At 42.1% G+C, this 71,178-nt stretch overlaps 1 protein-coding gene across 5 annotated transcripts; it reads left to right on the top strand.

The window, feature by feature from the left end:
- The first annotated feature begins 13,348 nt into the window (after nt 1-13,348).
- CAST (calpastatin) lies at nt 13,349-66,006 on the top strand. 5 transcript variants are annotated; one of them, XM_058826753.1, is made up of 30 exons: nt 13,349-13,461; nt 18,372-18,437; nt 25,657-25,728; nt 41,770-41,826; nt 45,887-45,937; nt 46,213-46,269; nt 46,484-46,600; nt 47,644-47,742; nt 48,242-48,343; nt 48,912-48,992; nt 49,078-49,131; nt 49,731-49,817; nt 49,963-50,052; nt 50,754-50,852; nt 52,027-52,110; nt 52,785-52,832; nt 54,443-54,547; nt 54,846-54,941; nt 55,316-55,417; nt 56,440-56,523; nt 56,994-57,041; nt 57,204-57,299; nt 57,844-57,942; nt 58,690-58,791; nt 59,797-59,889; nt 60,403-60,459; nt 60,885-60,974; nt 61,830-61,909; nt 63,015-63,081; nt 63,575-66,006. In XM_058826753.1, exons 1-29 carry the CDS (start codon nt 13,420-13,422, stop codon nt 63,070-63,072), a joined length of 2,316 nt encoding a protein of 771 aa, XP_058682736.1. In that variant the 5' UTR covers nt 13,349-13,419; the 3' UTR covers nt 63,073-63,081; nt 63,575-66,006. The 5 variants fall into 5 exon arrangements, with proteins under 5 accessions (XP_058682736.1, XP_058682737.1, XP_058682735.1 ...); XM_058826754.1 differs by having other exon boundaries at nt 41,767-41,826; nt 61,835-61,909; XM_058826752.1 differs by having other exon boundaries at nt 41,767-41,826.
- The last annotated feature ends 5,172 nt before the right edge of the window (nt 66,007-71,178 follow it).

The following is a 71,178-nucleotide window of genomic DNA, read 5'->3' as shown; positions in this document are numbered from 1 at the left end:
GAAACCCAGGGGTGGGTACTTGGGCACACAGAAACATCAGCACTGCAGATATGAGCAATGCAGACCCGAGGCTCCAGCACTACCTTCTTCCTGGCTTTTGGAAAGTGTTGCTCTGCAGGCACCGTGCTGCCTCTTCCAGCAAAGCCAGAATCACTCCCCAGAGAGCAATATCAGACTTCTGGAGCTGCAGCAATGCTTTCTGGTAGCAGGAGATGAACTGCAGGAGCTGAACAGCAAGGGTGGAGCCATGCCTCACACCAGGGTCATGATGTGCCCGTGATTTCCTCTTACCACCTCGGGTTGATGTCTGTAGGGAGCTGTCCCTACTGCCCCTCAGAGACCTAAAACATGCTTCTGAGATGATGAGAATGTGGTGGTTTTGTTTTTGTCTTACATCTTCTCTTCCCTCAGGAGGAGAACTCCTCAAGCCACTGAAAGAAAAAAGGTTTGGGCTCCCCACATGAATATAGAAGAGCAACCTAAATGTTTTCATTAAGAAATCTTAATTAAAAAACTTTCACTAAGGAAGGCTACTGCTGTAATGGGAAGGTGTCTTAAAGGACAACCTGACTAATGCAGGGCATAACAAATGTCTGCAACAGCAAACAACACCAAGAAGTCGATGAGCAAAGTCCCAGGCTGTATGACTCCATCCTTTAACCCCTTAGAGCTCACTGCTGGAGCAGGATCAAATCCCTGCTCCACTCCAGAATGCACATCTTGATGGAGAATTTTTGAGACAGAGAGAAGATGCACTGTGGCATAGGGCTCTCTGTGGCAGCAGCAAACTCAAACAGCTTTTCTGAGGAGAACTGAGCCCCTTCTGAGCCCTGTTCCCCTGCTCAGACCTGGTGATGAGTCCCCTGCAAGGGCTGCAGCTCCACACAAGAACAGCTGACTGTAAGCAGATGAGGAGACTCCTGGAAATTCCCTTGCCTGGCCAGCCATGGTGAGAAGGACCAGAGCTGCCGCAGAGCACCAGCTCCCCATCTCTGGGGCCTGCGTGCTCTTGGCAGTGAGTTGCCATGGCTACAAAGTGAGCTGCTTTGAGGGGGAAAAGATGAAATCTGGCCTGGCTGCCAGTCCACAGCTACCCTGGGAGCCGTGGCAGTGCCTTGTGCAGAGTGCACCAGCGTGGGAGAGCTCTGATGCCTCCGAAAACCGCTGCCCATTCCAGGGCTTCCAGCTCTCAGGTGCTGCATATGAGCTTTGGAATAGAAAAGTGAAGTCATCCTGTGCTAGAACAGGAATTGAGGAAGAACTGAGCACCTTTTCCAACTTCACTGTCGCTGGAGGGCTCTTGTCCCCATTCCCTGGCCAGCTGCTGGCACGGGAGGAGCTGTGCCTGTCTCCATCATCTCCATCTCCTGGGCACCACAAAAGCTGATGTGCTACAAGGGTGTCCTTGGGCCACATCCAGAGCTTTGTCTCACTCTCCAGCATGGCTTGGCAGGCTCGCCATTCCCTCACTCCAAAGCAGACCTCTGCCTCAAGGAGGCTGTTTTTAGCTCAATGCAGCCAGGGACTGAAAGCCTTGTATTAGGGGTGAAGTGTGAGCACAGTGCTGCATGTAGAAATCTCTTGGCCATGGATTAGTTTTGAGCTTGTTCCGCCTCCAAAAGGAAGGAGAGAGAAAAAACAAAGGGCGAAACAAAAAAAGGGAAAAAGAAGAAAGAAGAGGAAAAAGGAAAAGGAAAAAGGAAAAGGAAAAGGAAAAGGAAAAAGAAAAAGAAAAAGAAAAAGAAAAAGAAAAAGAAAAAGAAAAAGAAAAAGAAAAAGAAAAAGAAAAAGAAAAAGAAAAAGAAAAAGAAAAAGAAAAAGAAAAAGAAAAAGAAAAAGAAAAAGAAAAAGAAAAAGAAAAAGAAAAAGAAAAAGAAAAAGAAACTTTGTAAAAAAATTGAAAAAAAAATCAAGCAGATCCCATGCCGTCACCAGGTGGCACATACTTTAAGTGTTCCAAGAGAAAATAAGGAATGAATCAACAGACTCTGCCCCATGACTATAATCCCTCTTCTGCCAATTTGGCTCTAGTTTGCAATTACTAGTAAGTTCATTTCTAAAAAAAAAAAAAATTAAAACTAAACAGGCTCTATATTACTGGCATTTCAGTTGTGTCCTCACATGTATACTGGCACCCTGTGCACCCAATTTTATACCCTGTGCACCAAATTTTAACTGCAGCCAGTTCTGAGGCTAGAACTCTGATGCTTTTACTTACAGCAGTGAAGCATCACTGCTACACTGCCTTTTACCTATTTAAACTGAAGTCTGAAAAAACAGGATGCATCTGACAGAGTCCTATCTCTCTCTTACAGCAGACAGCTCTCTCTCAGCTGTAAGAGGACTGATATTTTCCCCATGTATCTCTTTCCACATGACCTATGAACAACCTGGACATTGACTTCACAGAATGATTTTCATTTTTCCACATTTCCCAGGCCCACTGCATCCTATGTCAGGCCCAACATGATAGCAATCCTTCAGTTCCAGTTGCAGGATCCATCAGCCCATTGCTTTGGATGTGGCGAGCTCTAGGAACTCTTCACAGAAGCAAAAAAACTCACTGGCATATCCCCAGTGGACTTTACAACCAGATGAAAAATTGAGAAAAAAAACAAAACCTTTAAAGTCTTTGTTTTCCCCTGTAGCTGTAGGAAGCGAAATACCAGAGTTAAATTAAAAGGAGATTACATAATTTTAAGATTCCCACCACTCGGTTTTCTTTGCTTCCTCTTCCAAAATTTATAGAAATACTGTCACAAACTGAATCTGAGTGACAGGTGAAAAGAAATTTAGGCAAGGCAAGATAATAACTAAAATTTAGTCTTTTCAGTCTCAGAAAGGATTAGTTTCTTTGGGCAAAGAAAGACCACTTATCTTGAATGACATAAAGACAGAAGTTCTGCTGCACATGTAAGGGAAGGGTCCCACCCACAGGGCAAGGAAATGTGCACCCCAATTTCCTGGCCAGCTCACTTTCAGAATGCCTCTCACTGCAAGAACTGGCACTACCAGCATGGTTATTTCTGCCTTCATTCACTACTCAGTCTTTTAATTTATATTAACAAATTGGAGACTGAATTTTGAGGCTATTTTACTATTTATTATTGCCTGTGTCTCCCCCCACATTTGCACAACAGGAATATAAAATGGCTTTACATGCAAAAAACTGGATTTTTCGTCTCACTTTTCCTTACATGTCACACTATAAACAGAGCCTTACAGACAAGGTTCTCTATATGCTGCAGGGAAAGGGACAAGACTTCCAAAAACGTGATAGATTCTCTTGTTTTTGTAACAAGTTTTGCTGCTGCAGAGAGGAAGAGGGAGCTGTAAGCTCTGGCAGCAGACAGGACGAGATGAGCCATAGGGAGGAAATGAGTCACAGCCCCAGAGGGGCAAAGGGAGTTCCCCAGAGGAGAGACAGCAGAAATCAAAGCCTGCTGTCATCCTGGGGCACCCTGAAGGAGACAGAAGCTGGGACAAAGTGTACCACTGGACAGGAAAACCCACCACTATCATGCCACTGATGCTCAGAGCCATTTTGAACTGTGAAAGGGCTGTGAAGGTCTAAGAGTTAAAATTCCTCAGATTCTGTCTTTCTGACACATCTTTCAGTACTTCTGAGTACAGCAGGGAGATGCTTGAGACTCATAAATGTAATCAGAGTACCAGAAAAGAAACAAAAAAAAAGCTGAATAATATAATTTAACCAAAGTAATGATGCTCAGTTGACGCTGTTTTGATTCCTAGGAATGGTAGAAACCAAACCACAGACCCTTTCTGGAAGACCTAGGGCTGAGGAAACAAAAGCCTCCACACAGTGAATATTAACCCAGGTATGAACTACCTTGAATAAACTTGCACTGCCAGTAGGACAATTCGAAACATCCAGTAGCCATTAAAAATAAAAAAATTCAAAATAAAAAATAATTTTAACAAAAGTTGAAAAGCACTGTGGTGAAATTTATTGAGCAAGGTCTAGAACAGGCATATTCAGCTGTGAAAGACAAGTGTATAAAGTCTGAGCGAAGCCCCTTGACCAGGCCTCCTGGGTGTGTGGTGCAGCTGATTTTGGGGTGTTTTACAGAGCCCTGGTCCACATGGGGAGGAGATGGAGAGGAGGGGAGGCAATGCAGCCCTGCCGACAGGCGGGAGACTCTCCCAACAGCACAAACACAGCAGTGCCCAACTTGTCCCAAACACGTCGTTTCTCTGCTCAGAAATTCAGATCCCAGTTAGAATGACTCTTAAGAACATTCCCGCACAGGATTTCTGGCAAGACAAACAAGGAAACCGAAGAGTACAAGCGCAGTCTTGTCAACAGGTCCGTGCCACGGAGCCCCGCTCATCCGCAGAGTCAGGAAAGCAGGGAAAGCAAAGTTCCAGCTTTAACAACCTGGCTCCTCCGCAGTCCGGGCACTGCTGCTGCGGGTGAGTCACGCCTTGTGCATCCATAAAGAGCTGCTCTGTAAACACGGCAGACAGCGAGCAGCAGCGGGGAGCGGCAGGATTGCGGTCAGAGGGAGGAAAACCATCCGGCAGCCAAGCACCCACCCGGTCCAGCCCCGGGGACAGGGCGCCTGACCCCAGAAATAAATCCTTGTCCAGGCAAAGGGCTGCTCCCCTCCTCAGATCGCTGCCATCACCTCCCCAAGCCCTCCCACAGCGCTGTGGAATTCCCTTTCGAGCTTGTTTTAATATTTCCCATCCCCAGAGGCGTCCTGGCTCCCTAGGGATCGTCTCTCCGGAATGCGAAGGCGGTCCCCCGGCTCTTGCCGCAGACCCACACGGCTCGGCAGCAGGGGCAGAGGATGTGGAGGAAACATCCCCGCACAGACACAGGCACGCTGGCACTGAACCCTTTCAACTCCTTGTTCTTCACAAATTACCAGCCCGCTTGCAACCACTGGCAGCGGGTTTGGGGATTAAAAGGATCGGTTATTCCACAATGCTGGCAGAGCTTTGGCTCAGTCTTTTTTAAAAGCATAACCTTGCTATCATGATTTATCCATATTTTTATTTTTTTTCCCCCCTACAGTGGGAAAGAGGATTTTCACAGGTGCAGGTATCTTAATCTGGCTCATGCAAAGTGCTGTTTCCACACTTTACTGTTGCAGAAATAAAGGTTTTTGGACTCGACCTAAAACTGTGGCAGTGGAAAGCAAATACTTGCAGTGAGTTTTGAAGCTGGCTCCTGGCAAGAACAAGTGACCACATTTCCTCCAGCTGTGGCAAATTCTGAGGGGTGGAGGAGGATTTTGACTTTCTGGTGTCCCTAGTAGGTGGGCACTTGCACTCATACCGTGTTATTTGCAAAAATATCTATTTTCAGGGTCTAAAACAGCAGAATGCATTCATTTTCTCACTCGAGGCTGTCAAGTTTGCCACATTTAATAATTGCACATTAATTATTTCGCTTATTACTCCACCCCAAAGCTGCAGTGCCGCTGACCTGGTGCCTCAGGAGAGCAGGACAGATCTGTCATGGAGCTCACTGGGGTGAGTCACAGCAGAGCTGCGAGAGGAGCAGGCATGGGGTGAGGGCGTCATCCACCTCCCAGCACGGATCCAGGGGATCCAGCCCCCCCTCTCCTGCCAGGGAGCTTCTCTGCTCCTCCTCCAGAAGCAGCCTGGGAATTTGGACGTGGGCTAGGGGCGCTCTGCTGCTGCGAGGGCAGAGCACAGCATCCCCATGAGCAGGGGTGGCCAGTCTGGCTCCGGCAGCATGAGGCTGGGCACGGTGTGTTTGTCCCATGCAGTGCCACCACAAGCCACCCCACACCAAACAAATTCATTTCCTCAAGAAGAGGGTTTCCTGTCACTCCTCTCCCGCTCTGCGGTAGCTTGAGTTACTTGGGATTTTGCAACATTTGGGGTTGCTGTGCACAAAACCGAAGTTCCCCCAGAACTGCCCTCCCTACATTTGCCACCAGCCCACATTTGCGGAACACTGCTGGTGCAAATGGATGTCGCCTGCAGATGGAGTTTTGTCACCTACACAGCCCGGCACAGGGCACTAGACGCCCCCAGGCAGCTCTGGGGTGGTTCCCCCTGCCCACAGAGCATCACCTCAGCTCACAGGACTGTCTGGCCCCATCAGCCTGCCTCGGAGAAGCAGCATGTGGATGGATCTGCATAGATGCGACAGACTTGTGGGTTTGTGATTTGCAAAAAAAACCAACAAAAACAACCCTTCTCTGTCACAGCTTATAATGATTTGCACGTCAGCCGCATTTAAATCGTGCTGGGTTGCTCTACCAAGTGGTTTCACTGCAAATCAAGTTCTCTGCACTCCTGTGCTCTCACTTGCTCCTGAACACCCACAGAAACGGGTTTTACCGTGCAGGGCTGCCCCAGCGCACATCTCTGGGCAAACACAAACCCAGCAGATTAAAAGAGAAAGGAGGAACTGAGGACTGCTCCCAGGCGAAAGCAGTGTGTGCTGAGTGGAAGCTATCCACGCTTTGGCTCCATTAATGCCATATGTCAGATTTCAGAGGAGCATGAGCAGGAAGGGAAGCTGCTGCAAGCAGGGATGTCCTCGGGCAATGCGTGGCAGAGCCTTTCACCCAGCTAAGCTGCACTGAGTGCCGTGGCCCTGGTGTTCACATATCCAGGTTGACCTCAATGCCCCTTCGATCTGCTTGCTTTTTTTTAACAAGGAAAAACGTCGGCTGCCTTCAGAGCAACACAGAGTTGTAAAATACGGTTGTAAAATATTTTCCATGCTACCCATGTTTCCTTTCCAAGCAATACCAGCTTCATGTTTCCATGCGTTTCTGAAAACAAGAAAAAATTTACTGCGAAGCAGTGTTGCAATTTCCCATAAAATATTCCTGTGCCTCTCTGTCCTTAGTTTGGCTTCCTGTGTGTTGTTTTGACTGGAAGCTGTGCTTCTTCAGAGGCACCAAGTGTGGTATTATCCTAAGAAAAGACCTATGAAACTTTATCTGTAAGGGAAGCCATCATGCCAGTGATAGAAAAGAACTTGATCTATGCAACTGAGAAAACATGAAGAGGCAAATAATGTCAGAGCAGTGGATATAATCCACAGGGAAGCAGGCTGTAAGCAGATACATGGTTGTTAATATTAATGCAGCTTTTAACATATTAATGTCACTTTCAGATGAGGCACTAGTTAACCAAGTTAAACACAGGATGAACCAGATGCTAACAAGGCTGATAAATGCTCCACATCCACCAACCCCCATCCAGACAATCTGCAATTATTGAGCAGACAGAACCCAGCATTGTAATTTCCCTGCCTCTCAACAGGAATTTCTTGTTTGCCAGGGTTTTTTTTATTTTCCTACCCTGTCACAAGTGCAGAAGGAAACACTATGGAAGTACTCTTGTAAGTACCGACATTTTGTTTCACAGCCAGCTACTGAAAGAATACAAGAAGAATCACAGAATCACAAAATAATTTAAGTCGGAAAAGACCCTTGAGATCATCGAGACCAACTGTTAACCCAGCACCACCAAACCCAATACCAAACCATGTCCCCAAGTGTCATATTTACCTGCCTTTTAAATCCCTCAAGGGCTGGGAGCTCCACCCCTGCCCCAGGCAACACCACTCCCCAAACAACCATGGATCAGGGAAGAATTTTCAAACCCTAGGAGAAAGCAAGAGATATTTCAAAGCACTGGCAAAAGAGCATTTTTTGGTTTATAACAACTAGCACTGTCCAGTTCTCTCCCAGAAGCACAGTCCTGAAAACCCCCAAGGAACAGCTGCAAAATCTTTTCTTTTTTTTTTTGCATTACAGGATCATGGTCACTCCGTGCTGCTTGTCACTGACAGCTACAGATGATATCTAGCTACAGGGTGCTGCTCTGGATAACCCTTGCAAAAGCTGAGTGGAGGTAGGTGGAAGAGGTTTTCTCCTCACATTCCTAGCCCTAGATGATCTACAAAGTTTCTGTCAAAATTCTGCCTTATGCTAACATTTTTGGTGTGTGATTTCACTGCAAATTTATTATACCTATCAGTGCTGTTTTGAGTTATTCTTCTTCAGTGTTTAATCATTAGTCTTTTATTCTGCCTGTGAATCACTGTAACATTGCTTAGTGGTATAGTGCATTACATCTTGTACAAAACAGTTGCAAGATATTTATGAAAGTATAAATATATACGCACACTATGTATAAAGTAGTTGAGAATTAGTTTTAATTTGCTTTTGGATTAGTTATAAACTTTTTCAACCTTGCATGTGTATCTGTGCATGGGTTAGACAGTGAGAAAAAGAAAAGAAAAACCAAAACATAAGCAGGGATGTGATGACATTTCCTTCATCACTCTGGTATCAAAAGTCACACACTGCATCTTTGCAAACCAAAGCAGACAATTTTTAACTTCTTTTACCAGATGCATTTCAGAAAACCACAACTTTTTTCCACAACCCTTCCTCTGGGGAGCCTCTTAATACCAAGAATCTCAGGATTAATTTCACCTGAAGAAGGATAGTGCCCTGAGGGAAGCATTGTTCACCTTGATGATTAAGGATAAGTGCACTGTTGCACTGAAGGGAATGCTATCAGTCTCAAGCAAATCACTTTTTCTGTAGCAAATGGAGACTACGTGAGAAAATGTCCAAGGAGTAAACAGAATTTTTAATCTCTTGCATGGATTTTATGGCACAGTTCAAAGCATTTTCCAAAAGTCTGCATATTGACAGTGTAAGCTGTACTTAAAAGCTATGTGTTTTATTTTATTAGCATGGATTTCTACTGATTTTGAAACCCTAGTGTATAAAGAGTTTAAAGTATATTTCTAAATACACAAGGTTTTTTTGTCTTACCTATCACAGAACTCACCAATCTGCAATTTCTACCTACAGACTATTCCAACCCTGCAGTTTAAGCATACAAGATGAATGGTATTGTCATTTTCATATGTGTAAATCTTTACCACTCAGGCTAATAAAAATCAGTGAGGCCTAGTTCATATATTTTCCTGTATTTTCATAACTCAGTTTACACTGGGGAGAACGTACCTCATCTTGGGAATGTTCTTTGCAGATAAAACCAGCAGACATGAGCTGCAGGCTGGCCACTCCTACATAGCTGCAATGTTTGAGATTCACTGGGGCAATGCCTCACTCATTCTGCTGCTCTTCCTTTTGGACTCACTTTGGGGTCACAACCTCATCTGGATCTGTATCTAGCACAGAAAAATGCCTGTGGCTTGCTAAAAGCTTAATTTATAGTGAGGTTTTCAAGTCAATTACCTTGAACTTCTTCTGACTCCCAGAATGACAGCATCCTTCAGCTTCCCCAGCAGAAACTGGGGAGGGACACAGGACCAAACACACGTGGGTGGAACACAATCCTGAATGGTGAAGGGTAAAATTTTAATTTTTTTCACCTCCTGGTTGTATGTGATACATTGTACTAAACTTTGGGATTTGCTGCATTTCAGTGTAACAAAGGAGAAAATTTGGATAGATAAAAATTTTCATACATATCACCCAAATACATCTCCAGAAATTATTCAAGATTAATTTATAAATTATTTTGGTTTTTAATTAAAATTAATCTCAGTATTTAGGGAATCAAAAAATATCAAACCTCAAGGGAGACTCTAATTTTCTCTTGGTTGGTGTCAAATTTATGTCTTCTGTCTGAGAAGAAATCTCCACTCAGCAGTGGGATGGAGTCCAGCATGAAATCTTCAGACTGCACTAAACTAGCAGAGGACAAACAAATTATATGATAAAAGATGTTCATAATGTGCAAAAATATATGCATCCATAGATAAAGAAAGAAACCTTTCTTTTCAATAGTAAGGATTGGCATTATTGCTTTCTAGAGCAAGAATATCACCAAACTAGGCTTATCAACAAACAAAACTTCCAAGACTTTAAATTCCAATTTCCATTTACTGAACATGCTGTGAACAGAAACAGTAGAAGAAGAAGTGAAATGTACTTGTCTGTCTTTGTTATTGTGGTGTGATAAAACAGGGTGGGACTGGACACATCAAATTAAAAAGACAAAAAAAAAAGTAAATCCTGACCATTTTGGGTTTCAAAGGAAGACAAGAGAACAAATGCAATGAGCATCTTTGTAAACCACAGGAAAAGGAAGAAAGAAATGTTTAAAAACTATTTGTTTAACTAGTTTTTATACTAAGACTTCTTTTAAACTACCCTAGATAAAAAAATCCAGTTACACAAGAGATTTTGTACTTTATTTTGTAGATTTTGAGTATGACTCATAAGCTTGCAGTCATACCATTATGCAAGTTATATTAATAAAATATGTATGCTTGGCAAAAATTTCATCCCATCCTGCCAGAATTTTGAGCACCTTTTTATTGGGAAGTATTTGACGTCAACTGGTGCCCTTTGGAGATGAGGCATGATGGGGAAAATGAGTCTGTGATTCTCCATTCCAATTTTAGAATCCTAATACCTTGAATTACATGGAAATGCATCCATGACTATTAAAAGCACACAGTCTCTTTTTGAATATTTGTTCACATCACTGCAGTAAAAAGCAACCTGTGTGTTCCTGATGTGGTCACCTGCTCTTTTTCCAGCCAATAAACATTGAAAAAACGGATTTTTTTTGTGCCATCCATCACTTCTTGCATCTGTTTCTGAAGTGAAGAACTCCATGGGTAATATCAGGTAAAATCTCAGCAAGCCTCAGTGGATTTGTTCACTTGCAGACATTCTGAAGGAATAAGTAGAAACTGTGACAGAAAACACAGTGTGATTTTGATACCACACACTTGTACACTGTTGCAAGCTGCAAGGAAAACTTGTTTTTCCATAATTAAGGATAATAAGCATCAGACTGACTTGTATGATTACTAGTGACTGCTCCACTCAAATACCCAAATCTTTACCCAAATGAGTAAACTGTTGGAGTGGTGTTTAGGCCTGCAGTATTTAAAAAGTTGACTCAGGCACTCATCAGCTGACTCTTCTTCTGTCAGACAAACAAGAACCCGCTTTTCTGTCCCCAGGTAAATACGTGCTGCCTACCTCCTTTACATAAAAAAGTAGTCTCAACTACTTAAAAATAAACTTAGGAAGAAATTGCCAATAAAGAATGGTTTCTTGAAGCAATGGCAAGCTAGAGGAGCCTTCTAATAGATGCAACAATGCCAAGCCCTCGGCCCTAAAAGCAAGATTTCCATGCAAGGCTGGATGGAGCCCAGTCAGTTTACAAAGCACTGCAACAACTGCAGGAACTGGGGCAAATGTCTGGGCAGCTCCCCTCCTTCCCACAGCAGCATTCAAACCTCATTTATAAACTGAACCTACTGGCAGAGCTGGAATGGGTGATGTGCTCCTGGGTCAGCAGAACCCTGAATGCCCAGCATGATGCAGGCTGACATCACCGAGGCTTTCATGTGTTACTGCCCTGCTCCACCACTCCAATTACCACCAGCTCCAGCTGCTTGTCATCAGGCACGTCGCAGTGAGATGGGTGACGCTTCCTGAGGGTTCCCTGGAGCCCTCTGCCAGCAGGGAGGGTCTGAGCCTGCAGCACAACCTGTTGGAGCTGCCGGAGTGACCCCAGGTAAACCTGCACACAGCAGCCCCGTCTAGAAGCCATGCATTTTAAACATGGCCCTCGCCTCCACCTCCTCTGGAGCACCTTGCCTAGGTGTCACAGGCTGAAACACTTCAGAGTCAGCCATAAACCTGCATGAATCTAATCAGAAAGGAAAAGCAGGGGTGGCTTTAGGCAGATCCATCTTGTTATAGATACATATTATATTGTTGGCTCTTCGTAAATATTGGAATGAATGTTATATGTATAAGGTTAGAAAACTTTGTTGTATTAGTGTAGTTCCTTCTATTTCTGTTGTTGATGAAGCTTAGAAATGGTAGTGTAATATACATATGTGTTGAGCTATGGCATGGTATTGGAGCAGGGGCTACTTTTGTTTGTATAACCCAGGGACTAGAGGAGATGGTTGGAGACCCCCTCATTCTTAGATTATCTTGTCCAGATGAGGACAGCAGTAACCAGAGCTCTGGGGGAAGAATTTATTGCATTTCTGTTATCAGGGAATGTGAAACTCAGTGGAGCCAAGAAGATTGATTTATTGAGAAGGGGGCAAGTCAAAAAGTAAACAAAGAAACATCCAAAACTTAAGGAGAGTGTTTGAACCATCTATGAGAATTTATGAATATGTAGTAGGATTCTGTTTTTAAGGGATAATCCTTTGTTAGTAAGGTGTGCTCTCTTGGCTGAATGCAGACACCTGGCTGTATCTGTATACTTTATTTTTATCTCCTAATTGTCTTTCTATTAAACCTTTAAATTCTATTAAAAAAAAAAAAAAAAAGTGAACCTCGTTTTCCACAATCTGAACATTCCCCCTCTGTCTGCAGAAAAAAAGCCATTTCCCAAGACCTCCAGGGGAGACCTCACCTGACAGCCGAGGGTGGAGGCACTAATTAGGTTTACAGGCTTCTTACTGCTTACCACGCCGATTAGTCCTACTGCTTTCTTCACCAAGAAGCAGGTGATGAGCATTCCCTAAAGACTGGGACACTTTTCCTTTCTCCTGCTAATAGGGCTTCCTGATCCAAGAACGTGTCCAGAGCTGCTTCTGCTCCCCCTTCAGAGCAGCGCAACTCATTCAAACAGCTGTTCCACCCATCCAGCCTGAGCCTGGGGCTCTCTGGCACAGAACACCCCAAACACCGACTTCTTTTACTGCACACAACCTGGCAAGACAAACTTGTCAAACTGTGACCATTCCTGCACGCAACACCTGTGTTTTCCATTTTATAGCCTGGCCTGCAACAAACCCCCTGGATGTGGGGGTTAACAGCGCACCAACCTACGGGATGCGCGGCCAGCTTCCAAATCAAGCGTATTTGTGTGGTGGGAACGAGCTCACGTCAAGGTGATGGCCAAGGCTGGAGCCAGCCGGGAAGCTGGGCTGGCATAGCTCTAGAGGAGCCAGAGGCTGGTGGAGGAGCCTGGATGCAAAGGCTGGGGAAGGAGGCTGTCATAGGAACAGGGTGCCCAATTTGGAGTGAAGCTGGCAGAGGAGCCGTGTGTTGGAGCAGCCCCAAGCATCCTCCGCCCGGCTCCATCCCGGGGAAAGGGCAAAATCCTCGCTGGGGGCTGCCATGGAGCCTGGAGCCGCCTAGGGTGGGCTGTCGACACCCAAACGCTCTCCCAAAGGGAATGACTTTCTTGAGGAGGAGAAAGTCTGCGCACTCTTCCCCCCAACCCCCAAACAGCGCTATTTTGAAGAAAAGCCACTCTCGCTCCAGCTGAGCACCCTCCTACCACAGGCTCCCCGTCCCCTCCCCGCTTCCTCACCCCGGACCCGCGGCCCCCCTGATTCCCCCGTCCCGGCTGGGCCCCGGCAGGAAGGGGAGGGACCGAGGGCCATTCCAGCCGCCCGCGGAACTCCTCTTCCCCGCCGTCGGCATGTCGGCGCCCGGGACGGGCAGGCAGCCGCTGCCCGCGGCGGTAAGGCGGGTTCGGGGACGCGGGGAGGGCTGTAAGGAGGGCGGCGATGCCCCTGGTGCCCCGCGGCCCCGGCGGGGGAGCGGCTCCGCGCCGGGCGCCGCCCTGGGCGCGTCCCGGGCCGGGCACTGCCGGGCAGGACGGGCAGGAGGAGCAGCCGCAGCGCCATGGCTTTCGCCCGCTGGTGGTACGCCATGGTGAGTGCGGAGAAAAGCGCCGGCAGAGCCGGGAGCACCGCGGTGGGGAGAGGGAGCACCGCTGTGGGGAGCCGGGAGCACGGGGTGGGCCGGGCCGGATACTCCCGCCACTCCCCGGCCTTAGGGACGGAGAAGGGGGTAAGGAAAGGGGAAGTTATGGTGCGGCTGGAGGCGAGACAGCGCTTTTTAAAAGAAAAAAAAAAAGCCTCAGTGGTTCGGGCCAGGTGGAAGCGCTCCTCCCGCTGTCCCTTCCGCATCCCATCCGCTGTCAGAAAAGCGACGCAGGAAACTGAGGGTTCTGGTGCTATTAGCAGTTTTCCTCGTCGTTCCCCCAATAACGCGGGCTCTGGGGGTGACGAAAGCGCACCAGAAAGCGTAAGACGAGATTTTTTTTGTGGGAATGTTGCTGTTTCGGAAAAAACCGGCGCTGCGCCTTTTCCCAGGAGCGCTCTTCTCTGCAGGTGCTGCCGGGAAGAGCCATCGCTTGCCAGACCCTCCCTGAGCAAACCACGGCTCCCTCTGGCTTGGACAGACTTGGGTCGCTGCTCATTACTGTGACGAACCCGCGACTGCTTTAAAAAGGCTTTAAAAAGCTTTTAAGAAACCTTTACGGTTTGTTGTGCATAAGAGGAAGGGGTTGGTCTCTGTATTCTTTCAGTATGGAGTGGCGAGAAAAAGTTTGCGTTCTGTTAAAGCTTTACAGAAAGCATATGTTGTGAAATGTTGGTTTCAGGGAAAATATCACTTTTATGTATTTCCTATGTATATGATCAGGCAGGTTAAATCTCTTGAGGTTAGAACGGTACTTTTAAGTTGCTCTGTGTAGCTTGGATCAGTTTTAGCACTGATTTAGCAGTGATCACTGCTTTAGCTTGATCACTGTTTTAGCAGTGTTTTCGGGTATCAGCCATTGTAAGTCAAATCAGTGTGGTGGAGGTGACACAAAATCAGAGGGGAAAGTTTGAGAATTAACTGCACTAAGCTGTGGAGTGGATGTAAAAGGCCTCGTTACAGCTCTGTGTCATTGCATACAGGGGAAGAAAAGATATTAAGACACGGCTGTGTGTGTTGAGGTAAGAAGTCAGTTCCCACAGCTGCTCTTTTGGAAGCCCCTGTTTGTGGTTGTTGGCACTTGTGGGCCTCCACGTGGGACTGGAGTCCTCTCTTGTGCATGTGATTCACACTGGGGAGGTAGGAGAGGCAGGAAACGTGGGTGAGAGGAACAGACACAAAGGAGATGAATGTTTTTACTGGCTGCTGTATTTAAAGCTGGGGTTGGATGTAATAAGAATCTGGATTTCACCTTTTGATTCCTTACCTGGCTTGATTGTAACTCCCCAGCAACTCTTTTGTATCTGACAGTTTTCCAAGCAGTGTCAAAGAACTCTGTCTTCCTCCCAGTTCCAGCTGAGAGTGAAGGTCAGCTTCCCATCTCCTTAAATAGTGGTAATTCTAGTGGTGATGCTGAGTTGATTGCCTTCAGCTGAGAATCTTGCAAGACTTCACTTCTCACCCAGTTACTGCACGTCCACCACGATGCTGTGCAGAGGCCTTAAACCAAAGGCTTGCTAATGCCTTCTAAATCTCCTGAGATTTTGAAGGAATTTCTTGGAAAGCCTTTAGTGAGGGTTGGATTTTTATGCACATAGGTATCTATTCAGTTGTTAGTAATTTTCTCTGCTTTTTCACCAGTTACTTTCTAGTTTATGAGTACTATTTGAGTCAGAAGTTTAAAGCTATGTCTTAATAGTGTGGTGACATTTTTGTGCACTTTAGAACAAGATGAAAATATCAGGATAAACTTTCCTGCTCATGACACTTATGTATTTTCGTGAACATGTGATTATGGGTAGGATTGTGTGGGTTTTTTCTTAGTTAGTAAGGTTGGAAAATATTTTGAGCCAGCTTAAAAGCTACGAGGAATTGTTAGCTCATGAGTTAAACTAAAATTGTCACTTCAGCTGTACACCCACTGTTGGTGTGACAGGGCTGGAGCTGCTCTGATCCACTGACTTCATTAGGAATCTGTATCTTTGGCGCTGTAAGGGAAAATGAGCAGAAAAGGAAAGAGTGCCCAAAGAAGAAGTCAGCTTGTCATCATGAGTTATGAATATGAATGAGCAGTGAATGTACACTGTCCCAAATAAGCTGAGCTTCGGCTTCTGACTAAACAGATTGATTTACTGCCTGGTTTTTGGTTTTTGTTTTGTTTTGTTTTTTTTGTTTCTTTGAGGGGTTTTTTTTTTTGTTTGTTTTGTTTTCTTAATATATTTAATTTTTTTAGTGGAGGGTTCAAAGCTTGGAAATCCAGGTAAGAAAAGAGCTGTTGAAGGCCACTATTGAAACAGGATCCTTCATCATACTTTATGCATTAAGTGTTCAGGGAGCCAGCATGGTTTCCTCAGGTGTACTGTGAAGCTCTGCTTTCTGAGGTTACCTCTTCAGGACAGCAGACTTTACTGCAAGGCATTGCTTTCACAGGCTGTTTTACTATCTGAGGCCAGGGAGTGAGTATCAGGGCTCTGTGTGTACACAGTGCATTACTCAACTTACTCAAAACAAAACAGCTTCGGTCTGACCATATGTGCTTTGTGCCCTGAGTTGGAATAAACATATTTAGGCTCTGAGTCAAAGTGTCTTTATTATAAATGCTGTTTGGCATAACCTTCTGGAAGGAGATGTCATGCTTTTAGTGTCTCTCTGTCTTTAATTTAGGGGTAGCAAAGTTGTGGTCCTTGCCCTAGTTCGTTCTGCATCCTCTCTGCACATTGAAGCTGCCCTGGGGTCCTTCAGGGCGTTGTTCTGCCTGAGGGGTGGTTGAGGGAATCCTGCCAGTCCCCTTCCATATCTCTCTCTTCCTATTCCTGGGTCTGGGTGCCCTTTTGGTGCCATGGTCCTGTCTGCTGTGGGTTTCTTTGGTATGAAGATGAGGAGGTGGACTTAGGGAGGAAGAGTAGCACCAGATTCAGCCCTGATGAAGGCCTGACATACTCAGTAGGAGACAAGTATTTAATTCTTACATTCCTTGGCTTTATTTAGTGAAAGAAAAAAAAAAAAAACCCAAAAAATAGCAACAACTAGAGACCCTGCACTTCATTTGGTGTTGCTGCTTTTAAAGCTGTGTCTGAATTTGAAGAAGAAAGCAAATGAAAGTAATAGAAGACTTTTAATAGCTGGATTCAGGATAATACTTGATTTTTGGAGCATTTTGATGCTGAGGGTATCCATGCAAGAAGACAGCCTCACCAAGAGTGTTCTCCTTTAGCTCCTGAGCCTCTTGGCAGTGCTGGCTCTGAAATTCCCGTTCTGTCAGCAACAGGACACTCACTAGCATTGCTCTTAACTGATGTGTGTGCAATGTGCTTTTATTGTAGCTGTGAAAAGCACAGATAGCTGGGTAAATTGTGTCTCTACTGGAAGTGCTATTACGGAGCAGTGAATCAATTAATCTCTTACCTGAATAGACAACCTTGTTTTTCCTCTAAAGAGGCACAAATGGAATATGAGTATAACATTTCCAATTTCAAAACTCATCGAGTGTCTTAGTCATAACCAAACTCATTTTAAAAACTTGAATTGTTAGAGGTTGTCCAAAACAATTATTGAAATTTTTGTTGCTATAATACTTTTTTTCAGCCTGCCTTTTCTCCTGCTGATGTGCTGGAACTGATTTCTGTTGAAGATAGTGCAGTGATACATGGATCATTACTTTCTCCCTATGTGAAGAAAAATCTGCAGGAACTCATTACTTAGTGGATTAGCAGGCTCTACCTCCTGCTGCTCAGTCCTGAAAACAGAAGGGAATAAATGGGTCTTGAATCATCTCCTGTCTTTACTTAACAAGACAAACCAGACGTGAATCCTCCCTCCCAGATGTCTCAGTTGCTGTGCGAAGTTACACTAGCTGAGATCGTAGAGAGTAGCTATATTATGTTGCCTTTTATATTAACTTCTTGCTTTTTGCTTTTATTATTTTTGAAAAGAGATTTCTTGAGGGGCCACATTCACCACTTTTCAGGGACACACACAGTTACAAGATGCTGGATACCAGCATACCAGTGTGTGTGCTGGGCAAATTGTGTCTTTCTTTACACTGCTGCACATGGGAAGCTACTGGGATTGTATATCAGGTTAAGTGAAAGGAAGAGGAGGAGATAAAAGATGCAGGAGGTTCAGGGATCCTGGAAGAGCTGTGTTTCCCAATGTGCATCTGTGCCTGAGCTGTTGGAGCATTTATTTTTTCTGTCGGCACCAGAATTACAGCAGTCATGGTAACAGCTTTCTGTCAGGTGAGGAGGTGCTGTCAAGCATTTCAGTGTATCTGAGGGGAGTTCAGATGTTGGAGTGGGTTGTACACATCATGTTGGTGTCTCTGAGAGCTGTTCAGTAGCTGCTGAAGCCTGTGGTTCTGACATTTCCAAAACAAGCACTGGAGAGCGAGGGATGAGTGATCAGCTGAATATCTTCCAGAACTTTTCATGAGAACAGTCATGTGGCTGCCCTAAGAGTCATGACCTTCAGTTTTTCTTGAAGTTATGCAGCAGGCCATTTAGAAATCCTGTCCATTAGTGAGAAGAAAAACTTTAAATGTTCCCTGCTGTCATACTGTGGTAGCTGAAAGGAATCATCCTTGCACTAAGATGTATGAGAATTTCTTTGTGTGGAAGATATGACTTAAGATCTAAGTAACTACACATCTATTTTCTCTGTTCACAGCATGGTGACAAGAAGGCAAGTGAAGCTTCTTCCAAGGCAGGAGAGAAAAAAGCAGAAGTGGAAGAGGTAAATTCAAGTGTTAGAACATACTAAAAAGAAAAGTTGGCAATGGATTTCCTCATATACTGATTTTTGACTTTTGATAGCAAAGTGGTAGTTTTTGGACAATTCAGTCACTCCAGACATTATTCATCCCAAGAATGTTTAGTTTTGTCTGGTGCTGCTGAGCAGCCTACTAGAAATGGGTTTTTTTTTGCTCTGTTCAGATTTTCCCTAATATTTCACATTGGTATCCATGGAAGTTACTTCAGTGGAGTGTCTGCTGTGCAGTGCTGGTACAGTGTGAGACACATCTGATGGCCCTGGTTTTTCAGTTTCCCAGAAGTACAGGTGAAGGGAGTGTACTGTGATGCTTTCCACCTGATGGTTCACCCACAGCAGAAGCTGTGTGGGAAATAACTTTGCCCAGTCCTGTTTGACTGCACTGTAAATCAGGGTCAGTGAATGCTTTTGTTACAGTCCTCTGAAGTAGATGATTCAAGCAATTGCTTTTCTTTCCTGTTCAGAAAGCAAGGAAGGCTTCCCTAGCCTGAGAACATGTTCCTCCTTTCCTCTTCAGTCAGCTTGTTTTTTTCATAAATATCATTGTGCATTTATACATTCTTGGTTTAATGCCATGTTCTTTGACTGCACATTGTTCTTCTTAATAGAGAAGTGCTGACATTTTTTGGGGGGAGGGTAGGAGTCAAGGCTTGTAGTTTGCAGTTCTGGGACTAATGTTTCTGACCTCTCATTGAGAAAATCTGTTTCCAGCAAAACAAGGCTCTTACTAAAATTTATTGTTCAGATACTTCTGCTTTTTGAGTCCTTAAAATACTGAATGTATGTTTCCTCTTGTGAATTTCTTCATAATTTTTTTTGTTCCATCCACTATGCAGTGCTTAAAAGTGGAAATAGATCAAAGACCTCTTCCACAGACCAACTGAGGGGCATTAACTCCAGTGTGACTCATTCCTACCTCCAAAACACTCTGATTTGTTAAGCAGTTGAGGAAGCAACTCAAAATTTTTCATCAACTTTTGCAAGAGTCTGCAATGTTACTTTTTTTTTTTAAAGTCAAAGATAATTCCTATAGTCTTCAATTTTTGAAGCAGAAATGTATAATATATTTGTAGAGAGCTTTGTGCAGTATTGTCTAGAATATTGAGTTTGTTCACTGGCCTACTAAAAAAGGTTTGGCATTAGAAAAATTACAAGAAAATATGAAGGTCTTTGAAGAGTTTATATCCATACTGAAAGGAAAACAGTAAAATCAGTATGATTGTTGTTTAACCAAAAATAACAACAAACAGCTCTTGTCTCTCAGATTCTTTGGGTGTATAGTCCTGAAGGAATGAGAGAAGGAGGGTAGAGCTTTGAAAAGCAAACTTAGGAAGGGCCTTACACTGGTTTGAGTGGGAGATGCCAATTAGCCACAGCATCAAGAGGAATTCCCATGAATACTGTTAGGGTGTAGAACAGGCTTCTTAACCCCTTCTTCTTGGAGACTTAAAAGTAAACTGAAGAAAACACAGCAGGTTTACTGTAGATAGAAACCTGTTTGGTAAGAGGTGGACTTGCACAGAAGGGATGAAGCTGTGATGCCATGGTGGAAAGGGTTGTGTTGTCCTTGGAAAGACTGATCTCCATCACTTCATTGCCTCAAGATGCTAGCCAAGGAAGGACACTGTCATACTTGTTTGCATAATTTCAGCAGTGCAGCTCAGGCTGTAAGTCTGGATTGGATGGGGGATCTGCTTGCACAGCTTTGGGTTGAGTTTGGCACAATCTGTCAGTCCAGTGATGAGCAGCTGAGTGTGTGTCTGTGCATGGAGCCTTGTAGAAACAGGCAAAAGATATGCTGGAATTTCCAGATGTGTTAAAATGTGTAATTTAAAAAAAAAAAAAACCAAAAATAAAGGAAGTTTTTCATGAGTGTAGATGTCAAAAAAAGTGTGTGTGTTGTATTGGGGACTGCTCCAGGACAAAGTCTCAAGTCACAGGGATCTATCTGAAATCTTGATGTCTTTGTTGTTAGAACCTCATATTTATTGAGTTCACCTTCTAGGGAGAAGACACTGAAAATCTTGATCAGCTTTACTGAAATGTTTTCATTCCTTGTAGGTGTGTGTATGGTGGGGTGTTAACAGAATGGGGGTTGTTGGAATTGCTGGTTGCTTGTGCGTGTGAAGCTGTGGCATATTGTTGCAGCTGGGATGCAGCTGCCACCCAGTAAAAGTGAGTGGTATGCCACGGGTTTCCCATTTCTGCCCCTCTGTTCTTTCACTGTGATGTGACATCATGGACCTGAGCCAACATGTTTGCAGTGTGCCATTGCAAAGCACATGAAATAGCGTATTTCCTTTCTTCCCCTTGCTTCCTGGTGTTCCAAGGCTTTTAGCAATTTGTCAGCATGTGAGGGGCAGCTGGTGTGGTTTTATTTTATCCCCATCTGGATGTTGTCTTCAGCTTATGTGTGTGTGTCCTTTCTACCAGTTTCAGATCACTTCCACTTTTGAGGCCATTGGGACACTAATGCTCTAGAAGCTCTTGGATGAAGTATAAATAGAAAGTATAAATGCTTACACGGGTAGATAGCATAAAATCACTGAAGAAAAACCCAGGATGGTTTATAAAATATACTGAACTTAAGAAATCCCTGGCCCACAAATTGAGTCTGGAAGAGTATTTAGAAGAAACATCAACATGGATCTGAACTGTTTTTACATCACTGATTTTGTTTTCTTTCCTGTCTGCTGCTGACCACTGCTAGAGACAGGGGAATGACAAAAGTGAAGCTTATCCAAACTCAGGAAGGCAGGTCTTGCTCTGGGGTGAGGTGCATGGTCCTGCTATCCTAATCTTGCATGTGATGTCCAGTCAGTGCTGCCTGGCAGAGGGCTGCCCTTGGAGCACAGTCTGTTCTGCTACATAATCACATGAAATTCATAAGAATAACACTGAACAAGTGCTCACATTGTGTGGGGCTGTGGTCTGAAATCCCTCTGCTCTGAGTCAATCCATGTTAATAATATGGAGAAAGACGTGTTGTGTTCTCTTGTTACCGTCTCAGAGGGAAATACCAAGGAGAGATTCTGTATCTGTGTAAAAGCCCAGCCTGTGCATGGCTGCTGTCTGGATGGGAAAATGTGATATTAAAAAGGAAGACAGAGTCATATATTCTAGGAATTGGAAGCCAGAGCTAGAAGTGAGGTCATATTTCACCAGATATGGTGTGAAAAACAGGACCCTCTCTAACATGTTCTGGAATTTTGAGTTGTTCTCTATAGGACTGTAGAACCTGTGCTGCTTGCTCAGCTCATTGTACTTTACTTACCAGGAAATATATTCTTTGGAAGAATTTATATATTTTTTGGAAGAATTATATTCTTTGGAAGGATGAGATGACAGTGATGATTTGTGCTAAAGTATCTCTATCCTTTTAGAATTGATTCTTTGCCCTGAAATTAGTGTGTCTGTGATACTTTTTCATCCTGAGGCTCTCCACTTGGGATTCCAGAAAAAGCAGTAAGACTGAATAAAGGCATTATGACTGGTGACAATCTTGTTGGGGTGTCCACTGCTGGTCTGAGTTGTGGAAGTGCATGGGTAGTTTTTTACATGCAGTGTTTCTGAGGTTTCTTTTTACTTTGCTACCAAATTATTAATTTATATCTGCATGGTTTGTTCTTTCTTCCTTGTGCCTCAGAGCACCTTGGCACTGGCAGAGGGGATTGTGGCCTTAATCCATCTTCACTAGAGGAGTGTGAGGGTTCTGAGAAGCACAGCAGCAGCTTCTTTATCTGTCTTCCTTTTCTGTTTTGGTGCTTCTTTTGACTAAAATGCCAAAGGTAGATGAAAAATAACATTATTTCAGTTAAATTCTGGTAGTCACTGGGAGCTGTTGCAATGTAAGTCTCTGCCTTCAGAAGAAATATAGGGTGATTGCTGCTTGAGCTGTTCTTGAATGAAAGATTGATAGGGGGAGGCTGAAATGCTGCAGATGGTTGTCAAAAGCATTTGCAGAGCAGAGATTGCACATACTTGCCTCTTGTGTTTTTTTTCCCCTTAAGACAAGTGTACCATGAGCATTCTCACTGCACTCTTACAATGAACACTTGAATGTTGTAGTCCAAAATGAACATTGTCCACGTTTCTGGATAACAGTCTTAACACATGTTCTTCCTTTGCAAAATCCATTTATCTGAAGAATGTGTATTTCATCTCCCCTTTATTAAACCTGCAGAATTAATATTCCACTCTGAAATACTGTTCTGTCTTTTTGAAGCCACTGCTAATAATGAAGAGTAGATTATTAGTACCTGTGTGCCACAGCTTTTATTCCTTCACACACAATTCTTTACAGGGCCATAATTCTTTTAAGTCATTTCATAAAGAAGCTGTGCTTTGATAATTCATTGTCTCTGTTAATATCAGGTTAGGAAGCAAGGTATGAGCACAGCTGCAAGGTTCTTCAGTTGTTTGTGTCTGAGATTGTCACAGAAGAAAAATACTCTTCCAGTTCTTGGAGGAGGAGGAGAAGATGAGAACAGCTCTGATGTATCTGTCAATGAAGGGTATCTGAGCTGGTTTGCATGGGGGCAGCATCTTGGGAAACACCCTAAAATCCTTATTTTAATAAGGGTGAAAGAAGGATAAACCTAATTGAATGATGTGGCCAGTCCCTCTGCTTTTACAAATACATTAAGGGATACCTAGATGCCAAGGAAGGTGCTGTTGAAAGATGACTCTGGGAACTAAAATATGTATGACTCCGTGTGCTGTGGTCAGGATTCATTAAGTAATACTCATTTGATATGGTGGCTTAAACTTCCACATGGATTATCTCTGGGTAGTCTTTCTGTCTTCCAGAGGAGAACTTGTTAATTTTTCTTCTCTCTCTGTCTTTATCTTTTATTGCTGTTTGGTCTACCACCAAACAAATATTGGCATTAGCATTTTTTTCTTTATTCTGTTCAGTTGATTGACATACGTTCACACTCTGAACAGGGCTTTATTTCCCTCTGTTAGCTGGTTCTGTTTCTGGAGGGGGCATTTTCTTTGGTTGTTTTTGTTGGTTTTTTGGGGTGGGGTTGGGAGATGGGATTTTTTGGTTTTGGTTTTTGTCTTTTTTTTTGTTGGGGTTTTTTAATTTTGGGGATTCTTTTTGGGTTTTTTTGGGTTTTTTTTTGTTTTTCTTGTGTTTTGTTTTTTGGTTTTTTTAATTTTTAATTGTTAGTTTGGTTTGGGTTTTTTGTGGCTCAGACTTGTTGGGGGTGGGGAAAGCTACCCTTGTGCCTCAAATTTTTGAGTATGTTGGTAGGTGTCATAAAGACTCCCTTATCTAAAAGTACTTCATGGATTTGTGGAATTCTGTGCTATTTTCAGAGCATCACAGTTCTGTTAGACATAGTCTTTGGTACCGAAGGTAAATCCTGACCACCATAAACCCTGAGCCAAAGCCTGAACGTGAGGTGGCAGTCAAGATCTGTGGTGCTGAAGGTGTGCCCACAATTCTGACTGCTCTTCAGAGTTTTCCTTTTTTTTTTTTGGTGATTCTTTTATGGTGACTTTTTTATTTTTCTCTTTGAAAAGGGAAGGCTAGCACTTCAGATTTTGAGCTACTTGGACAACTTAATTAAAAGCTGAAGGATTTGTGGGTAATGCTTATTACAGAGTCTTCAGTGCACTGAAAGCCCAAGGTGTTCTGCATCTCAGTACTGTCTCTACAAAATTGAAAGTGCATCACACCTCCATCACCTGCCTGCAGGATCATTACCACCTCAGCTGGAGCACTGCTTCCTTCCTAGCGGAGTTAAAAATGTTCATTGTTACAAGAGTTGAAGAGCATGTGGAAGATTTTCTGCTCCCTTAGGAATGTGTGGTCAGAGGAGAAAATACCTAGATGAACCCGACTGACACGTTGTTGCTGTTGGAGCAGACACAACATAAAGCAAAACCTTAAGAAACTTTATCCAAGCTCTTTTATTGTGCTCATACATAGCATTTTTATCCCCTTCTGACCCCATTGTGCACCCCATCCCATTGCCCATCATCACACCACTCCTCAAGTCCATTGCTAGAAGCACTGTTTTGAGAAAGCATCCCCAGAAATCCAAAATACAGATAAATCGTGGTTTTCTATGATGTCTTTTGCAGCACATATGTTCTTTGTTTTCTTCTACCTTTATTTTCTTCCTCTTCTCATGGACACACAGGAATCCTGCTGGCTTCTTCTTTCTGTTGACTCTTTTGTCTGACCCCCAGCCCGCTGTGGGCCCTCTTCACAACACATGAGGGAGGGGGGCTGTGATGAGGGCCCTGTGTGTCTCTGGGGTGTGTTTGGGGTGTCTCTGGGCTTTGATTCTGCTTTTTCCTTTAACCACATCCTGCAGGTCTGTAATGGGCAGCAGCACTGGGCTTCAGTCACTGCACAGGAAGGTCCTGGGCTGGAACACTCCTAACATCCTTTTAAATGGCAAAAAGCAGTGATAGCCTTGGGTTTTGCAGCATCCTGTGGAGTCTTACTGGGATGTCACTGTTTCCAGTGTGATCCCTGATGTAAAATTTGGGCCATATTTTGGTCGTGTTGATCCTGCCCATGCTCCACATCTGGAGATGACTGCTGAATGTCCATCTTTGCTCTAGCTGATCTCCAGGTTTTCAAGCTAAATCAGAAAGAGGAGGTGGAATTACATGAATGGCAGAGGTCTCTGGATCTCCCAGAGTGTTACAAATCTGGTGTCCCATCCATTGAAAACTTCTGACTTTGCTAGTTGACTCTCTGGTCCTTTACTTCCCTGCCCAAGGATGACTTCCTGGGTAGTCATTCACACTCTGTCTAAACAGCAATAGTTTGCCCCGCTTGTTTTCATGATACTTTTTAAATAGATACTGTTGCTTTAACTGTTAGCTTAAAGTAGAGTTGCTGTGCCACAGGAAATAGCACAGATTTATGTATTGTCCATAAAATGCTGCAGGAGAACTAAGACTGTTCTGGGTGTGCACATTTTTGGGCTCTGAAATGTGCCTGTGTGAATTAAAGTTATGTAGGAGAATTCATTTTTTTGATGACTCACCTTGCAAAAATGTTCTAGGGAACATTTTTAAGTGTGTTTTTTTCTTTTTTTAATACTTTCAGTTCAGGGGTTGTTTATTGTTTTTGTTTGTTGGTTTCCAGTTTTACTTGGCTTTTCTTTTCCTTCATCGACATTTCTGACCTTTATTATGTCTTTTTATTTTCTAGAAGAAACAAGCAAGTGCTAATGTCAGCCAGCCGCCCAAAAGAGAGACAAGTGGAGCAGCTGCTTCTGCTAAGGTAATGTGTACTTAAGGAAATTATCTTTTTTGACAAGTGAGGACGATGTGGTGTGACTGCATCCCCTGCACTGGAATAGAAAAGGATTTGTTTGCCAACATTCAGCACCACAAGGGTGCTCTTTGACTTACTAGAAATTTTAACTGTTGAAATGAAAAGGGAGCACAAGTCAGGAGAATGCCAGCGTTGAAATTGTGTGGAAATAAATGGTAACATTCTCCCTTTTCTCATGTTCTTTGTTAGTCTCCCAGTTATTTTAAAGAATCCTGGCCCTGTTGATGTCAGTAGGCACCTTAATCTGATTATTGTGGGGCTGTGTTTCTTTTTTCACCCTGAGGTGTTTGCATTTTTTTTGTTCTTTTTACTTAGTGGAACTCTGTGAGTTTGAAGAACTGGCAGCTTGTCTTTGCCTTCATTGCCCCCAGAGCAGTTCAGCTTATCATTCAAGAAGCATTTTAAAGCTGAATTACAAAGGAGTGCAGGTGATATTCTCTGAGGGGAAACATGGTGCTCAGGTCTTGCAGGGTATTGAAAGAGGATGTAGAAAATACTCTTGTGGATACTGCACCTGGTAGCCATTGTTAGGTGCATAATTGTCACATGTGAGTAAAATGCAGATCACTTAAAAGAGAAGCAGCAGTATGTTTTATTGAGGTAAATATATATTTTTGATGGAATTTAATGAAGTTTGTCAGTAAAGCTTAACTCCAGCTGGAGTTCTAGGAGAACTCAGGTTGGGCCCATTTTGATGGCAGTATTCAAGAGTGAGGCAGCTGGCTGCTAGTCAGCAGTGGAGACAAGATCAGTGTCTTTGTTTAGTTCTGGTACCGTGTTCTGTACTTTAGTTACCTTGAAATTCTGGGTTTCAGAAGCACCTTTTGACATATTTCTCAGCCCAGTTTCACTTCCATATGTGAGCCAGGGGCTTTCCAGCTCCTCAGTTCACACCCAAGGTGCAAGGCTAGCTGCTCCTAAGTCAGGCTGAGAGGGGTCCACACATCCACCACTGTTCCATATCTGCAGAGAGCCTATTGTTTGGAGGATCCTAACAGCAGGAAGTGTTTCTGCTTTTGAATGGGATTTTATATTTTCTTAATCAGTGCTTCTGTAAAATAATGCACCTAAAGATATCTTCATGCTTCCTATGTGATTTACTTTTCCGCAGTGAGGGAGGAGGCAAAGATATAAATCCTGTTGTCCCTTTATTTCAGTGTTCCTGTCTATCACTAAAGACAGCCCAGCATTTTTTAATATTTTTTTTTTCTTTCTATTCCTTGCACTTTGACAAGGTTTTCTTCTCCGAGTCAACCTGAATGTCACCAGCTGCATAGTCCCAGGGATGCTTACGTCTAATTTGCTGACTTACACATCTCTGAGTATTTTTTTTTTTCAGTATATGTTCTTTCTATGATAAGTATGAAGAACTTTTAAGTGTGGAAGGCATAATTCATACGTTCTATTAAGCCTAAGAACTGGAAGATAGTGCCATGAAAGTAATCTAATGGAATTGCCAGGAATTGCTGCATATTAGGTTACAGCAGCTTAGGTTGTGTATTTATCAGTACTTGGTGTTTCTCCAGTTTCTGTGACATTCGAGTGTACTTACTGGTAAAGATTGTGTACTACGAAAATACTCATCTCATACTATCTAATACTGACTTTTAGCAATTGCTGATTTCAGTTCAGCCTTTTAAGTTCCCACTCATTTCCACCTTTTTTCACTTAGGCTAAGTCTTCTGTTAATTGTAACTTTTACTCTCAACAATCTCCTGTGATCCTCTAGTGCTATTTAAAATAGAGGAAAACTCAGAGATTTTTTGTAGTTTCTGCCACAGACGCCCTTTTTTCAAGCCATTTGTCTGCCTGTTTTCTTTACTGCCTTTAATTTTGTCTCTAAAAATATCTATTGAAAATAAATATTTTGCAGTTTTGTATTTTTTTTTAAAACAGGAATTTTGCAGGAAGGTAAGTATTTCTTGAAAAGGCAAGACAGCCCTTTCTGTTTTCCTGCAAAATCAGATCAAATCTTTCAGGGCAATCAGAAATACTCCACCAGTTTTTGGACAGTTTGGGATTACTGTTTCTTCTATTATGTATTTCTCCCTGATGCAGCTTTAATAATTCTGTTGTTCAGTAGTACTTACTTGTCATCACTTATCCTAGATAAATTTCACAGTCCTTACCAGAGGCAAGGGAGGTGGGATAGTTAAGTTGCTCCAGCTCAAACTTCTTACTTCTTGAACCTCTTCCTACCTTATGGTGAAATTATTTAAACTGAAGAGCCAAGATGGGGTTTGTTTCCTCCACGTCAGGCCTGAGTAATTTCTCCTTCAGCTAGTAAGTAATAATAACTGATGGCTTGTTTCTTCTGGGGTTTCTGGCTTTCAGATGCAGGAGCTTGCGTGTGGTGAAGGATTGTCATTGTGTCGTGCCCGAGCATGTGGGCAGTCTGATTGTCCAAGGGAGAGCGCTCAGCTGGCTTTGTTTTTGTTGCACTGTCCCTGAGAAATGCAGTTCTCTGTGCCTTCATTTTACTTCCGCTCTCTGTTGTGTCACTCTTGAGTTCCTGGAATTGCAGCCAGTATTTACTCACCCCTTTGCTCTGTGTGTTCTTACAGGGGTGTTAATTGGCAGCCTAAACGCTAGAAGTGCAGCCTCTCTTGCCTCCTCCTCCACACTAGGAGCACTCAGGAGGCTCAGTCAGCAACCTGGATGTGCCCAGTTCTTGTGTGACTCAAATCTAAAATGAATGATTTAGAGAGGCTTAGAGAAGCAGGTGTTCTGGCTCCTTTGTTTCTGTGACAAACCTTTCTTTCCTCTTTGATGGGGGAGTGAGTATGGTTCGACTGTTGGTTTGTACCAGGGAGGTTTTCAGTGAGCACCTGGCTTGCCAGGTAAATGGAGTGAAAAGGGAGGTTCAGGTAAGTCTGTCATCATCAGGAATGTTTACTGGGTTGCCTAAGAGCAGCCTCTTCCACATACACAGTGACTGCCAAGGTGCACAAACCAGGTCGTGGCTGCCAGGATTAGCAGGCAGCAGTGGGGAGGAAAAGCTGAGCTAACCTCCTTCCTCTGCAGAAGGTCTCCTGCCAGTGCTGCTGTGTTTCCTTCTACAGCCTTTAATGACTATTTTGCCAGTTCCACAGCCATCAAGAAAGCCAATTTCCACCTCAGTGTTCAATCATTTCTATTTATAGAAGGCACTAATACTTGAACGCAGCTGGATCCAGCCACCTTTTCTGGATCTTTGTGTTCTTATATGGTATTTCTGTTGATAACAGATGAAGTTTTGCTGCTTTTTATAGCAGCAAATTAGTGGCAGATTTTTTGCATTGCTCCTAATAAGTAATTATTTTCTTTTTCTGGCTGGCTGCTATGGCTTAGAGAAGTGAGAATGTTTATCAGTATTACTTTCATGGACTATTGAAGCAGTGCTGGGAGAGCTCAACAACAGTGGTGGAAAATATTTTTATTTCTGATTTTTAGAAGAAGCTTCTTGACCTTTATCATTCAAAAAAATTTAAAATTTAAGCTGACACCCAAATTAACACTGTTTTAAAGGGGAATTCTCTCTGCTTTCTCATGCAACTAACAAAACAAGGAAAAAGATCAGGAATTGCTAAGTACCTTTGAGTGAAATCCCTACTATTTTTGCAGCAGGCAAGTTTATCTAGTTGATCATCCAAAGTGGCACCTACTGTCAGTGTTTTTTTTCTGCAACACACCTTGTTAACTATAACCAAATTTTTATTTTGTGAGCTTTGCAGAGGCACCTTATTGTGAAGGAAAGAATTTTTGAGTAGAAGGCATCTGAAGTCACAGGATTGTTTGGGAATGTCCACAGAAATCCGTAAATTTATTCTTATGTTCCCAGTCATATTGTGAAGGTTGGAAAGGCTATCTCTAAAATTTGAGATTATTCAGAAAAATAACAGTTCAGGTTACCTGAGGACTTCTTTTCCATGTTCTCTCTGGGGTAGGTGTGTGTCATGACACAGATTGACAATTTTTTGGTGTTCTGCAGCAGGACTGGGACAAATCATAGGGCTTTTCCTGGAAGTTGTCCTCAGAGCTGTTGGCAGCACGTGAAAATCAGGAGGGCTGTGGCTTTGTGGGGAACACTGCTTGCTTTTTTGGTGTCACAGGCGTGCTAAAAATAGACTTAAATATTAAAAATTGGAAGCTGTGGGAGTACAGAAGCTATTCCTCGTGCGTGGAAGAGCTGTCTTAGTAAAGATACAGGATTTGCAACTTGTAGAGCTGTGCAGTAGCCAAAATAGCACAATCCTTCCACAAAAAAAAATTTTTGTACTTCACTCAGAAATGGGATGTTTTCTTCATCAGTCTGCAGATGTTTATCCCTTTCTAATTCCCTTCCAGGGCTAACTTATTTCTTATTATTCGCTCAAGATAAAAGACAATACAGAGACTATTACGAAAAAGTGGCTGAAGATTTTGTTAGTGGCTCAAGGGCCTTTTTTCTAAAAAAAAAAAAAACCCAAACTCTCCCATACTACTGTAGGTATTAAAATTTTGATTATATGACAAAAAGAAATTCAAGACCAGCTCACTATTAGTATTTAAAGAAGCACCTATTAATTTCTAAACTAATACAGATTATTTGGATTTGTTATGCTTAAAAATGGCCCTCATCAGTCAAGTTTAGGCCTTAAGTGGCCTAAACCACCTCAATTGCTTTCAATTAGTAACATCCATGTGCTCAGGGAGTCTCAGTAATCAGTCCAAATTTAGAGACTGTGAACTTGTAATAGGGCTATTACTCTGCTGAGGGGAAATGAGCAGGTTTCTTCCCTCAGCACTGCTGCTGAGAAGTCAAAAGGTGGAAGGCAAGTACTGCTGTTTGGAGGCTGAATTTAGCCTCACCCCTTGCTTTTGCTGCGTGGCTGTCACTGACACCTGTCCCTGCTGGGGCACCCTGGTCCAGCTCCAGAAGTGACCCCAGAAGGAGCAGGAGGGGTTTTGCTCTTTGTGGCTGTTACAAATGAAGTTGGAATTTAGACAACTGGGTCCCTTGAGTTAACAGAAGTTTAATTAAAAATGAATCCAGTTTAGTAAATTGTATAGTAATTTGGTATAAAAGAATACAATTTAGTAAAAGAATACAATTTATTAAAAAAAATACCATTTATATATATAATTTGCCAGTAATTAAGTGTGATTAAAGCATAAGCAAAACCGACCAGGGTATGGAGAGGGCTTCTCACCCCACCTCACATACAAAACAAAACAATTCAAACTAAACTTATATACTGCATGCTTATACATATTAATTAATGTTTCCTGTAAGTTTCCTCCTATTTCTGATTTTTCTGACTTTATGTCACTTTTCTTCATGGTGCATGCCTCACTTGTTGGTAGGGGGTCTTCAGTCTTCTTTTGGTGATCTTTTGATGAAGGCTTACACTCATCCTCGCTGTCCTCTGTACAGCCTTACAGGTTGTGAGTGCGTAATAAGCATTGTGTTATGTAAAAAAGCATCGTGTTCCACTAATTAATCTTACATTTCATAATTTTCAGGCCTTATGCCTAAAGTCGTTCAAACTTTGTCCATCTCAAGGTCGATTTTGTCTTGGGACATCACTTCTCTCAAAACTACATCCTGTACTTCAATATTAACACATGACATCTGTAAAGGGGTGCATCTGCCTTGTAACACTAATTCCCTTTATTGCTTCTAACAGTAACTTTCCGAATAGTTACAATGCAGTTATCACGAATCCATTCCATTTATTACAGTGGCTCAGTGTGGGAGCCCAGACCTGCTGTTCTGGTGCCCTCCCCGTGCTGCTGGGTGGGGACTGTGTGGCTCAGCACTCCTGCTTGACAAGGGCTTGGCTTGGCCAGCAGCTCCCGGAAGCCACAGCGCCAGGGCGAGGAGCAGCTGTGTCCCAGCCGTGTCCCAGCTGCAGGAGACACGAGCCACACGTCTACCAAGTGAGTTAGCTGTTCCTGCCTCGCTTTCCTGCTGCCCCTGCGTGAGGCTTCTTGGTGTTCATGCTGTTGTTCCTTTTATTTTTTTTTTCGGTATTTTTTTGATTCGGTTTTGTTTTGTTTTGTTTTCTCACCTTTCTCTCCCTCTTCTGGGAGTTTCGTGGGCTGCGATAAAACAAGCTGCCAGCTCCGGGGCTTTCTGGCATGGTTGTCAACAGGCTTGAGGCATTCCAAAGCAGTGTGTAGTTAATAAGCTTTTGGATTTATTTTAATATACTGGAAACGGCCTTTTCAGACACCATGTGACACAGCAGTTTGGAGAAGAGAGGGACAAGGAAAAGCAAGCTTTAAAAGTGGTGTCTAAGTTGATCTGTATTTATATTTTTGTTTTGGGGCGGGGTTGGTGTTTTTTCCTTGCTCACAGCCCACGCTGTTCTCACTTCCAAGACCTGTGTGATTTTTTTGGCACACTAATGCAGAGCCTGTCTGCCTGTATTGCACAGTCAGGGTGTGGTGATCTGCAAGAGCAACTTCTTGTTTGAACTGTGCTCAGGTATCAATAGTTTACTGCACTTAAAAATATATTATCTGGAAAAAAAATAATGCTTTTCAATAAATTGTATTGTTTCTGCAGTAGTGAAAATTAGGTAGGTAGGCATTGCTTAAGTTATGCCACTGTTTGATTATTGTTGGTAATATTATCTCTTCTTTGGAGAAGGTTAAAGTAGTGCATGAAATGGCCCAGAATTTTTAAACATTGCAGACATCTCTGCTGAGTTCTTGATTTTTCAAAATTTTTTTGGTAAGTAGTTACCTCAATGTTGTTTTTTTTTTAGATTTATATAAAACAATTTATAATATATTCTTCTGCATTGGACACTCTCCTTTCTAGACTGACATTTGTTATGCTTGGTCTTTTATATGACACAGTGCTTTTTTGGTGTGGGGTTTTGTTTATTTTTAGATTTTGGGTTTTTTTGGTTTTGTTTGAGTGGTTAGATACATAGGGTATGTAGAGCTTGCAGAAAATTCTGTTTCTGATCTTGGAGCTGCAGAAATGAGCTCCATGACCAGTTTTTCCTCATGGCTCTGGTTGCAGAGCTTTTCACATTAGGGAGGCACTCCTAGTTTGAATTCTGGGCAAGGCTATGCTGCCCTAGTGGCTCAGAGGAGTGGGAGTGGGGGTAGAAAAGGAACCTCTATCTCCAGAAAGCAAAGGAACTGTTTTTTTTACTAACTTGGTCTCCAGCCTCTCCACTGTCACCATTTCTACACTTTGTTTCCCTGAGAGGAGGATGCTTGTGCTCCTTTAGCACCTTGGGGCTTTCTCCAGAGTCTCTTCTGCCAAAGAGAGAACCTGGCAGGGAGACAGGGAGGGTGTCAGCACTCTCTGGGAGCTCCTTAAGGCTCAGAAACCATGCTGGTTTTATGGGAGAAGTCAGTGCCTGCTTTTATGTCATGCTCAGCACAAGTGCTGGAACCAACTGGAAAACTAACATTTTTGATCCCCAGGAGGAAAGACTGCTGTGAGGCAGGATAAAACCTCACCAAAGTGGAGATTCCATATTTTTTAACTGAACCATATAGTTATTCCTCCAGAGCATGCTGAAGACCCTTCTGAAGATATTTTGAGTTGAAGGCAATGCTGAAGCAAGAAGTGCCCCCAAATTCTGCCTCTTTTTAAGTGGGAATAATAAAACAATGTTGAAATTTTCTAAAAGGATTGAAGAACAAAACCCAACAACACACTGCCACCACCCTTGCTTATGCAGTGTTGCCCTTAGATGATATTTTAACAGCCAAGTTCTATTAAGATTCCTTGACTCAGTGGTTTTTGTTTATTCTCCTGTGTTCTCCATTCATCTTGGTAGCCGTGTGTCAGTCCATACAGCTATTCATAAGTAAGTTTTTCTTTCCATTTTCTCTGCATTCTGGGAGTGAAAAACAAATTTCCTGTTGTGAGTGCTGCTCTCGCATTGGGTATTGCCTGGCTTGATTGTTTCAGTAGAAGTCGAGTTCATAACCTCAGAGACCTTTAGCCTCAAGATGAAGTTGTCTTTTACGTAACTTTAGTGTCTTTTTCAACCCTCCTTTGGAAAGCACTGGTTCTGTTTGTGACTCCCTGGTTCTGTTTGTAATTCCCCTTTGCATCCCAGCTCTGCAGAGCAGAGTGTTGTGTGACACTGCAGAGCAAGTGACACAAATCCTAGCTGAGCTCAGCAGCGCAGCATGGCATGTGGCTGGCACCTAATCTCCTGTTTTCCTGCTGTTTGTTTGTCAGCCTGCAGTTTGCTGCTGCAGATAACTGTGGAATGTTCTTGTGTTTGAAAAAAAAGCTGGAGAAGTTGCAGCTGAATGCTCACATGAGGCAAAACTGAAAAGAGGGTTTTTGAGCTGCCCACAAAAACAGGAGAGCTCATCTGCAGTGACGGGATCATACATTACTGTAATCCTCTCTTGTGCAGAGTGGGAACCTGAGAAGAGGCTTGACAGGGCTGGGGCACTGCTTCTAATATCTGAATATGACTGAATGAAAGCAAAATTTCAGTGTGTGCCGCTTGTAGAATTTATTGTCACAGAAACAGGAAGTTTCCAGGAGGAGGTAATTGAAGCATGTGCTTTAAGGAGAAATAAAAATGGGGAGTTTTAAGCTGATTGTTGATTAATTTAAAAGAAACAAGGATTGTGGAGCCTGAGATGCTGAAGTGGTCTGTTTGCAGACACTCTGAATGTGAAGGCAGGTGGATGAAGTCTGTTTCCCTGCTTGGAATATACTGACTTTGTTTCCAGATGACTTCCAATATCATGGAAAGACATTAAATAGAAATTGCCTTTGTATATAGTAAAGCCTTTAAAGCAGTAAGCCAAGCTGCATGCTGGAGTCTAAGTAATTCCTAATGGCCACAAATTGAACTGTGAGTATATAAAGTTCTTGCTGTATAGTTACTATGCATGACCTTTAATCAACTAGCAAACTTTCCCTCTGCTTCCAAAAGAGCAAACAGGCACAGTGCTTCTTGCCATCAGCTGTAGTATACTTATAAATTTTTTGACAATCCTAACTTCCTGCATATAATAGAGCATAAACTGAGGTGTTGGAAGCTAAAGGCAGAGTCAAATAGTACAAACAATACTTAAAGTCAATTGTCATTCACTGGTTTCAGTTGCGTTTTGTTCCAGCATAAAGCTGGTTCAGAGTTTTTAACAGTTGCTAAAATAAAGAAAAACAGACATGCCAGTATTAAGCTTTGGACTTGAATGACAATTCTGCAATCCAGATATCTTAAAGCAGACATCTCAAAACAGACATCTCACCTAAAGGTGGTTTGGCAGTTTCTAGGAGGTGTGAAGCCTTATTCTACACTGTGGTAAATATAATACTGATCTTACTGATTTGCTCGATAACATTTCATTTAGTGTAACCAAATTCAAATGCAAGTAGGTTGTATCTAAAAACACTGCTTAAAAACCTGTTGCATGAGTAATGTGCTTAACCAGATTTAGCTGATGCATAAAATTCCATAGTGAAGTATTGAAGAGTTTCATCTCTGTGCCAGGATGGCAGAAATTATATTCTAATGTTCAAAGTAGAAGAAGCCACTGAGTCTGTGTAATGGAAGTTGTCTGGCTCAATATTCCATTACCATCAATAAATTCAGCAGCACCTGAGGCTGTAAAAGGGCCTTTACTAGCTAATCAGCAACTCAGTCTCCTGGTTTAAACCAGCTCTTGAAAATATTGTCTTTTTTTTTTCATGAGGAATCGACTGTGTTTCCTCTGTCTTTTACCATCTCTAAATGGTGGTTGATCTTGCTTCTGGGTATAGGTTAATAATTGCTGCAAATGCTTGTTCTGTGTGGTGAGAAAACGGCAGAATAATGAAATTTTAGGGTTATTCTTTTCCACAATAGTAGTTGCAGAAATTTGAATTATAATGATAGTAATAGACTGTACATATTTTTCAGTTATATTCACACCATCTGAGTTATTGAATGCTGAAAGCACAAGGAAGCATCTCTAGAGACAGGTTTTCTTCTTGTTGGTTTGTTTTTGTTGTTTTTTGTTTTTTTTTTTCAAAGACAGGTATTTAATACCAGGTATATTGATGAATTTAACTACAGTAAATATCTACAGTAAGTAACTACCATAACTACAATGAATTTTAAAAACAGCCAAAATAACAACAACAATAAAAACAACAAAATAACAACTTTGGCAAAGAGTTTTAGAGCAGAGCTACATAAAATAACTGGAACTGTCCTCCAAGGATTTTTTTTTTCCTCATCTACCCTCAGTGGCTGGCCAGAAGACTTTGTTTATAACGTGGTGTTGGTGGGTTTCAGTAGTGACAGTGGGCTTTATAAATGAAAGGGGACTTACACATGGGCGAAGTCAGCCATCAGAAATTGCAGAAAAAATCATTTGGAAATGGTTCTCATCGCTTCTACAAAGAAACCCGTCACAACAGGACAGCACAAATACACCAGTGTCTGAGTAATACATGGGTACTAACTAGAAACCTGCATCCTGCTCTTCCATTTCATTGAGTTCTTAACATTAAGACTCCACAAAATTAACTGAGAACTTGAAATCTTAAGAAGAATATTTGCTTGGTTGTTGTGGGTATTTTTAGCTTTCTCTTAAAAAGCTGTTGCTTCTTTTAGATATATAATAGCAGAACTGCATATAAGAGCAGCAGGTGCAAAGTAGTAGGATATTTCCAAAATTACTTGGGGTGGAAGATGCCACAGGAGCACTCAAAGTTGTAATTTTTTAGCTCAGCTATTTTACATACTATAACAATAAAAGATATATAAAGAGTTAATGCTGAACCTTTTTTTTTCCTGTTTTAAGCATGTTTGAGATGCTGTGTAGCTTTAAATATATATGTTTATAGATTTATGTATTTATTTGTACATGTGCACACACTTGCTGCTATTCCTATCCCACCTTATGCCTCCTGTGTGTGTGTGTCCAGGGATAGGAGGGCTGCACAGCCCTTGCCACACACCACCAAAGCAAGTGAGAGGTTTAACCTCTTAACAGCTCAAGTGGTATTTCACACTTCAGCTAAATAACCCACTATTTTCCACAATGGTTCTCTGTAGAGCTTTTGCTGCCCACATCTTACAAGTGCCATTAATTAAAGCTCAGTATCAGGGCCATTCATGGAAACAAGCAGCCACTCGTCAGGTAGATTAGGTTTCCCCTTGCATTACACACCCTGTGAGTTAGCAATTATAAAATCATAGGTGTTGTGAGCTCTAAGCCTGAGAAGCTGTCCCAGCTCACACCAAAGGGGTGTTAACCCCCAAGAGAACTTGGGTAGCTCTTCAGTCCTCTGTTCCAGACTGAAGTTCAGCTACATTACTCTAAAAATGTTTATACAAGCTCCCCCCCGAAGGCTGCTAGAGCTGGAGGTGCCTGATTTGTCCAGGTAGCCTTTGCCTCAGAGTGACTCTTCTCTACAGAAGGAAGATCTTTGAGCACAGACCTGGACGATTCTTTATTAAAGGCTAAGTCACTTTCTTCTTTGTTTCCCATTTCCTTGGGGGCCTGACCAGAGTACAAAGCATCAGATCCTGACTTGCCTTTTACTGCCACTAAGTCCCTCATACATACTTTTCCTTAATTTTTTCCCCCTAAACCTCTCCTCATATCTTCCAATATTTTTCTCTGCTGCATTGTGATGGTGAAAATTGTGCTAGCTGTTGACCTAGAGAAGCTAAAGCCAAGGAGGTTGGAGTTATATTTTGCATTTATATTTACATTGTCACAGCAACAGATTACTTTTCCCCAGATTCCTCTTCCCTTGTTTGTTATTGGTAGGAGAATATCAGTCTGTGACATTATGGCCTTTGCATGTTTTTGTCAGTATTGCTGCCTGTCTAGAAGGGTTTGGTGGTGTTTTGGGGTTTTGTGTTTGTGCCTTCAACCTACCTCCAGTGTCAGAGATCAGGAGCTCTGTTTTATTCAGCTGTCTGAAAGCAAGATTGTAACCCAGTGTTACAGACCAATTTCCCCATTCATATTTTACTCATATTTGAGTAAATGTCATCTCAGGTACAGTGAAAAGTTGCAGTGACAGTGTGTCCTCCTCTGGGTGTTTGTTGCTTTATTCTTGTTGATTTTTATTTGTCCTCTTGTTGTCATCTCAGCATTTCTGTATGGGTTGCTTGATCAGTGTTTGCAGCATCTCTTCTGGTTTTGAAGGTCTCCGTTGTGCTTCTTTTGAGGCTGGGCAATGACCTTCCTCAGCCTGACAAATCTTCATGAATTTACAGAATTTATAATTTTAGTTGATGTTAACTCCTGCTACACTTGGGGTAGTTTCAGTGATTTTTAGTTCTGTGAAACTGAGAGCACTCATGGATATCTTTGCCTGTTGTTTTATTTTTCCAGAGGGCATCTGCATCCAGTTCTCTGAGCTATTTCAATTTCTTTTATTTTGATGCCACCATTATTTTCTTCTTCTCCCATCACACTTCCCATTTTTATGCAGATTTCTGTGATATTCATAGTGAAACCAGATAAACAATTTTTGATTGTTTTGTTTTGCTAACCCACTGCTTGGCTTCTGTAACAGTTCTCTTTCAAACATAGCATGAATACTCCCCTGCTAACTTGACAAATGAGTTTCTAAGTGTATTCCTTCTCTTAATTCTATCAAATTAGATGCCAGGTCTGTTCATTAGCCCTTCCTGGACCATCCTCTAACCCAAAAGCGCCTGAGATCCTTTGGTCAGCTCCTGTGCAAAGGCTGATCCCTGTTAATTACCCCATGCTGTAGGTCTCCCAGGAGCTCTGCTGGCAGGGTGGGGTAATTAGCAGGGATCAGTCTTTGCTTAATCAGTGATGTCCTGTAACCTCTTCCCTGTATGTCGAGTCCCTGCTGTGGTGGTCATGGGTGTCACACTGTGTTAGGAACAGCGATAGTGATGACTCAGGCTCAGTTGCAAAGAGAGCCTTTATTATACAGTGCTTTTTATTCTTCCAGATCTTCTTTTATAGACACTTCTGAGAAGGTCCCAAAAGGCAGAACTTTCGTTGGTCATCAAACCGACACATCACCATCATTGGACAGTTAGGAACACCACCCCTTGACTGTTTCTTACAAGTAAACAAAAAGGTGATAAACAACACCTGCAAAAGTTGTTTTCCTTCCCTATGGAATGCTTGGATTCCTCCTTATGATTTCTCAGGTCATACTTTCTCAGGTCAGCGGGAGAAAGTTATGTGACTCAGTTTCACACAGACACTGTGCTACCTGCCTGATCTCCTGCATTCAGCATCGACACTTGGGGGTGTTAGGCAGGGAGCAGCTCCCGGGCTGTCAGTGGTCCTGGATGCTGTGCTGTGGATTGGCCTCCTAGCTCACACAAGAACTGCGTGTTAGCCATCCCCCAGGCTGGGATCCCTCCTGCAGCTCGCTCACAGGGCAGAAGGGCTGGCGCTGCACCCTCCGGAACCCACACCTGGTTTCAGGCAGGACCTGTGGGGGTGCAGCTGCAGGAAAAGGGGAGCCAGCACTGATTGCACTGGTTCTCCCCTCTGGCCCTGCCTTCCAGTGACCCCTGACAGCCCAGAGGACCCCCCACTCTCCCTGTGCAGCATCTCCTGACTTCCTCTGGCCCAGCCTTCTGGTCTGGTTAAGCCCTGACTGTTTGACACCCCAGCCTTCCTGCGAGGGGGAGTTGGGGCAGACCACGCCGGGGTGTGAGCAGGGTGTGCCACAGACACACGGCAGCTCTGTGTCAGGAGGTTTTTGTTGCCAGGTTGCCAGGCAGCATTTTAATATTTACCTCCACACCTGACACGCATCCCTGTGTTGCTTCACGCCTTCTGCAGTCCCTTTGTGGAGCTGTGGCAGAAACATCTGGGCACAGCTGGCGGCAGAGCAGGGTCTTGAGGACTGGAGCCCCAGAGCAACATGGGATAAGAGGTTGATCCCAGAGCCAGGCTGGAGGTGAGACAAGGTGGTACAGCGGTGACCACACCAGACAGAGGGGATGGAGCTCAGCAGCCCCATGGCATTGTCAGTCTGGCTGCAGATCCTGCTGGCTGATGGACTGGGAGAACAAGGATCCTGCTTCTTCCCCAGAGTGGCTCTTTTTGGGGAGAGAGTGGAAAACATGGGCCTTTATTGTGGAACTTGTGTAGGAAGCGGGGAAGTGAAGCAAGGCACTCCATGGTGGTCAGTGTGCTCTTCCCACCTGTCCTGCTTTCCTCCTCTGGCTCCTCAGGGCTTTGTTCCCCTCAGTTAGCCCTGAGTGTCTCCAGGGAGGATGGCTTGGTGTCCTCCACATCTGCTGGTCAGCAGCTGCTCAGTAAGCTGTTTTCTATTTTCAAACTGCTCTTCTTCCTCCATGAGTACCTCCATTCTTAGCCTTTTTGCTTCTGCTGGTCATTGCCCTCCAGCTGGACAGGGCAGGAAGAAGCAGCTGGGGTTTTGGGAGGTTTTCCCTCATCCCTGCAGGTTGTGGTGGTGCTGCTGTGCTGGGACATGGGAAAAGTAATTTTTCAGTGCATTTTAAGACAGGGGAGTCTTAAAGGTAGGAGTTTTCTGAGGGCTGGAAGGGAGAAGGGCTCAGAGAAATGTTTTTATTATTAAACAGACAGGGACTATGGTGACTAATATGAAGGTGTAGAACAGATACCTACTTGTTAGTCATGCAGAAGGAATTCAGATTAATTTCTTGCAGAAGAAAGAAAAGGAGAGGTAAAACTGTTAAAGACCAAATTAGGAAAAATACCATGTTGCCAGCAGGTCACCTGATGATGATAGTGGAAATAGGTTAAAAAGTTATTAAAAACTTCTGTTTTCCACCCTAATGCAGGAGGCTCTGTACATTCCTATGTGTGTCTCCACCTGTGCAAAAGCTTCTATCTACTAAGTAGTCAATCTGTAGGTATATGGAAGCAGATATTACTTTACTTTTCTGCAGTGTGACAGCTGCAGATTCTCTATAATATATATTTAGAACAGTCAGACCTCTCATTGAGGTGTGTGAGACACCTACTAAGCTAATGGGGAGACCATGCTGTCATCGTCATAGGGTGCATTTAAATTCTTTACGGCTTTTCTCTTACAGCTGAGAAAGTTTGTGCTGCAAAAACATAGGGAAACTAATTTTTTTTCCATGTGGAAGTAGGAAGCCACCCTGGGGTAATACCCTATATGGTATTACCCATATGTAATATGGCTTCTGTTCATTCAAACTGTGTGTTTTCGTACTTCCAAGTAGCATGATAAACAGAGACAGTGTGAAGAAAATGGAAGAGAAAAAGTAAAAAAAATGGATAAATTGTGCTGTAAATTTAAATGTGACCTGTGAATGTGTTACTGTGACAGAGATAGCAAATCACAGAATCATAGAATACAGCTTTGAGCACATGCAAAAATACAAAATACACCTTTAAGAATAGGAGCAGGAATAGAGGAGTAGTATTATTTCTTTATAAAGTATTGATGAGACAACTGGCATATTTTGGTCTTTGAAGTTTGATACAGCCACAACAGAAACACACCATGGTGTTTTTGGATTGACATCCCTGAAGCCAGGAGAACAGACCATGTCCCTTGTGGAGTTACAAAAAGGTCGGATGATGTAAAGGAACGCTGGTGGGGTACATATGTTGCTTACAGATTAACTACTCCTTTTTATCTCAACATATTTGAGTTGGATACTTTAGTATTAAATATTTTCTGTAACAAACAAAGGCACAATTTTTGTTTGAAAAATTAAAAAAGTATGGATGAATCCTGCAGAGTAAGTATATGTGCTTCAGTGTGAGAGCAGGATTTGAGTTTGTCTTGGTACTCAATGGAAAATTTGCAGTCAGTACATGTCAGAGGAGAAAAAATAATGTTTAAAGAAGGTCTGTGGGCATTATCAAACTGTCAGAATTCTACATGTATGTATTGTAGAAATACAGGCCAGCCAAAAGATCTGGAGTAATAACTCTAATTGTCAGAAATAATTTACTCTTAATTTTCATCTGGATAACAAGTGAATTCAAATTCTTTATGCTTGCTTAATAAAAGTATTTATTATAAAAGTGAAGTTTTGGGTTTTTTTCTCTTAGAAGCAGTCTCCTTCCACGGATGCATCGAAACCACAAATTATGAAACCATCTGAAACTAGGGTAAGAATTTCAGAAGAAAATCATGCTTTCCTGCCACACATATGAAGCCATAGAATTTCCTTTTTAACACTTTGACACTGAGTAACTTTACCCATATTTCTTATCTGTAGTTTTTTTCTCTGTCCCCCCCCAAAAAAATCTAAAAAGTTGCTATTCAAAGTAACTAGAGGGTTTTATAACAGCAATAAAAAGAAAATTAATTGCAATGTTTACTCTTAGCTCTGTCACATTTTGTGACATGTGTATAGCTCCCCCCAGTGTAGCTGCAGGGTTATTTACCTGGTGATGATTTTTCACATACTCAAATCCAGGATGAGCTTCAGCTCTCTCTGTATGTACAGTTGCTTCTCGTTAATCTCCCGTGTTTCTCTGTCTGACAGCTCCCCTGCCTTTCCCCTTCACGCTTGTTCTGTCTTGTTTTATGACTAGGGCTTCCTCAGTGTCAGGGCTGTGTCATCAGTTCTGTCCTTTGCTTGTTAGGAGAGAGTCATCATCCTCACGTTGCCTAACAGGAGCTACTTGTGTTGTTTAAACAAATGAGTAATGGTTCTTCCCCACCTCTTCCATTTTCCACAACTGTAACAGCAAGACCAGCAAAAGGTGGTTGCCAGAGCAGGCCAGCAGGGACATGTGTGGTGGTAAAGGTTCAGGCTGCCTGCACCTGGTGCAGTAAATGCCAGTGAAGGGGTGTGTGGAGGGGTGAGGGTGGGAGAGGCCCCTGCAGGTACTCTGTTGCAGGAGCAACCTTTTCCTCTTGTCTCTGTTCGTTCTGGCCTGCATCTCCATCTCTGCATTTTAACTTAGCCATTACATTCCTCTCAGCCTTTTAAAACCCTTTCCTCCCTACGCACATCTAAAAGCTGAGTGGCAATTAAACAAACCTTCCATTTGTGCACCGTCGTCATTACTCACAAATGAAGGCATCTGCCAGCCTCTGGTTTCTCCTCCCTGTTGTGTTTGTGGGCAAACTCATTTGTGGCACGTTCATTAATGCTGTGGTTCTCCATATGGTCTAACCCAGACAGCTATGGTCTTTCCCTACTTGAAATTTAAAGCAACTCTCAGAAGAATGTGGTAAATGACCCAAAAATAGAGTAGCAGTGGCATGCTTCAGCACTGTAAGACTGGTAAACATAAATCCCTTTGAAACAGTGGCCTGCATTTGCATGTGTAACATAATTAATGTTTTCTTTTAATGTCTGTTGCATTATTAATGTCTTTCTCCTGCTGGATTAAATAAATCATTTGCATTTCTGACAGTAGACTTCTTGGAAAAGAAGTAAGGTTGCTGAGTCACTTCAATTTCTAGTCCTAAATTTGATCTTGCAAGTTAACAGACCTTTCCCAGCTGCCTGCCATAACCACATCTCATTTGTCCTTCCTGAAGTCTCTCTAGTGTGCCACTGCTCTTAAGCATGCTCTGGACCCCTCCTTAAACTTCAGTTCTCTGTGTATGTATCCTTTGCCTCTAATGAACCCTCAGCTCTATGCCTCTCTGAGAAAGCCCTGAATTCACTATGGCAGAGGAAGGAATGTGGAATTTCTTATTCTCTGGGCAAAGCCTGGCGTTAGGAGGACAGTTTGGAGGACCAGGGTGTAGACCCAACACCCTGTGGGTTTTGCAGTTCTGGAAGATGCAGGTGCTGCCACTGCCACTACCACAAACACGTCCCCTTCTGCTGCCTTCCTCTTGCACATATTTGTGCAACTGCACTGTGAACCAGGCAACCAGTGAAAAAGTGTTATTTTTCATTTCCAGACCATTTTTCAGTCAGTCTGAAACGCATCCTGTTAGATCCTGGCACAGTGCAGGTGGAAGCAGGCAGTTGAAGGGGAAGTAGAACATCTTTTTTCTCCGTAGAAATTCAGTGCACGCCATCAGCTGATGCCATGGCTTCAGTCTGTGGCTGCTCACAGCTGACTCTGTTTAAAGGATGACTGAACAATTCCTCTGAATGGATAGTCTCATACTAAAATTGTTGGTTTGATTACCTGTGTTTTTGTTTGGTTGAGTTTTTTTTTTAATTAGATTTGAACTTCGTAATTGCTGAAAGTGTATGTAAATAGATGTGTCTCTGTGTATGAGCAGGTGTTTATAATCACATGTTTTATTGTGGCCTCAGCATGCTTCTGTGTGCAAATCTTGGATTAAATCCTTGCCCGTAGGGGTCCATTTATTCTTCAGCAGCCCCAGACATAAATTTATAGTATGGGCAGTTCTGCATATTTTGAATGTTACAAAAGGAAGTGAATTATACATATGTTACACAGAAGGTGCATAAAGTATTCAGTAAAATAATATTTACAGTATAAAAAAGAAGACTTGCAGTTGTTCCTAACTGGTTTGGCAGGTTGAGAATTGTATTCACTGTTCCGTACAGGTGTTGCTGGGTGTGGGCAGAAGTGCAGGTACATATATTTTATGGGCCTGCAAAAATAAGGTGTGTTTAGTCTTCTCCTGAAAGGCATAAGGTAAGAAAAAACCTGAATTTGTGCTCTGACAGCGCGGTACTTAGAATCCTGAGCAGGCAGTAGTCCCAGAGAAAAAAAAAGTCAAACTCTGTATTTGTACTTGTCTTTTCACTTCTGTTACGTTTTTTGCATCTTGCTGCTGAAGAACACCTCATGTCTGATTGACTCTTGGCTATAGATGTTACAGAAACACACCCAACCTTAATTTATCTTAAAAACTAGGAAAATTTCGAATTACCCCTTCATTAAAGGATTATTTAGTGTATGGGTGCTGAAATGGATGTGTGTCTTTGAGTTAACAAAATAGTCATGTAATAGGGACACACAAGTGGGAGCATGTCAAGCATGACTGAACCTGAGAGTTGCTGTGCTTTAATCAGGTTTTAGGCATCAAGACAAAATACAAAGCAGGGAATCTGGGAAGAGGGTGGGAATGTGCGACCTTAAGTGATGATTTTTCTTAAAGCCGAATATTTATTTTTAATATCTTTTTCTCACTTGGGAGAATTTTTGCTTCTCCCTCTCCATCAGTACTTATCCACTTGTGTGTGGAGGTGTGTCTCTCAGAGCTTTGAGACCTTTACCAGGATTATGCCCGGGCATCTGCAGTTAAGGTGTGCTCAGGATTTCCCAGCCAAGTGTTTGTGGTTCAGTGAGAGGGTGTGAATACTTGCGTAACAAAATGTAAACAAACCTAGCAAATTTCTGTACGTGGTCAGCCAGAAAAACGGAAGCTGGCTGATTCAAAATGGTAATGAATGTTTGGCAGATGAAAGGCTCTTTTTTGTGTTGCTCATGGTGTAGCTGAAGTAGCAAGAAAAAATAGGAAGAAAAATATGGTGAGGAGGCTGGGTTTCTCTCTTCTTAACACACATAACGATTCTTTAATTTTTCAGTTTCTGTTCTTACTGCTGTAATTTATTGCTTGCTGTACTTTGAATGAATCACATGAACTGATTTTGTGGCGTGGTTACAAAAGATTTTCAGGTGTAAACCCTGGAAGTGCAGTCATGTAATACTATCCTAGCAAGGTTGTCCAGTTCTGTTGTAAAATAAGAACATTAGGAAGTTACAGAGGAGAGGAAAATTACAAAATTTTCTGCTGTGTGTACTATAAGGATATTAACTGAACATATCCCACCTTGTGTACGTGCTGTATGTACTGTCTTTTTCATCAGGCCTACATGTATTTTTATAATTACTTACTTTGCAATTATAATTATTTTACTGATAAATTAGAGAAAAATAATTCATTAAATAACATTTGGGGCTATTTCAGAAATTGCTAGTGGCAATTTGGGTTTGGTATCAAACTGGCTATTATATTCTAGCATCTTTCCATCTCAGTCCCCTACCTGAGGAGTGCATGTGTCTGTGTGTGGATCTCTGCACACATTTGAGTGCTCTTAAATCACTGGCCTGTGTTAGGATGTTGTGAACTGCAAGATTAGCGTGTAGTACATGTGCTACATGTAGTAGACAGCATGTGTGCTGACAAGTGTGAGCCTGATATTCTGCTCTACATAATCTGATCCTCTGCAAACAACCATGCATATTAATCTCTGCGTAAATGTTGTTTATATTTCAGTCCGCGCCGACATCCAAAGCAGGATCTGAAAAAAACACCCAGTCAGACAAGGTAAATAACCTACCTTTCACCTTTGCAGATTTGCTGCACTTTGGTCTTTTACTAACTTTGAAAAAGTAGGCTGAACTCTTGGCTGTTTCTGTGTCACATGAAACTGGTGTGTGATCACTGACATACCTGTGCATAAACTTCCGGACATCCCAAGAAGTGTCCTTCAACCAAACCTTTTACATCTGTCTTGTGCTTGTTTCAACTAGCATGGATCATCATCTGTAGCACTGAGTGGTGGAAATGGTAAATTATCTCAATTTTTTATTTTATGACAGCCAGCAGACTCTCAAAATAAACAGCTGTCTGAGGAGAAGCAAAAGGAACCCGTTGATGTAAGTTGTATAATTTCTACCTCTCTCTATCCTTCTCTTTCCCTTTCTTTTTTCTCTTTTGCTGTCTCTAATCTCTAATCTCTGTCTCTCTTTGAATTTTTTAATGAGGGTTTCTTCTGGTATTTTACTTCCATCTTTCGCTTAAAAAAAATAGTGTGGAAAAATTAAAAAGCCAGCCCTCCATATCTAGTAATAATATTTTATCTCTACACAGGGCAAAGACCAAACCAAACCTACTGTGACAACAACTTCTAAACCAAATAACACAGGAAAAGTAACTACAACTCAGGCTGGCCAGCCTCCACCAACAACCTCCACAGAGACAGCAAAGGTACTGTAGAAGCAAAGAAACAACCATTTTTTATTATTTAAGCCAATTTTTATTATTTTATTGAGGGCATATTTATTTAGGAATCCACATCGAGATGGTTTCTTTGTCTAAATATTGTCAAGTGAGACTTTTGGGCCCCTGAAAATGACCGTGTGGATAAGCTCATTGGCCGAGCAAATGACATTAAGAACATCACAGTTTCAGGCCTGCTCCTGTGTGTTTGGTGCACTTCTGTTTTTCTCTCAGCTTTTTTTTTTCTAGTTCCCTGTAGCTACACAGCTATCATTGGTTCTTTGTCAGGCTCTTCCCTTGCCCCCTCACTACAGTGTTGGCTCCAAATGCAGCAGGTCAGCCCTGAACACAAGGCTCTGAAAAAAACTAAAGTGAGGAAGGTTGGAAAAAAAGCTGGGGAGAGGTCATTTCCAGAGGGCAAATGTAGAAAAAAACGTGAAGGAAAGGCATGTGGTGGCATCAGGATACGGGTGTTTTGTTCTGCTGGTGTGCACGTGTCTGATGACAAGGCCGGGGTAACACAAAGGCCTCCTGCAGCTCTGCTACAACACACTTATTTTTGGCAGTAAATGGGAGTGTCAGTTATGTAGAAGTTTGCATTTTGTGTGGTGGTGCTGGCCTTCCATCTCCCTGCCTGCAGCAGTTTTCACCCCACCTCCCTGAGCACCTTTTGCACCTGGAGTTTCTGGGTGCATTGAGAGCTACCAGGAGTAAATGCCCCTTTCCAAAGAGACTTGGAAGGGGCCCTGATATCTTTCTTGCCCTGCAGATTTCTTCTACTGGCAGAGTAAAAGAAGGAGGTAGAGTGCTTAAAACAGAAGCACTTTCTTTCCCACAGCAGAATCCCACTGGAAACAGAGCTTTTATGGTGGTAGCTCACTCTGCCCAAGCATCTGGGTGCTGTGCATTTGCACCAGTTGCTGAGTTCAAAAAACTATGCACAGCCTCAGCATTGGATGTCTTACTTTGTTTTGTCTCTCTTTTAACATTGCAATAAGCTATATCTTAGTTTTTCTCTTTTTTTTTTCCAGCAAAAGTCTAAGGACGTGCCCATGGTGTCTGATGCAGCTGCTGGAACAGGCCCAGCAGGTGCAAGTGTGGCTGCTGCTGCTGACAAATCAAGTACTGAGGTTAGTGAACATAGACCCAGACAAAGGCTTCCCTTGTAATAGTGTCTCAGAGAGCACTTCTTTCCCTGAAATATTTCAGGGAAAAAACTGAAAGGGTAACTGCAGAAGTACTGATACAGCCTCAATGTATGTATGATGGTGGAGGGCCATCTGAAGGAGGAGGTAAAAAGCAAGTCATTTGTGTTTTGTCAAATAGGACTTCTTTAGAAGCTAGTTCAAAATTTTACAGGCTTAAAATCAGTTACTCCCTATCTTTGGTTATATTTGAATATATTTGTGTATTTGCTGATACACAAATGCAAAATACCTTGTTAATGACACTGGAGACTTGAGTTTAGAACTATTCTCACTGATAAATTTGGCAAGTACATGTCCTGCTGAAAGCAAGCTTTTAGGTTGGTTTCTAGGGGTATTCTATAGATTCACCAGATGCTTCAGATGGTTTTTTTCCCCTGTGTACACCTTGGTAAATTCTATAATGGTTTGCTTATTTTTTTAGCCTGGTATGGATGAGTCAGCACTTGACAGCCTAATAGATACCCTTGGTGGACCTAAGGAAGATGTACCTACTACTCCTGTTTACACTGGCCCAGAAATTACGGTATTTTACACTTCACATTTTTACTTCTTAGAAGATTCATCCTTAAATTACATCTGTAGTTGCTCATTACTGAATAATCCAGGACTTATACCTGTGATGTGTGAAGAATTAAAACACAGTGTTCACAGTTACATTTTAATGTTGGTTTTGTTCATATAGAAATGACACAGTTTTGGAAATTTGTTGAAGAATGTATAATTTTCTCAGTCTGAATGGGAGAGTCATTTAAGAAGGATTAAATTACAAGCTTAGTGGCTCAGTAAAACATGACATAAATTTTGGAATTGATAAATATTTAAAAAGCAATCTAGGTTCAGCAATACATTCTGTGGTCTGAGACAGTGAAATGGCTTAAATTAGGAATCTGGGAATGTTCTGCTGGATGATAAGCACTGTTGAAGCAGGTGGGGAGGTATGTGCATGACAGTAGGTACTGAAAGACACAACTGAGTGTCCTAGTCAATATTTGCATTTTCTTTCTGGCAGTATCACTGTAGGTAGCTCTTATGAGAAATTTATTTCAGTAAAGAACAGTACACAAACATTAATGAGTGCATTATTTTCACAGGAAGATATATATGCAAGATACTTGGAAGAAATGGGTAAACGGGAAGGGAGTCTCCCTCCAGAGTATGTTAAATTGTTGAAGGTGAGTGAGTTAAGAAACATGTGTGTTTTCTGTAGTATTGAATATTTCTGCTTCCCATTTACTACAAAATTAATTCTCATTTTAGAGCAAAGGGTATGGCAAAGATGTGGTCCCACCGAAACCAAATGAGCAAGATGAAGTAAGACTCTTTTTTAATATACTGGAAGGTGAAAGTAACGTGGATGAAAATAACTCAGTTATCATTGGATTCCTAGGAAAACATAAATGTTGCCTGCCCTCCAAAAGTCACAGGCAATGGGAGGGGGATGTGGAGTGCCAAATAACCTAGCTACTGATAAAACTCAATAGAGTTTGGCACAGATGTTTTTAATAAAGGTGTAGGAATTGTCACGATGCTGAAGCCAAAACAAGTCAAATAAATACTTACAGAAATATTGGGCATACGAATAACAAAGGGGAGAAATACTGTGCAAGCAGGAGTCTGTGTAATGCCTTCAGCAAAGACTACCTGTATTTCTACACTTGACCAGAGATTTCTGCCAGCCAACATAATTTTGCCTGTTGGGAAGATTGACAAACTAAAAATAAAAGCTTATTTGAGACATGAACCAACCAGTGGGGGCAAGCACCTTTATTTTTTGTTGTGTCAGGAACTTGTGCCAGTGAGGTCACTGTGTGAGTAATCGTGGGACACACTCAGGCTGTAAACTGAGCTTGACCCATGATGATATTTGCACTTTCTCATGATCATAACTTGGTTTGCAATTCCTTGCTCAGAAGCCAATGACGGATGATGAGCTTGCAGAGGCCCTGTCATCTGACTTCACCTGCAGTGCTGCTTCTGCTGAGGAGAAGAAGACAGAGGTATTGACACTTTCCTTGCTGTTGCATGCATTTATTGTGAGGAAAAATTGACACTGTTATCATAATATTTCATTTTAAAGTAGATAAAATTTCCTGCTTCTTTTCTGTTTTTTAAAATTTGCCTGTAATTTCATCTCACTCATAGAAACCAAATAAAGAAGGAGAAATTGAGCAGGCACAAGCAGCAACTTCAGTTAAGACCTCAGCTCCTCCTAAGGAGAAGAAAACAAAAGAGGTACACATAATCTTTCTTTCACTGGTTACCTTATAATTAAAATTTAGAGGCCTATGCTGCTATTATGTGTTTTTTTCTCATAAAGATGCTCATCATTCTCATTTTCAATTGTAAGTCCTCGTTATTATAGAAAGTATAGGAATATAGGAAAATATAGGAATAATATATAATAATAACAAGAAATGCCATTGCCAAGATTCCATTCTGCCTTAAATATCTGACTTTAGTGTATCAGATTATTTTCATTCTGGATTCTGGAGAATAACTGTGGTTCTTCTCACTACAGGGAGTAGAGATATTAGTAGGAAAATGTTCTTAGCTCTGTGATCTGTGTTTAAAACTTGAATATGATGTAATTTTCTCATGTTTTATGAACCTTCTGTTTATTCCCTCTGATTAGAGCAAGCTTTTTCAGTTTGTAAGGATTTTTTTAGATAACATTGTGACACTGTGGGTTTTGGGGGGTTTTTACTTCCTTTTTCTTTCCTTCTCTCCTTAAGAAAAGCCCCATGTCTGACTAAAGCTGTGCTAATTCTATTATGTAAGTTGGTGAAAAGGAAACTGGGTAAAAAAGCCAAACCAAAATGACCAATCTGGTGCTGGCTGTTTTCTTGCATATGCAGTACACAAATACATAGAGTAAAAACCCGTGTCAGTTTAAAGAAATAACAAAATGGTTTGCACATTTTCTTAAAATACAGGAAATGAAAGATGATGCAATGGATGCTCTTCTTGATACTCTTGGAGGACCTGAACCTGAACCTGAACAAGATCCTAAGCCTTTCGTAGAGGTGTCAGAGGTAACACCTCACTCCTTTTTCAGCCTGGCATCCAGATTTTGGTTGTGGAATCCTGAGTTCTCTTTGTTTAGACAATGGACAAAATTGTATGTGTGAAATAACAGGAAAGTGACTTTGATATCAAAGGCCTAAGGAATGTGTGAGTCTTCAGTGATTAAGAAAATGAAAAGCCTTAAGAATCCCAAGTGGATACAGGTAGAGTAGAACATTACTAGTAAAGTGGTGTGGAAAATTATGAGCATGTTATTTGTTCACTTATACAAGCTAACATACATATATGCATGTATACTTACATACATGCATACATTCATGGATAGATACAGCTCTGTTTTGGGTTTTTGTCCCCCCAGCACTCTATACAATTTATAGCAAGCTTTCATTTTGCCCATATTTGCTGTTTGATTTTGGGCTTCCAGTGTGTGTGCTCCTTTTCCCATCAAACTCCATTATCTTCCTAATTTGAGTCTTGCCTTTCACTGTGTTTTGTGAGTTTTGTTTTTCCCCAGCAGGTAAACAGTTACCCTGTGTTTCCATGTTAAACTTTAACTTTTTGATTTAGTTTTGCAAACTCTGTCAGTAACCATAGTTTGAGCAGGCTTTTCCTGTCCTCACTTAAAGCTCAGAGCAAGCAAACTGCAGGGAAACAGTAAAAAAGTCTTCCGTTGCTGAGCTAAATTTTGACCAAAAAAAAAGAGCTCCTTGTATTGCAGAATTGTCAGTCTGGGCCTTCAGATAACTTAGTGGATGTATTTCTTCATGAAGGAGGCCCAGACAATTAAAAAATTTGTTGTGTTGCCAGTGATGGAAAAAGACACAGAATTATGGCTTGTGTAATCAGAGTGCTGAAATGCAAGAAAACCTGAGGATTTTGTACACACAGAAATTCTAAAAGTGCCAGCTACAAAGACAGAGCTCTGAATACTGTCTAGAGTTTTTTAGGATTTAAAATAATTTAGCCATATACACATATGGCGTTGAGTCTTAAATCTTTATGATTTTACCACAGGCATTTGACAGGAATAAATTGAGGGATTTTAGTATCTTGCTACATAGACTAATTTCATCTGATGCCAGTCCTTTTGTACATTGTAGGCAGAAGAATCCTGGTGAAGTGGTGCGCTTGGAGCTTTTATTTTCATTTCTTTAATTTTTTTTAATGTTGTTTCTTTTTAAGGCAAAAGCCAAAGAGAAAAAGGAACAAAAGGCTGGAGAATGTGATGATACAATACCTCCAGAGTACAGATTAACACCAGAATTGGTAAGTTTTTCATACCTCCATTGCTTTGTGGTCAGGGCACTGTGCCTGACCCTTTCTTTCATTACAGAGAGGGACAGAATATGCGGAAAACAAACTAAACTAATATTTAATCCATGGCTTTCTCCTTGGTGATTTCTATACCTCTTATTTCCTCCTCTTCTTTGGGGGCATCACTATTTTTTCCAGGTACTCTGGGCAAAGATCTCATCTCACCCATGAGATGGGTGAGTAATCCCAAATGGCAAAGTCACCCATTCCTTCTGCAAGAATGAAGTTTCTTGTTTCTTACATTAAATCTCAGCCTTGTAAAATCCATCCCTTTGCAGGAGTACTCTTTGGCATCACTTAATAATGTAACCTTGAAGCAGTGATGTAAAATGGTAGGAAGATTGAAAATTTTTTTTTTTTTTTTTCTTGGATTGTCACCCAAAATGATAGAGATGAATTCAAAGTTAAGCAAAACAATGGCAGAACACTTTTTGGTCTCTTGTAATGTGCTGACATCCCATTTGATTTTTTTATCTACTTACCTGATCATGTAAAAATGCCCCATTTAAGGGAATTCCTGTCAGTGATTAATTCTTGAGTATGTAGTTTACATGATTTTGCTGGTGAATACTGAGTATGGCACTTTACCAACAGAAAAATGTCAATAATACTTAATTTCCTTCTAGGATAAAGATGGAAAACCAATATTGCCGAAGCCTGAAGAAAAACCAAAGGTTAGAAAACTGACAATATTGTAGGAGTGTGGCTAGATATCCTGTTTTCTCCCTCTCTGTCATCACTTCTCTCTGTGCCACGATGTAAGTCTCATGGAGTGCTTGTGTGTTTTACTTCCTTGCACAAAACCTGCTGGTCAGAAGCATCAAGTGGAAGTTGGTTTTATTGAAATTCACTTGTCTGTGAATGAAGAGCTCATATAAGAAAAAGGTTTAGAGAGTTCAAGACAGGAGAGTTACAAAAATTATGGCTGACTCCAATAAAGGCTGTGTGGGGAGTTAGTATTCTGTAGAGGTCTGTTGGAGCTGTTAAGGATAGAGAGAGGGGGAGCAGGAAATTCTCTTGTTTTCTTGACAGTTTCTTCCTGCTAGTGATCAAATATAAAGGAATTTGACTGGAAAGAAGGAAAAAGAGCTGCTATGCACATTTTCCCAATCACAAAGAACAACCTAGACTTTGCAAAAATCATCCATCATGGCCCAGAAAGTGCAAGAGATGATTAAAATACTGAAAGAGACAGTGGCAAATACTAATTTTAAAGGGAGGAAAACAAAGGAACTGTGCACTGAAGAGACTGAGGGCTTCACTTGGGAAATACTGTGAGCTGAGGAGTGCTGCCAAAAATTGGAAAAGCACAGGAAATAAATCTCTGCCCTCCTGAAATGAGTGTGAAGCCACTTGCTGCTTCTTCCATGATTTCTGCTGAAGGCAGAGTCCTTCCTTCAGGATTTCAACTAGTGTTTGTGGGTTTTTTGGGCCTCCACTCTGCATAGCTTTAAGCACATGCTGTGGCATTACTCTTAGTGAATAAAATGCCTTTTCTTACTTAGTGTCTGAAGGAGGATTTCAGGCATTATGGAAACTGGGGCCTTGCATGTTGAGACGCTTTATAAGGAATTAGGGGAAGGGAATGAGGGAAGGATTTCTCTCTCAGAAATGTCATTTTATGCATTATGAGTCTGTCCCTAAGCTGTTAAGTTCCATGCAGCAGGTAAATGGCCATCACTTCTGGCAAAGATTTAAACATTTAGCTTTGAACAGTAATTTGGAGGATCCCAGGAGCTTCAGGTATATAGATAGAGGGAGACATGGATTGCAGAGGCCTAGTTCACATAGTGTTGGTAGTTTGTAGTGTATCACACACAGCAAGAAACTAAAATTGCATTTTTATTTGCCAAAACATGCACAGTGAAAACCACTGAATGTCAGCAGTGAGTGGACAGGCTAAGGGAACTTTCAGGGAGCTCTAGTTCTGCTAGTAAATATTATTAACATTTTCTTCCTAATTAAGAGGTTACACTTTCCTTTTCAATAGCACTGTCTTGAAAATTATGTATCTGGTTCCCTATATTATGTTTTATATTATATGTACAATTCTCTACATTATATTGACTTATAGTAACAAAGAAACTTATTCTGAAGTGTGTTTTTCCTAATTCTATGTATTGCAAAATTAATTCTGTACATAATTGTAAAGGTTATGTAGTGTAAGCTACAGATGTTTTCCTGCTTTCTGAGTAGCTGAAGTACAGATCTTGAAAAAGTAAATTAAAAAGAAGCAATGAGTCACCTGTGCCACATATGGGGGATTTTTTTGGTTTTTTTTCAGCCTTTGAGTGAAGCTGACCTTGTTGATGAATTTTCAAAGGACTTTGCCTGCCCTGCACAGCCTGCAGTACAACCTAAAGCACCAAAGCCCTGCAACACATCCAAAGTAGGTCTTTCTGGTTCACTGGAGAAGCTGATCCTGACAGTTTTGCTAAGACTGGGTAGTGCTACTGTTCTTTCAAAAAACCCATTTCTTCCTGTTTTACCCTTCCTGTTGCCTTTAGTGGAACATACAGTACTGGCACTCAGCTCTTCATTGAGCATCTTCTGTCTTTAAATTTAGACTTTTCTTTCTCATTTAGCACTGTGTTTAGAAAAAAAAAATAAAAAAGGACATTTAGTGGGCACATTTTGTGTTTTCTAAGCATATTCACTAAAATACAGCGTAAATTGTTCTGTTTCAGAAGCCATCGTGTTCTGTGTCTGCAAAAGCCACTGAGGATAAAGTGGTCCCTCGTGCCACAGCTTGCACTGTGCAGTCTGCAGCTCCCATGCCTTCAGTAAGTACTGGAGCCCCTTCAGCTGGAGCTGAAGCAAAACTCAGTGTTTCATTTGTAGGATGGTAGAGCGTGTTGTCAAGATGCTTATTTCAGTATTGCGTGTTCTTCCTTCATAGTGGTACCCCACAAGGGCTGAGTGGTTCACAAAAAAAAACAAAAAAACAACCCAACAAAAAATAAAAAAAAAACCCAAAAAACGCCAAGCCAAGCACAAACTGAATGGTCAGTGATCTTCCTCATAGACGATGCCAGACTGATAGTTCTTCTGGTGTCCTCCAGCTCTAAAGGGGATGCTGTTTGTAAATCTAATAGGGACTACAGGGAAGGTTTCTTCAAATTAAAAATTGTTTTTTCCTGTATCAACACCCATGCAGGTTGGTCCTGTGTCAGATGAAGCACTGGAAGCCTTGTCCAGTAGCCTAGGAAAGAGGGAGCCTGATCCAGATGAGAAAAAGCCTGCTGTGGACAAAGTTAAGGTAGAGAAAAAAATCAGACCTCCAAAAATGGACTGTTGATGTAATTACCTTCAGTGTTCCCCCATTTCCTCAGGTCACAAACAAAGCAGCCATTGTTTTCACTTTTTTACAGACAAAATGTATTGTTGAAACCAGTTCTGTTCTGCTTAGTAAGTTCTAGTAGGATTTCAATACAATGAATACACTTCCCTAATAATCCTGACTATTGCAGTGCAGTAGTTCCCTCGGTTTCTGAAAACTCCGTTTTATTGTGTCCTTCTGCTGAACTGAAGTAGAAGTAAGATGCACATCAAGGATAGCACACAGTATGGTCCTTTTTCTGAAGGAACCAAATTTATGAGGAGGAATTAAATTAGGGATTATGCACGCAAGTTTTGGGGTTTATATATTTAAATAGGGAGCCATAAGTAAGTCAGTGAAATCCTGTCCAAGGGAATGCTGTTCATAGGCACAATCTGAAGGCCCCCATGTGCTGCCCTAAACCAGATGGAATTGGCTGGAGTGAGAAACTAGAAGCTGGAGTCAGAAACCAGCCCCTCTAGTGGCTGGAATTCTGTCAGGCAGAAGTTCCCAAAATAGGCTTTAGTCCCTTTTCTTAGTTGGCATTTTCCCAGCATAACTTGTATGGGAATAATAATTTTTGAAGTGGGCCACTGATTTCTCTCTTCAGCCTTCCTTTGCATGCAGCCCAGACAGCTGTTGAGTGGATTTCCAAAAATGTCAAGAATTAAGACTCAGAGGTATTTTTGATTTTGGTCTACCCTTGTCTATTCACTTACCTCTCCTATCTTCACTGAAATAGATAGAGCCACTTCTGATACACAGAGGAAGAAACAGGCAGGGGAATGAAGGCTTTCTCAAGAAAAGATGCTTTCTTTTATCTTTCATGAGATTTGTATCTGGTGGTTGGATTGAATGTGAAAGACAAATTTGAATCAGAAGACTGAAGGCTGGAAGCTTGTTCATGTGCATTTCTGTGGGTAGTTGTTTTTCTTACTCTGATTCCTATTTTGCCTTCACAGGAGAAAACCAAAAAGAAACAACACAAAAAACTGGGTGAAGAAGAAGAAACGATTCCTCCGGAGTACAGATTAACAGAAGCCAAAGTAATTTATTTAATGTGCTTAATCTTACTTCCCTTTCATTCCTCAGAATGTGTGGGTGAAACTGAGACTCCCATTTAGTTTTGAAACACTGATGTTTTGGTTCAGCCATTTTTATAATATCTAGAAATTCTGGTTTGTAGTTCCCACAAATATGTGTCATCTATCTTTGGATGCCTGCATGGGCATAGAAGTACCTGCAAATTAATAATTCTGTATGAGATTAGTCACCCAGAGTCTTTCAGTAGCTTCTGGTATTTTAGAAATAAATAAATAGTGATTGGATAAAGCTGTTAAGAAAACCCCAAGGACCTGGATGTTTTAAGTGGCATCTTGAGTAGCAGCATTAGATGCTACAGAGGCTGCTGGTTAGGTGCCTGTCCTGTGTAACATTCTCTGTTACTGAGAGAATGCTCCCAGAGTGTTTGTATTGCATGTTTAAGGTGTAATGCAAGGGATTTTTTTCTTTATAGGATAAAGATGGAAAACCTCTTCTACCAAAGCCAGAAGAGAAGTCACAGGTAAAAAAAAAAGTGATGATTTCAAATAACTGTTTTGTTTATGACTTGTTTACAAATGTCAGCAGGGTTACCCAGTGTTTAGTTTAAAAATGGTCTATGTTACCTGCTTGCTTTTTAAGAGATGAAGATACTTAAAATCTTTTTTTTTCTTTTCAATGGCAGCCTATGAGTGAAAATGATCTTTTAGAGGGTTTGACAGAAGGGTTTTCCTGTTCTCCATCACCATCTGCACCATTACCTACATCAACTGTACTGAAGGTGAATATATTAGATTTCTGAAATCTGGTTTCATTTTCAAGTTGTTTGAATAATCATGACATTTTCTATGTTTCCTTTATATAAAGTTCCTTAAATGGAATCCTATAACTAAAACTTTAAAATACTTCTTGCTGTAAGTTAATGGAAGAGCAGGACTTTAAAAAACAAACAAAAAACTAGTTATGTGACCTTTCTTTTTATCAGTTGCTTGCATAAGTAGTGCTTTGCAGCTGAGACTTTTAAAAGTGTTTTTTGGGAATATTAGATGGCTTGGAGAAATATTAGTTCTTTTGGAGTCATGTTAAACCTGTTTAAACATCAGCTGTGACAAAATCTATAACCCATTGGTTGAGATGGAAGAACAAACTGAGATGAGGAACAGTTGCACAGTGTGTGTGTGGGATGTGTTTCAATCTGAAAATTGGCAAGGCTCCTCAGGAAAATTAAATCCTAGAAATCACCTGTGTGGGTGCTGTGTTTTGAATATGTTTTTGGGTCTGATGGGAGTTTTCCTCTGGGTTCCCTGTGTGTCTTGTTCTTCTAGAAAGCCAAGGATGGTGCCCAGCCTGCGAGTTCTTCGGATGTGATCTCTGCTGCTACAGTTTCCTCAGTGCACTCAGCACCTCCTGCACCTTCTACCGCAGTAAGAAACCTCTCCTCTAGGCCCTTACCCAAAACAAGGGGCTGAGTAGTGAGGAGAGGCAGCAGCATGATCTGGACAGTTTGACCAGTATGGATTGTTGCAGAATTTAATAATTTATTGCTAAAAATGGCTGTTGCAGAGAAGGAATGGCCATTTCTTCCCACTGGGGGGAAACGAAAAAAAAAGAAGAAAAAGAAAATGAGTGAACTCTCCATTTTCAACAGAGTTCCACTGGCAGCACCTTGACCACCTTTGAATACCAGGGGAACTTTCTTCCTGGGGTTTCTTGTCATGTTGCTCCACATTGTGATCCATGCAGAGGGATATTCCCCTGATGCTCCTAGCCTGGTTTGGAAGGGGAATATAAAGCTCCTCCTGCTGGTGTTGGCTTTAAGGACTTTTTTTATATCCAGGTTCTGTATAAAATTGCAAAATGAATGGTAATTACCAAACAATAACTGCTGAACAATTGCAAACCATTTCATAGATCTGTTCTCATTACAACAGCTAGGCTTATTTATAAAAAAAGAAAACCATTCAAGTAAATTCTATAAGCCCTTCTTGAAATTATGTTTTCTGCAAGTCAGAAGTATTCTGTATTTCTCCCCAGCTATTGTGCAAGTACAAAGGGAGTGCTCTTTGTTCACTCAGGTTCTGCAGTTCATTAGCCTGTACTCATAGTAGATTGATGAATAACATAATTTATGCAGCAGATGTGCTTTCACAAATGTGTTTCTGCTTTGTTAGGGAGGAAGAGAGATGGATGAAGCCTTGGATCTCCTATCTGACTCCCTGGGACAAAGGGAACCTGACCCTGATGAGAACAAACCAATTGTGGATAAAGTGAAGGTAACAAAAGACTTTCTGAAACTTGAGCAATTCTGGGAGAGGGAGGGGTGGGAGAGAATAAACCAAACCAACAAAAAAAAAAACCCAAAATCTACAATGGTTCTCATATGCTGAAAGGAGTATATGGCATTGGGATTTTAGATGTTGTAAGAGTAAGGTTATTGGAGCAAAAAAATCCATGCTCTTATGTATAGGTATATCAACCACTTTTCAGTCATCTGGATTACTTGTGTGTTCTGTGAAAAATGATGATTTGGTTAATCTACTTTAGCCACTTGAAGGCAAGTGTTGAAATGTTACAGGACATTTGAAATTATTTTAGTTCAGTGCCTTTCATTGCCATTATTCTCATAATTTTTCAGGTGTCTTCTTGGGCCTCAATTTCTAGAATTGATTTTCTGGCCCTCATTTTGTCAAGCTTTGACTTTTATAACCACAAGTATCAAGTTCACTTAATCAGGCATCCTTGTTTCTGCTGGTTTTGTCTTCATTTAGTCTTTCATAAAATCCTATAAAGGCACTTCTGCTAACAAGAAAATAAATTTCTGCTTAATAGTAATAATAAATTGTAATTTGAAATAGCTAAGGTAAAGTACATCACTGGGAAAAACAAAACCACCATATGTTGCCTATCAGTAAGTTTAGGCTGGAATCCTAGCTGGAGGAAAAAGAAAAAAGAGATCCCCAAAATGTCTGCATTAAGAGAAACAAAAGGGTTCTTCAGCAGTCTGCTTAAAAATGTCCTTGTGGTGTTCTGTGTGTCATTTTCCTGGTATGCTGCCAAAAATCAGAGCAGCATAAGTTGAAAAATAAATGTAGTTTTTAAAACTTTCAGGCGTGAAACACAATTCATAGTGAAATGAATATATGGGGGTTTTCTCAGTAGTTTTAAAATTTTCAAGTGAAAAAGGGTATCTCTCCTAAGTCTGATACGCCCTCTGACTTGTTCATTGCTAATATTTCTAACATGGATATCAAAGTTCTTAAGAAATTAAATACTTTCAGGAAAAGACTAAATCTGAACACAGAGATAAGCTTGGAGAGAGAGATGAAACAATCCCACCTGACTATCGAAAACTTCTGGAGTCAGGTGAGCAGGTAAGGAAAAGCTTCCTTAGTTTTTATTTGCAGCAGTGGAAATTTGAGGCTCTCTGAGTCTGTCCCCTTCAGAATTACAAGTTGAATCAGTGAGTGTCTGTATTGTGTTTATATATTGGGGTGTATATATATATATTTATTATGTTTATATATTAGGGTATATATACCCTATATATAGGGTGTATATATATTATTTATATATATATACCTGATATTTCAGGAATCTGACCTATCTATCTGAGGAAATACCCTTCAGTGGGAGTAGCTCTATCCTTGCATGCTTGTAAGTCAGAAAACAAAAGGGGAAAAAAAAGTTTTGTTCTCTGTTTTTTTTCCTTTTTCAACTGGGCAGTCTGAACAAATAAGTCATGTTGAACTAGTAAAGAAATCTATTCAGAATGGTGCAGGTTCATTGGCAATCTGTGAACACCCAGTAGTGCTGTATGTAAATACTTGTATTTTAAAACTAATCTGCCCAGTTCAAAATGAGGATCTGCTTTTTTTCTTCCCAAGAGTAAACCAGCAAAGCCAACAGCAAAGGATGAAAGGATGAAACACAAAGGAAAGAAGGTAACGTTTATGATGGGGTTTATTGAGGTTTTCTTTTTATATTAATGATATTTATTCTGCGGGTTTTTCTCATGCTGTGGGTTCTGATTTTGGTTCAAAGTTATGTCACTGTAGGCTTAAGGGGTGATTCATTGCAAAAACTCATAAATACAGGAGGTAATAGGAACAGTAGCGGACAGTAGAACTTCAGTGGGAAGTAACTCTTCACAATAAATGCAGTTGTTCTGTACAACTGCATTATGAATGTTCAGGAAATCATGCCTCTTGAGAACCTCAAATAGATGTCTCTAACAGTGGAGTTCAGGTGTGTTTTTCTTTGAGAAAAGGGATCAATAATTAAAGCAGGCATAAATTCCTGAACTACTAATTTGACTGTGGGAAACTGGGTTGCACATTTTGTCACTTCCAAATTAAAATTTTTGCAGAAACCAATGGATGACAGTGCAGCTATTGATGCCTTATCAGGTGACTTTGATACTTGTGCAAAGGCTCCTGCTACACCCCAGCACTCAAAGGTAGGACATTTTCTGCTAGTAACTTGCCAAGTAAGCAGTTTTTCACTCCCCACTTTTCTTTGCAGTAGCTCAATTTAGGTTTACAGGAAGCCTGTCCAGATGCAGGGATTGTCTCACTTCTGCAGTGGAAGTTGGATGTATTTTGCTGTGTGCTAAATATTTGGAGGAAGGAAGGTTTGTGTTAATTAGAGCCTTTCAGACGGGCTTGGAGAAGCAAGTTGAGCAAAGAAATGTAGTAACAGATTTTAAGAGCGTTCAAAAACTGCAGACAGGCAGAGAAACCTTTTCTCAATGATAGGAGGTACTGTGTTGCAATGGTTGTTGGGTGGAACTGAGACACAGGTCAAGAGGATTTTGTAGAGAGAAAAGCAGGGAGCAGCAAAGACTTTTAGATGTGTTAGGGAAAACAGTGGAGTTGACAAGAAGAAAGCAGAAGGAATGGGCTGGAGAGGTCCTGCAGTTGAGAAAAGGAGCAGCAGCTTTGAAACTGATGGTCAAATCAGCTGTATTCCTGGGAGGAAAGAGCTGCTTCCAAACAGCTCTTCTTAACACTGCAGTGCTTCCCCAGGGGCTTTCCTCAGCACAGAACCCTCAGGCAGCTGAAGACAGGACCACTGGTGTTTCAAGTGCTGCTTCATCTGCTCATGAAATCCAGGGTTAAAAATGCTGCTGCAGCATTTTTGCCTAGTACTAAACGCAAAACCTGCCCATCTCTACCAAGTTTTTCTGATGCAGTCTCCTGTCAGCACAGCTTGTGTTGCTGCCAGCCCTATTCAGAAGATTCTGTTTTGGCAGATGTCAAAGCAGGAGCCACTCTATTCTCCTTGTAACTGTAATTATTTTTTTTCTTTGGAGTGTAGGACAAAAGTGGAAAGGAAGCTACGACCACTAAACCAAGCTCAAAGGATAAAGGAAAGCCCAGAGACCCTAAAACGGTACAAACGTGTTTATTATAGTATGGACAGTCATACAAGAGGGGTAGCTGCATTTTGGATTTATATTACAGGGTAATTATTTAGGGGGGAGTTTTACATCAGTAGGTTGAACTTGATCCATTTTTGTAAATATGCACATAGGAGAAAGGCCCCTCTCTATGTCAAGGGAAACTGGCAATAAACGGGGGCAAAATAATACTTATCTTTCAGAGAGAGTATGATCTTCTGAGGGGTACTCAGTGCATGCTCCCCAGGCTTCTCCTTCCCAGATTGGTTGATCTAAGAGTCTCACTTTGCATGCCTATAGCTGCCTCAGGCAGGATCCATCACCAATATTTCTTGATAGTTTTGAGTAACAGCATCCCAAAAGTGACTAAAAAGTACTCCTGCAACCACAGCCAGATTCCCAAGTTATTATCATAAGTTGTTTTTTAAAATGAATTAAGACCTACATACTTTCATATTAACAAACATGGTGGGGAAAGGCAGGCAGCTATTTCTACATTCAAAGAAAGGGAAATAAAAGGGGGGAGAAGGGGAACATAAAAGGGTTGCATGGCTTTTTTATCCAGAAGTATAGAAAATTGATTCAGGTTAGGTTGAAGCTTGTTCTATCATGTGGTTCTCACAGAAGGTATGTGCAGTAGATGCCTGAATCAGATGATTATATCTGCTCTCGAAATTTTACATTTCACATATCAGTGATGGGACTTGTGGTTGTTGTTATTATTAAATCACCACAGGTGCCTTTTTTGTGACCACAGAACTGTCCTGCAGTTCTCAGTGTAAAACTGAGGGGTGTCCTTATCTCCTGTTCTGGAGGATGTTCTGAGCTGTCGCCTGATCACTAGGGTGGGTAAAAGGGTGTTTTAGGAGTGGGGAATGACGAGGTCAGGCACAGCCCACTCTCTGAAAGAAAACAATTGATGGTAAAAATGTGAAAATATTTGTACACAGCAGGAGGCACAAATACTTTTGCTAAACAATCTGTATTTCAGGTGCAGATTGTATTTACGTCTGAACTGTGATTCTGATGAGTGTCTTGTCACTGTCTGATTTCAGGTTTAACTTGGTTCAGTTTCTCATTGTCTCATCCTCTCTTTAGGCAAAGGGACAGTCCTCCAGCAGCAAATCTGAGAAGCAGAAAGCAAGCTAAACGTTAACCTTACCAGGTGAGATTTCTCCTTCCCTGTTTGCTGGGCTACCACAAAGACAATTTCATGCTTCTGAATTAAAGCTGAGTTTTGCTAGCAGTCCTAGATTCAAACCAAGACATGGTTAAAACTACTGCAAAATCAAAATGCTTGGTATGACTTTGCACTTCAGGGTTCCCAGGCATAAAAGTTTTTTCACACCCTTTATCCATTCAGTTTGTACAGAACTATTTCATGTAACTAAACCCCTTAGTCTGATAGAATTCCAAGCGTTAGAAGGTGTGAAGCGCAGCTTCCTCAAGACATTTTCACAGAGTAATTAGGACCAAGCACATCTCAGCTGGGGATTTTGATCTTTAGGTTATTGACCTTGTGTCATTTTCTCTGCTCTGGACCTATCTGGAGACTTAGTTCCTGTAATTCTTCCCAGACTTATGTAGTGAGTTTTATTTCCAATTAATAGAAGATGAGCACTCTGACTTAATTTTTTTGTTTTGTTTTCTACCCCCAGGATCCTGCTGCATCGTGTGAAATGTCTTCTTTCTGTGGGTGGATGAATATTATTGAAGAACAAAAGCTGATGCTAAAAGCACATAGTTATTCTGGGTGGTTTTTGTACAGTGCTACTTGCTGGACTTCTTCTCATCTTTTCTTTTTCTCAGTAGTAGACTCAGGTGGTTAGTTTCTTTCCTCCAGCAATTCACTTTATTGAGACTGCTATGGTCTGATATTTTTGTAATTTCCTTCAGCATTCAGGGGGAAAGAATGCTTTCTATTTGCAGGAAATATATTGCATCAATGAAGAGCTATGCCAAAAAAGAGAAAAGAAAAAAAAAATCTGCAGACTTTTGCACATAATCTCCACATAGTGCCTGTAAATTTCTGAAGAGTTTATATGTGCTAGCATTTTTTAACGTTGCAGTGAATGCATTAAGTATTTTGGAATATAGTGAGCTTTAGTTACCCTCAGCTGGGCTGTGCAGCCTTCTGCTCAGGCCAGTTCCTGGTGGGAAGCTGCAGGCCAGCTGTGGGGTGGCTAAGAGTGAGAAACTGGGGATGAACCGCTTTTTCCAGCATGTCTGGACATCAAGCAGGTATTTGGGATGCTGCCTTTAGCCGTAGTTAAAACACACTAGGGCAGGACTTTTTTTTTTATTATTACCATTATTTCCAATTGTATCTGTACTGTTATCTCATAATTTCAGGAGTCTCCTGGACTGGACAAATAACAAATGTAACAGCTACCAACACATGAGGGTGGGGAAGGAAAGGAGGGGCACGAGCCTCAGCAGCAATCAAAGCTCAGGTCCAGGACTGGGCTGCTTTTTATCTTATTTTGCACTGTTTCTAGTCCTTCTGTTCCTGGCACTCCAGCAGGGAACACAGGGATGGGGCTGAAGGTGATGCTGCAGAGAGCAAAGCCCCATTTCTCCTGTTCCCTGCAAGGACAGGCACAGCCAGGCGCCTCTCACGGGTCAGCTGCCACCGCCTCTGTGGGTTTTCCTCTGCCTCCCTGCCCTGCAGAATGTCCTTTTGCCCATCCTGCCACTGGCAGCAGAGCCCGGGGTCTGCAGGCAGGGATGGTGCAGGGGCTGAAGTTGGGGATATTTAGACTCATGACTGTACTTGCAGTCTGCACCGTGCCACTCCAATAAAGTTTTTAAGGATGCACTCTGCCCTTCCTGGCTTTTTATTTATCAGTGCTGCTGTCAGGCAGAAGAAAACCTAAAAGTAAAAAAAAAAAAAGCCACAAATGTTGGCATATTAAAATTGAGTCTTAACATTTCAAAAAACCCTGGAAAATACAGAGTTGCAAAATCAACTAGGCTGGGAAAGACCTTTGAAATCAACAGGTCCAAGCTATGATCGAACACCACCTTGTAAACCAGACCACGGCACTTGGTGCCACATCCAGCCTTTTCTTAAACACTTCCTGCAACAGTGACTCCAACACCTCCCTGGGCAGCCCCTTCCAGTGCCCAGTGCCTCTTTCTTTACTTGTTAATGATACTCCACAAAGGCCTAAACAAGCTCATTGAGACCCTGCTACAGTTTTTTTGCCCCTTTTCCTTTGGATTTCAAAGCTCTGTCATAGCTGACCAAGACCAGATCTAGCTTGTGGACTGATGCTGTGCTGGGAGGCAGCTGAAAGAGCAAGATGTAAGTCTCTGAAATTTATTGTGCCCTGAGAAAGGCACAGTAAACTCACAGGTCCTGAAATACCTGTGTGTGAGGTCACATCTCTGTAGGAGGGGTAGTGCATCTGGGAGAACAGTAGTGCATTAGGCAAATCCTAAATTAAAGGGTGGGGAGGGAGTAATAATGAAGCTCAGCGGTACCAGGAAGTGGGGGTACCACGTAATTTTCCCTCAGAGGTGAGCACTTAAAAGCAGAAAGCAGAAATGCCATTTACTACTCACAAAAGAAATGACTGCACAAAAAGGGACAAAAACAGACCTTAATCTGAAATCGCCTGTAATTAGAGTTTTTGTCAATTTCCCCTTTTTGGCCCTTAAAATGTTTTAAAAGCAACAGCCAGCGGTGCTTGAATAGCATAAGATGTCACTAACATGACGCACAGATTTCTCAGAATTCCTGTATTATATATAAATATATGTATATATATAAAAAACACATGGAATTTGCAGTGAGCAGGAGGAAGTGGTGCTTTCTGCAGGATTGTGTCAGAGCTCTTGGCTCTCAACAGTGGAACGGGGGGTGCCTTCCTAACACCCATGAATTGGGTTTGGACTCCTTGGGCAGGTTTGACCTCCAGGTGGGAGAAAAGGGAAGCATAGTCAAACACTTTGGATGAGTTCTAGGTGATGACTTTTTTTCCCTCTTTCAGTCTTTATCTCTGTTAAAATTCCAACTGTTTCGGCACACCCATGAGGAAACTGAGGAAGGCTGGAACCACAGAGGTAATAAACACCAGGGACTCAATGTAAAGGGTGCAAAGAAATCAAGTGTCCATAAGCACAAGTGGCAATTAACAGATTTTGGTTAAGTTTAAGACAGAAATAAGAGTTTTCAGCTGGTAAACAGAGCAGGCCGTTCACAAGTGCCCTTAAAGAAAAGAAACTCGACCAAGATTTCAACCTTAGTTTCTTGTGACTGGATGTGGCTCTCGGCGCCATGGCCTGGTTGTCAGGGTGGTGTTAGAGCATAAGTTTACTGCCCTGCAGGTGACACAGGAGGGCCATCAGGGGTCACCGAGTGTCCCCTCTGATCACAGCCCCCCTGGGGACAACGCTGACCATGCCCCCTTTCCCTTGACTCGCCCCATGTGACTCTGCCCCTTTCTGCAATGTAACCGCCCCCTCGGCTTCGGCTCCGCCCCCAAGTGCCCCACGCATCTCTCATTGGCCGGCAGTGTCCCCTAGCGCCCACTGCAACCTCTCATTGGCCAGCGGCTAGTGATGGATGGTGTTTATGCAGAGAGTTAGCCATCCACTGCACTTTATGAGGAGCTGAGCCATGCAGAGGAAAATTTAATGTTTTGTCGTTTCTTAGCTTAGCCACTTTTAATTAGGACGCTACAGCATAGCAAGCTTCATTAATGTTTAGCTAAGGGTAGAGTATTGTTGTCGTAGGGAAGTTCAGAAGTAGCCTTTTAGGAGAAAAGAGAGAATTGTCATAGTAAGAATGAAGCTATCAAAGCAAAAGCTGGGACTCAGTAGAACCGGAGCATGCACGTGCTATGAGGTGTCAGCCTGAACAGGCCACCCAGAGGAGAGAATGATGAAGGTGAAGATGATGAAGTAGCCAGAAGAGGCTCTGTTTCAGCCCTGGGTTTCAGCAAGACTGGCAATAAAAACCCAAAAGCCTCCAGAGCCCTGCCAGGTTCCTTTCCTTGCCACGCTGCGCCTAAGGCGGACGGTGCCTTCGGAGCTGTGCGGTCTGGCCGGGCTGTGGCCTTCGTGGCTTTGCACTGCTTGCCAGCGGCCCACGGCTCTCCCCCTCACCTTGGGGCCCCAGCCCAGCCCAGCCCACCTGCCTTGTAGAGGTGGTGTCCCCCGTGCCCTGGCATCCCCCAGGGCCAGCTGCAGCTGACAGCGGGACAGGAGGAGGGAGCAGGCCCTGCTTGTCCCCCGCTCCAGGCCATCACTTGGCATGGGAGAGGAAAGGAGGGCTGAAATGGCACATCTTCCTAAGGCTTCCCTCCTGTAAACCTCTGGGGCACCAAAGCGCTCTACTCAAGGGGGTCTGGGGCCCTGCACGTGCCTCTGTATGCTGAGGTGTCCTTCTTCCTTCCCTGAGCCCTACAGCCCTACAGCTGCTTGATGTGATTTGTTTTCCCTGGCTATGGGAAAACAAATGGGCGACGCAACAGGAGAGCACACTTGAGCTTCTGTTCTGGCCTTGCAGAACAGAACAGTACAGCCCATGTGTCGTGGTTTTAACTAAAAAATTACTTATTTTTTGCTGTGAGGTATGGATTAGAATAAGAGCAAAACAGGCTTAAAACTTAAAAGGAATAAAGACAGTCTATTAATAAACTACAAGAATGAGAACACTAGAATAAACTTTCAGAAAACCCTTTTATCATTCACTACTTGATCATGCTTTTGTACACATGATAACATAGAGACAAAAACTTTAGAACCTTGGTGGTCAAAAACAGTCTCAATTTTTGCTAGAGTCTTTTCATCAGTCTTTGTAGAGAAACAGAAATATCATTTTGCTAATCTATGGAGTTTTTTGAGTTCACTACTCCCATTTCACATTACTCCGAAGTGTGCATGGGTCAATGAGTTTAGGGATGCTATTTTAAGGATGAGTTATTCAAAGGCAGAAGTCTTCTTCATCTGTTTCTGTGAGCCTTCCTGGAAAACAGCTTTTCCCTTGCCCTCCCAAGGCTTAAAAATCTTCACTTTACTCATTTCCAGCAACTCACAGTATCCCAACCACTCTCTCTTTTCTCTAAAGTCCACACTTTGGATACTCTATTCCTCCCACACTCTAGTCATGAATTAAAGGAGTCTGTTAAATTACTATTGTCCATCTCCATAGCTGTAACAAAAAGATATTTCAGCGGCAAGCATCTTCTTATTCTCTCTTTCTTATTTAAACTTAACTCTTTCTCTCTCACTGTTTTTGGTGGTTCTATGATGTTTTTCACATGTTGATTGTCTCTCTCGTTCTCTGTCTTTTTTGAGAAAAAGGCATAATCTGTTCATTTATCCAAGTAGTAAAAGAATTAAAAGCTTTAGGAAAGCTGCAAGAGCCTATGGTTTCAGTCCAGCAGCAGAAACCGAAAACTAAGCTCGGCTAACCAGCTCTGCTTCTCTTCCCCCACCTCCCTGCGGCCTTGTCGGCCTGGGAGAGAGGGCGGGGGGGGGAAGGCCAAGACAGAGCCTGTTACCTTGTCAAAAGCTGGAAATCAAAGACGGCCAGAGAGCTCTGACTGCACTCTTTAAGGAGGTGTTTACAAGTTGAATTCACTTTTTAATGGTCAGAACTGCTGTCAGTTCTTGGAAATGACTGATAATGGGTCAGGAGGAAAAACTCCCATCAGCCACCAGCAGCTTCAACTTCCCTCTTTCCAAGTCGTCTTAAAGATAAAGCTACCCCATGACACCATGGCACAGGCGACCGTGGATGGGAAGGGAAGAGCTTATATAGACAGTGGATAAAAAGCAAGTTCTCTCTGACCCTAGCAGCTTTTGAACTGGGATTGCTTGGAGGAGAAAGCTGAATTAAAACATCCTGAGAGATCAGCTATGAAGCTCTGTCTCTTTTCTTCTCTATTTGCTTTAAGAGCTTTTTTCACTCCACCAGCTCTTTTGAGGGCTAAAGAACTGAAAGCCCAGAAGCAGCTGCTGAGGTGCCCAAGCCCTGAAGTTCTCACCACCCCACCATCACACACAGCTGACTTCACCTTCCCATTTCTCTCCTTTCCTTACTCACATTTCTCACACTTGTGACCTCCCATTTTCTGCCTTTTTCCTCGCACATTTCTTCACCCACTTCTTCCTGTCAGTGACTCTTTCTCTTCAGTAGTTGATGGGTTTCTCTTGTTTTTTCCTGCAATCCCCTACTCAAAATATCGGGTGCTAGAGCAGCAGCCCAAGAAGCCTCTGCCTGTGCATCTGCTGAACACAAAATCTCTGCTCAACTTAAAGAATCTCATGAAGAAGAACCTAAGCCACAATGGATTTCCTGCTGCAGTTTGATGGATTATTTTCATTCCTACATAGTCTTCATAGTGTCGTAAATAAATAGGTACCCTAAGGGATAGATATCACAGGTGAGCACCCACTGCACAGTCTGCTTTCAATTAAATCCCATCTCCATCACCACACAGTCACTATGAGTCCTGCATGGAAGAACCAGGCTGTGATGCTTCTTTCTGCTTCTGGTACTTTCTTTTGCAAAATGAAATATTCTGTTTTAAAACACTCAAACCGTGGAGTTTCTTTCTATTTTCACCTCAGACTACTGCCAGCCGAGGTTACAAACTGGCTGGTATGTGTTTGTGTGCACAGACCACAGGTGCCACCCTGTGTCCATGGCCCGGGTGTCTATCAGTGTCCATTGAAACAGACGGCTGGAAGGGGCGCTCTGACTGCCCTGTGCTGTTCTGGGGCTGGGCTGGGCTGGTAGAGGCTGCAGAGCACTCTGAGAGGCACAGCCTCAGCTCTGGCCATCATCTTGTGCATGGCACAGCCTCAGCTCTGGCCGCCATCTCGTGTGTGGCACAGCCTCAGCTCTGGCCACCATCTTGTGCATTGTGGCAGCTCTGAGGGCTGTGCGAGGGATGCTCTTCCCCAGCGCTGTTTCGTGTCCTTTCCTTTCCCAGGATGGCATTTGGAAATTATGCTTCTCTCCTGGGTTACCCTGTTTCAGCCTTGTCAATACATGACTCGCTCTCTTACTCTTATTATGATTAGAAGATCCTAAGAAGAAAATGAAAATCATACCAGGATTATGGTGCACATAAAGTAGTCAAGGAAGCAGTACTCCATAGTGCAGAGCCTTTAGAACAGGGATTTGTTTATTCAACACCACAAGTGAGGGGAATAGCTCCACCACTTGTCCATTCTTTGCACAGTACAAGCTTTTCAACTTTTTTAACTTAATGGGCACATTCTACTTTCCTGACCTTCATATTTTTTAATTCCATGATTATGGAAGCCCTTGTAGCAGGGCTCTGCATGAGGTGGTCGTCAGCCTCCTGGTGGTCGTTGCGAATGAAGGCTCAGAAGTGTTCCTGTGGCTTGAACTTTTTTATCTCTGTTTCTGCACATGCTCTGTAAGATTGTCTGCTCAAATAGCCAGTGGTTAGCTTTTTGCAGTTGCCTTGTTGTGCTAAAGTTGCTGATTTCTGAGAAGTGCTTGAGTCCCACACCCGGTTACAAAGTAACTACTTTCCTCAGAGCTACAGCTTTTTTCCCTAGCTCAAACATTATCTCCTTGCTTCAGTATCCAAAAGAGGAAAGGGAGGAGGGGGAAAAGTGGGCAGGGTGATAGGGCAACATTATCTTGTTGCCCAGGGATCAATTCCTAGATCAACTAAGCGATATTCTCATCCATCTAGTAAGTGTGGGGGTACCATAGGGACAAAGCCATTGCATGGATTTGGAGTGTTGGGGTGTTGGCACCAAAGTCCTGCTCTTGAGGGAAGTGCAGGGACACAGTGGTGTCAGAGGACAATGAGAGACGGGGGACATGAGGCCATAACGTGCCGAGCAAGATCCTGCACAGGATGGCAGCAAAGGCATTTCCTCCCCTCGTCCTTGGCACTGCAGGAAATCCCAAAAGGGGCTGAGGAGTCCCATGGGTAACCAGGAGGGATGACCGACATCACTGTGGCTGCCAGCATTCCCCAATCACTGGCCATTCCGTGGACACTGGGGACTCTGAGGAGGTGTGGATATGCTGGTTTTACATTAATTAATACTCAGGGAGGAGGGAAGAAGCCAGCCATAAAAATGATTTTTCTGAGAGAGGCAGCTAAGAGCTTCCTGTGTGCCTAGAAAAAAAGCAATAGCTGTCTAATTCTGAGAACTGACAACCCATTAAACCATTTAGAAGCTGGCTCTGCCGCTGTGAATTCTACATTTTAAAAGACAGGCAAGCCCAAGAGGGCTCTCTCCTGTTTAGAGAGAGAGA

This window comes from Poecile atricapillus, chromosome Z, assembly GCF_030490865.1.
Source record: "Poecile atricapillus isolate bPoeAtr1 chromosome Z, bPoeAtr1.hap1, whole genome shotgun sequence".
NCBI lineage: Eukaryota > Metazoa > Chordata > Aves > Passeriformes > Paridae > Poecile > Poecile atricapillus.
Note: the sequence above shows the minus strand (reverse complement) of the source record. Positions and strands in the feature narration are given on the sequence as shown.

Excerpts from the sequence above, each read along its gene's own strand:
- CAST (XM_058826752.1), top strand. The coding sequence starts at position 13,420 with ATGTCGGCGCCCGGGACGGGCAGGCAGCCGCTGCCCGCGGCG. Across the intron at positions 50,053-50,753 it reads AGGAGAAGAAAACAAAAGAG|GAAATGAAAGATGATGCAAT; the intron begins GTACACATAATC and ends CTTAAAATACAG. Across the intron at positions 56,524-56,993 it reads ACAGATTAACAGAAGCCAAA|GATAAAGATGGAAAACCTCT; the intron begins GTAATTTATTTA and ends TTTTCTTTATAG.